The sequence below is a fragment of the Diabrotica virgifera genome, chromosome 1 (assembly GCF_917563875.1).
Source record: "Diabrotica virgifera virgifera chromosome 1, PGI_DIABVI_V3a".
Taxonomy (NCBI): domain Eukaryota; kingdom Metazoa; phylum Arthropoda; class Insecta; order Coleoptera; family Chrysomelidae; genus Diabrotica; species Diabrotica virgifera.
Window position 1 is genome coordinate 173,952,157 of NC_065443.1, and position 72,089 is coordinate 174,024,245.

A 72,089-nucleotide genomic window follows, 5' to 3' on the forward strand; every position below is an offset into this window, starting at 1 on the left:
ACCTGTTCTCTCTTTCAAATGAGTCTTATTTAGCATAGGCTAATGATCGAAACCTTCCGCGAAAAACGATAATGAACTATCATCTATTTCACTGAGTTTTATTTAGCATAGGCTAATGATCGACCTTCCGAGAAGAACGATAATGGTACGCGTCATTCACTTTGTTTATTTTAAGCGCACTGTCCCGAGTTCCGTCTAATCACTTCTTAAAATTAAATATAACAATTTGTTGTATACAGGGTGTTCTAAATTTATATGCCCGTGGTTGAGAAAATTGAAAATATTTTATATTAAATTGAATCCTGTTTACAACCATCAAAATTTAATTTTCATATCAAATAGAAATATAACAATACATTGTAAATAATTATGATTCGGGAGTGCTCCTAGTAGCATTTAACGTGTCTTGGTTTGTTTATTTCTACTGAATCTGGATTTTAAATTTAGTATAAATTTCTACGTATTATGACTGTTTCTTGTTGAGAATAAAGAAAAAACTTCACCAATTATGGTTTCATTTCGAAAACAACGCACACATCTTATGGAAAATATAATGTCACTCAAATTCAATAAAATTTATACGAATAGATCCGTTTTAATTTACCGATCAAATCTTATCATTGCGCCAACTCTCTATTTTCAAAAATAAGAGCAGAAATTGATACAAATAAATCTGAAATCAAATGGGTAGGTACATAAGTTAGAGAGAGAAAAAATATTTTAAACTACCCAGATTTTCGGTACTCCATAAATCAGCGGATTAGTTTCACTAATCCGCTTAGGCCCAGCGGGATTTAAGCTCTTATGAATAGCACTCGGAGCAATAATGATTGTAACTTTAACACTTTTAACACTTTATGGACTCCAAAAATGTGATTTCGATAAACTTTAATTGCAATTTGCGCCGTAATTAATCATAATTAAGAGTTGGCGCAATGATAAGATTTGATCGGTAAATTAAAACGGATCTATTCGTATAAATTTTATTGAATTTGAGTGACATTATATTTTCCATAAGATGTGTGCGTTGTCCGTATTATGACTGTTTCTTGTTGAGAATAAAGAAAAAACTTTACCAATTATGGTTTCATTTCGAAAACAACATAAGTCCACAAACTTTAAAACATAATATCAAAAAAATAAGCAACATTTAAACTTTTTTGGTCTTTCAGATATAGGTCTGGATCCCGCGTATGAAAAAAAAGTTGATTAATAGCAAGCTGAAAATTTGTTAATAGCTTAAGGGTGTCTAGTCGGATAAACTTTGATATATGGGAACACTGGAACAGGGGCAGTTTTAATTTTGGAACAGGTTAAAAATTTGAAACGGTCACACCACGAAAACGGCACATGTATTTTGTCCGACAGAACAGACTTAAACTCTTCGAACAGAGATTAAACTCTCATGCAAAAATTAGACTGCTATTTATCACCAAATGGGCCTTTTAATGAGTAGAGCATGTAGAATATGTCAAATGACAGGAATTATGACAGGTGATAAATAGCAGTCTAATTTTTGCATGAGAGTTTAATCTCTATTCGGAGAGTTTAAGTCTGTTATGTCGGACAAAATAAATGTGCCGTTTTCGTGGTGTGACCGTTCCAAATTTTCAACCTGTTTCACAATTAAAACTGCCCCTGTTCCAGTGTTCCCATATATAAAAGTTTATCCGACTAAACACCCTTAAGCTATTAACAAATTTTCAGCTTGCTATTAATCAACTTTTTTTTCATACGCGGGATCCAGACCTAATAGATGCATTTATAACCCATAATACTTATATAAAATATAGTATTACTATCAGAATCTCTAACTACTAATGGAAAGATTTTTACGTTTCCTGAAAAATTTACACATTGTAACATACAGTGCTTCCATAAAGTAACGCATAATTTCATTATTTCGTAAACCGGCGACTTTAAGGAAAATTTTCGAAACAGGTCGATTTTTATTTTTAAATTACAATTTTTTGGCATATTACATATCATACTAGTGATGTCATCCATCTGGGCTTGATAACGTAATCGATGAATTTTTTAAATGAGAATAGGGGTCATGTGATAGCTCATTTGAAAGGGTATTTAATTCTCTATTTACTAATACAAACAATAACATAATTATATATACAGGGTGTCCAAAAAGAATTCTTTAATTAAATTAATTGAGACAAAAAGAAAAATGTATGTAACTTATTTAATTCAAAATTCGTTTTACTTTTGTCAGAAAATTAAATGTTAGAGCTGCCATCCACCTGCCTCTTGGAAGTTTAAGATTACGCTTAAGCGAAAATCAATATTTAAGTTTTAAATAAAACATTTTTATGTTTGCTGGCACCAATAAAATATATTTAGAATTAAACAAATTACATACATTTATCTTTTTATACCAATTAATTTAATTTAAATAACATTTTTTGGACACCCTGTATAAATAATTATATTAACAATTATATTATTGAATAGAGAATTACATACCCTTTCAAATGAGCTATTACATGCCCTTTATTCTTATTTAAAAAAATCAACGATTACGTCATCACGCCCAGATGGATGACGTCACTAGTATGATATGTATGCCAATAAATTGTAATTTAAAAATAAAAATCGACCTGTTTCGGTATTTTTCCTGAAAGTGTCCGGTTTGTGAAATAATGAATTTATGCGTTACTTTATGGACGCACTGTATATTGTTTCGCAATGACCCATTAAATTATTATAAATGCAATTAACCATTGACCATGTCATGAAAATGGCAATATAAAATTAATTTTTCAAATGTCAAACTTTAAAATTTGTTTTTGTTAACAAAAAAATAATTTAAATATCTATTATGAAATTCGTTACAAACAAAATCTGATATTTCAACTAAACGAAACAAAATACACAATAAAAGTGAATTATTAAACTCATTCAGGGACCCGTTCAGACAAAAGAGCCTACAACTGGTTTTTACCTGAGTGCGAGTGGAAGACTTGTAACGTGAAGCGATCGATATTATGTATCTAACTAGGTACTGTCTTTTCCGTAAAAATGTATATCTTGGCAACATCCTGTTGTTGCCAAAGTGATGTTTAAGCAATGTTTTTGACCTACGGGGGTCAAATTGTCGTTATAGTGTAAGGAATAAAATATATAAATAAATCGGATTACTGAAAATCCGACAACGGTGCCAAGCTTAAAGAAGTGTACTAAGCGAACATTCACGGATTATACCTAGAAAATGATAGCATTTCTAGGTGATGCCAAATGACTGCAACGTGAAAAGATGCCAATTTAATAGCGGGATGTATATATATATATATATATATATATATATATATATATATATATATATATATATATATATATATATATCCAACATCAGTTTATATATATATATATATATATATATATATATATATATATATATATATATATCCAACATCAGTTTATATATATATATATATATATATATATATATATATATATATACAGGGTGAGTTTTTAGTGCGGGATCGGTCGATAATTCCATTACGGTATAGAATATCAAAAATAGTTATTTAGAAAAAATGTAGGCAATGATATTCTCCACGCTTGGAAAATATGTACATTTCTACAGGGTGATCAATAACAGCGTGGTATATCAAACATATAATTTTTTAAATGGGACACCCTATATATTTTTTCATATTTATATTCCCCTTATAATTCTTGTTCATATAATATAGGGTTTTGCATTATTATACAGAGTATTTAACAAGTTATGACCATTTTTATTTCGAAATCCCTATGAGATTAACACCCTGTATATAAAGAAATAATTCATATACAATAATTTGTTTTATGTAGTAAGGTAAACAATATACTGTAGTTTTTAAATTAAGTCCAATTGAAATCATTGACGAATGTTTGTATACAGGGTGAAATTCAAAACCAAATTACGATTTTCTCTATTTTTTTAAATGGATCACCCTATGTTTTATTTTTTTTTAAATATTGTACTTATTATACTCTTTCATTTTTATATAGCATTCCTTATATCTAAACTTATTATTTTCGAAGATATTTTTAATTTTCTTCAACTTTCGGGAATACATTCAATTTTTCTAGTAGAAATAAGTTGGTATTGAATGATAATTTATCAAAATTATTTTTATTCAATAAATAACTAACACAAAATATAAACCATAGCAATATGCAATGAATGTATCAATAAATGTGATATTAAGGAATTATCACATTTTCCTAATATACAAGAATCATACAATTCCTACAAAAAAATATAGGTATCTTGTGTATAATAAAGTTACAAGATTATTTTTATTTAATAAACAACTCACACAAAACATAAATCAAAACAATATACAACTAATTTAATAGTTTTTAGATTATTATATCAAAAGCATTCTAAGCCAAGAAGTTTTTAGTAACACATTCCTAATTGCAGATTGTGACCCGCAGTTGTTAATAATATAATTTTCATATTAAATTTCATTAATATGCATCAAGAAATCCCTACTTTGTTAACACTCAAACTAGGTGATCTATAAATGTTTAAGGTGATATTGTTAGATATTATGTGATTGGTCCACATTTTTTGACGGTTGAGGTTTTTATACGACGGTGCTCCAGTTCTTCCAAAATTTTTTTTTTCAAGTGGGGCTATATAAAAAACCTTGTATACCAGAAGCATCCAACAACGCTTGATGATATGAAAAATAGAATAAAAGAAACTTTTAATAATATTGACTTACAAAAATGTTAGAAATGTGGCTCGGTCATTTGAATATCGGTTACAAAATTGCATAGATGTTGAAAGTGGTCATTTTCAACATTTTCTTTGGACTTATATCCTTAACATCACATTAGTTGGTACATTCATTAAATTTTGTTATGGTTTATTATTTTTTTGTTAGTTATTTATTGAATGAAAATATTTGTTATATTATTACGTAATACTTATTTGTTAAGTTATTTATATTTTTAGGAATTGAATGTATTCCCGGCAAATAAACAAAAATAAAAATATCTCAGAAACTAATAAGTTTAGGTATAGGAGATACTATATAAAAATGAAAGAGTATCATAAATACAATATTTCAAAAAAAAAATAAAATATAGGGTAATCTATTAAAAAAAAAATGAGAAAATCGTAATTTTGTTTTGTAGTTTAAAAGTGCTTATAAAAATGAATGTTCTACTAAAAAATTCTTGGCTTAGAATACTGTTGATATACCCATCTAAAAACTGTTACATCAGTTGTATATTGTTTTGATTTATGTTTCATGTAAGTTATTTATTCAATAAAAATAATCTTGTTATATTATTATATACAATACAAAGTTTTTTTTGTAGGAATTTTACGATTCTTGTAAATTAGGGAAATATGATAATTTCTTAATATCACATTTATTGGTATATTCACTGCATATTGCTATGGTTTATATTTTGTGTTAGTTATTTAACTAATAAAAATAATTTTGTTTAATTATCACTCAATACTAACTTATTTCTACTAGAAAAATTGAATGTATTCCCGAAATTTGAAAAAAACTAAAAATATCTCGGAAAGTAATCAGTTTAGATATAGGGAACGCTATATAAAAATGAAAGAGTAGATTAAATACAATAATGTTGAAAAATAAAATATAGGGTGATCTATTTAAAAAAATAGAGAAAATCGTAATTTGGTTTTGTAGTTCACCCTGTATACAAATATTCGTAAATGATGTGAATTGGACTTAATTTTAAAACTACAGTACATTGTTTATCTTATTACATAAAACAAATTATTGTCTACGAATTACTTCTTTATATACAGGGTGTTAATCTCATAGTGATTTAGAAATAAAAATGGTCATAACTTGTTAAATACTCTGTATAGTAATGCAAAACCATATATTATATGAACAAGAATTATGAGGGGAATATAAATATGAAAAAATATATAGGGTGTCCCATTTAAAAAATTATATGTTTGATATACCACGCAGTTACTGATCACCCTGTAGAAATGGACGTCTTTTCCAAGCGTGGAGAATATCATTGCCTACATTTTTTTTAAATAACTTTTCTCGATATTTTATACCATAATGGAGTTATCGACCGATCCCGCACTAAAAACTCACCCTGTATATATTTAAAACAAAAGATGAGAAGTTATTGGTTTAACGACCACTCGTACGATATCAATCAAATGAAATAGAGAATGTGGAGAAATCCCCTTACGAATAATTCACACATCCACCATTTTGGGTTGGGAAAATTTTTTGAATAGAATTAAAAATCCAAACACTAGTTCTTAGAAATGTGTTTCGCCCTCTTCAACCTCTCTGGGCTTCTGGGTGGAATGTGTCTAAGGATATTCAACCTCTCATCCTTACCGATGAGCCCAGAGAGGTTGAAGAGGGCAAAACACATTTCTAAGAACTAGTGTTTGGATTTTTAATTCTATTCAAAAAATTTTCCCAACCCAAAATGGTGGATGTGTGAATTATTCGTAAGGGGATTTCTCCACATTCTCTATTTCATTTGATATATATATATATATATATATATATATATATATATATATATATATATATATATATATATATATATATATATATATAATGAACCAAAAGTATTTGCTGACAACGTAAGGAAGTAAACGTTCAATATTGGGTTTGCAGCAATAAAAAGTGAAATGTGTACTCTTGTAAATTTTTTATTCCAAGCTTTCGGACATGGTTATGTCCTTCATCAGGGAGCTACAAATGTGATGAATAGTTTGTTAACGTTGGTATAATTAATTAAAAAATTCGCTACTTACAAACTTATTGAGATTGTATCATCAATGATGTTATATTATAATGTTGATAAAATTTATCACAGTCTGTCATCTTTGTTAAGTCTAAAACTTACTCCTATATTTAAAATCAAAAATTGCTTTACATTCACAACACTTAATTATTATAAAACCATGCCATGACATTGTTATTCTTAATTTTATTATATCGCCATTAGCTTTTGTCACGACAATCAAGTTGTTTTTATTATTGGCTTTTCGGAACTCTCCGTGTGTAAATTTAAAAATATTCGAATTGACAGATGAAAACTCCACACCCACAATATCAAGCAACTGGTAGTACAGCAAATTATAGGCCTATCATTGGGTGTATTGTGGCAATATAAATTATTTTATATTTGTTAATATTAGAAAGGAGTGAAGCTTTAACCTGTCAATTCTTCCATACAAATATATATATATATACATATATATATATATATATATATATATATATATATATATATATATATATATATATATATATATATATACGTCCAAGGAGTAATTGGGTTACTAGTAAATAAAAAGGTACTGAGATAACAGCTGGGAAAACCCTGGTACTGAGGAAGCAATGAAAGACTGGTGCTTCAAAGTGAGTGCCTTTTATTTTGGTCAAGCTTTCGCCTATTGTTTTTAGGCTTCTTCAGGACTTGCTACAAAGAAGAACATTCTTTATAAATATGCTTAAAGATAGAACAAGCAATTCTTACCGAAATAGGTGCACTAGTGCTCAGTGAAAATAAGGATACATCTTTTACCTTGCCTTTTTTGTGTATACATAAGTAATACAGATATTTTTGTTGTTATTACTTAGCTAATAAAACCAGATATCGAAACTGAGTCAGATCCTCCCTATTCAACCTAATCCATTGTAAGAAAATTTGGACAAGTGTCGTTAGAAGTTGATTTTTTTATTTACAAAATGATACCTATCGATCCATCGATTGTCAACGTCGTCTTCCGTTTTTTTTACGTCTGACTGACACATAGAAGATTTGTTTAGAGATTTCGAGAGAAGAGACTCGTAACATCAAACAACCATTCGACTGTCACTATTCGAACAGCTGTCTGAAATCACTTCTTCTCTTTTTCATGATATAGTTGTGGTGAGCTTCTGATTAAGAACCTCCCACCCAACCAATTGCAAAGGATGGATCAAAGGTGAAAGAATGCAATGAAAATCGTTAGAATGGCCGACAGCTCAGTTGTCACTTGTTGAACTGTCGTTCGAATCCAACGATACCACTAAAACGGAAGGTAGTGGTGATCTTTGAAATGTAAAGAAAATTATTATGGTTCTTACAATAGATTTGCCATTAAAACACATGTTTTTGGTGGAGAACGTAGAGACGATCAACACTCCAACTGTCACTTGTTGAAATGCCGGCTCCTCACCTGTTACCTGTGTCTTCTACGTCAAGTTATTAAAAATATTATGGATAGGGAATCTCCCACTCAGACCCGCCATCCGGTTCACTTACAGGAAACGACTATTCTTTATAAAATGTGGAGTACAAAATGTAAAACGTAATACTTATTAAAATTGTAAATTTAAAGTGGTCGAAATTTGGACATTAGAATTAGATAATATTTTCTTTATAAACAAGTTAGAAATTGAAGGATTGACTTTATACATTTAAAAGGGTAAAAATGAAAAACATCAAAAGGACACAAATATGTAGTACAAAATAGACGTAGAAACAAAAATACATTGAATTTATTGTAAGTGAAGGTCACTCACATATGACTGTGGTAATTTCTTTCGTTTTGTGAAATTTTGCTGTAGTAATAAAGTATAAATAGTACTTAAATGTTCAACATCTTTTTTATGGTTTATCGCGTTAGCACAGTTGTTAATGTAGCACATTTCTAAGAATTTACGATGAAAGTCTTTATCTGCCCTATCCAAGATTATGACATCGTCGTAAAGAACCCTATGGTCATTTTCTGAGACATGGATACTTAGGCTCGTAGCTTGTGGTTTGTGTCTACAATCACTTTTGTGGAGCGCTAATATTTTGCTCAATCGTTGACTTGTTTGACCGATATATATTTTTTTCGCACTCACATGGCAAACCATAAACGACATTGCTACATTTAGATGTTGGGGTGCGATCTTTAAGCTTAGAAAAAAATGTATTAAGCTTTCTGTTGTTATAATTCGCTATCTTTATGTTGAAGTCACTAAACAGTCTTGTGAGTGGCTTTGTTAAGTTGTGTATATAGGGTAGTACACCATATTTTGTGGTGTTCTCTAAATTTGTGTCATTATGATTGTTAACATTGTTTACTGTCTCATTTGAATTTCTCATTACTTGACGAATTTCTATTCAGACAACAACAGGCTTATAAAAAAATCTTTAACAAAATTAAAAATACCAACATCAACAAGTTAAAAAATTTAGTTAAAATTAAAAATAATCACTACAGTAGTACTAACAAAAAATGGGTAAAAAATATTACGAACACTCAAATACCACCACAGATTTTAGGATTCCTAGCATTGGGTCCAAAATTTAGCTTACAATCCTGTCCTAGAGATGTAGATATCTTCAAGCTCCTAAGTGAGGTTGAGAATATCATATCATGGATCCATGAAAATCATAGGAATCTTGTTAGAAGTCAAGCCACTAATTATATCACTAATTTTATCCATTTTAACAAAAAAGTTAGTGCTCCTTCGTCTCGAATAGAAAAAGAAACCAGAATCTTTCTTGAAAATAATCCAAACTTACTTGTCACAAAATCAGACAAAGGTAATGTCACCGTGATTATGGAGAAATCAGCTTATAATGAAAAATCACTTGAACTATTAAATGACCAGAATACATATACACTGATCGATAGAGACCCGACTCTACGAATGGAGAACGGATGTAACAAGCTGGTTGCAGGACTGAAGACAAGAAAGTATATCTCTGAACAAACCGCTAAAGCGATTACCACGTACAATGGTATACTTCCTAAATTTTATGGTTTGCCAAAAATCCACAAACCTGATATACCTTTAAGACCAATAGTATCATGTGTAAAAGCATCAACACAACCCCTCGCTAAAATGGTCGCAGATATACTTTCCACGTCTTTTGAGTCTTTCAACAAGTTTTGGATTAAAGATACATTTGAATTCGCTGAAAAAATTAATAACAAAGTAGTACCAGATGGTTTTGTAGTAATGTCTTTTGATGTAGTTTCGTTGTTTACGAATATACCCCTTCAACTTATAAAAACAATAATAGAAGAGCATTTTGATCTTGTACAACCTAATTGTAGTATCCCTAAACAAATGTTTATGGATATCATAACCTTTTTATATAATCACACTTTTTTCTCGTTCCAAGATCAATTTTATCAACAAAAAATGGGTTTACCGATGGGTGGGTCTGCTTCTCCTATACTGGCCGAAATTGTCATGAATAAACTGCTTTACTTTGTACATCAAAACGTACAGTTCGAATTTCCATTTTTATATCAATATGTCGATGATCTAATCACCGCAGTGCCACGTAATGAAGTACAAAGCACACTTGGCATATTTAATTCTTATAACACTCACTTACAGTTTACGGTGGAGGAGGAGGATTCAGACTCATCGGTCCCTTTCCTAGACACTAGAGTAGTTAGAACAGATAATAACATCATCTGCCTGGATTGGTATCGTAAGGACACCAATTCAGGTAGACTCATTCCGTTTCATTCTTACCATCCTATGAAACAAAAAATCAACACTATAATAGGAATGAAAAATAGAATACTTAAGATATCACACTTAAGTTTCAAAGAAAAAAACCTAAAACTTTTGTTTGACACTTTAATAGAGAACTGTTATCCATCAAAATTGCTCAAAAAATTGTTATATTCCAACGAGTTAAGAAATGAGACAGTAAACAATGTTAACAATCATAATGACACAAATTTAGAGAACACCACAAAATATGGTGTACTACCCTATATACACAACTTAACAAAGCCACTCACAAGACTGTTTAGTGACTTCAACATAAAGATAGCGAATTATAACAACAGAAAGCTTAATACATTTTTTTCTAAGCTTAAAGATCGCACCCCAACATCTAAATGTAGCAATGTCGTTTATGGTTTGCCATGTGAGTGCGGAAAAATATATATCGGTCAAACAAGTCAACGATTGAGCAAAAGATTAGCGCTCCACAAAAGTGATTGTAGACACAAACCACAAGCTACGAGCCTAAGTATCCATGTCTCAGAAAATGACCATAGGGTTCTTTACGACGATGTCATAATCTTGGATAGGGCAGATAAAGACTTTCATCGTAAATTCTTAGAAATGTGCTACATTAACAACTGTGCTAACGCGATAAACCATAAAAAAGATGTTGAACATTTAAGTACTATTTATACTTTATTACTACAGCAAAATTTCACAAAACGAAAGAAATTACCACAGTCATATGTGAGTGACCTTCACTTACAATAAATTCAATGTATTTTTGTTTCTACGTCTATTTTGTACTACATATTTGTGTCCTTTTGATGTTTTTCATTTTTACCCTTTTAAATGTATAAAGTCAATCCTTCAATTTCTAACTTGTTTATAAAGAAAATATTATCTAATTCTAATGTCCAAATTTCGACCACTTTAAATTTACAATTTTAATAAGTATTACGTTTTACATTTTGTACTCCACATTTTATAAAGAATAGTCGTTTCCTGTAAGTGAACCGGATGGCGGGTCTGAGTGGGAGATTCCCTATCCATAATATTTTTAATAACTTGACGTAGAAGACACAGGGAACAGGTGAGGAGCCGGCATTTCAACAAGTGACAGTTGGAGTGTTGATCGTCTCTACGTTCTCCACCAAAAACATGTGTTTTAATGGCAAATCTATTGTAAGAACCATAATAATTTTCTTTACATTTCAAAGATCACCACTACCTTCCGTTTTAGTGGTATCGTTGGATTCGAACGACTGTTCAACAAGTGACAACTGAGCTGTCGGCCATTCTAACGATTTTCATTGCATTCTTTCACCTTTGATCCATCCTTTGCAATTGGTTGGGTGGGAGGTTCTTAATCAGAAGCTCACCACAATTATATCATGAAAAAGAGAAGAAGTGATTTCAGACAGCTGTTCGAATAGTGACAGTCGAATGGTTGTTTGATGTTACGAGTCTCTTCTCTCGAAATCTCTAAACAAATCTTCTATGTGTCAGTCAGACGTAAAAAAAACGGAAGACGACGTTGACAATCGATGGATCGATAGGTATCATTTTGTAAATAAAAAAATCAACTTCTAACGACACTTGTCCAAATTTTCTTACAATGGATTAGGTTGAATAGGGAGGATCTGACTCAGTTTCGATATCTGGTTTTATTAGCTAAGTAATAACAACAAAAATATCTGTATTACTTATGTATACACAAAAAAGGCAAGGTAAAAGATGTATCCTTATTTTCACTGAGCACTAGTGCACCTATTTCGGTAAGAATTGCTTGTTCTATCTTTAAGCATATTTATAAAGAATGTTCTTCTTTGTAGCAAGTCCTGAAGAAGCCTAAAAACAATAGGCGAAAGCTTGACCAAAATAAAAGGCACTCACTTTGAAGCACCAGTCTTTCATTGCTTCCTCAGTACCAGGGTTTTCCCAGCTGTTATCTCAGTACCTTTTTATATATATATATATATATATATATATATATATATATATATATATATATATATATATATATATATATATATATATATATATATATATATATATATATATATATATATATAGTCCATTTTGCTAATGATATAATTTTATTCATTTTGTTTGCTATCACTTTGATTGTTAATTTTAGTTTTGTGTTTGATAAATTAATTCCTCTGTAATTCTCCGGGTCCGATTTATCTCTTTTTTTGAAAAGAGCTATTGTGATGCTTGATCTCCATTCCTGTGGTATTCTGTTTTGTTATATTATTTTTTGTATTTTTACTTTATCAGTTCATTCGGTATTCGGTGCAATACTGGTGATTTTCTATTTTTTAATTTCCTTAGTGTTTTCTTTACCTCTTCTTTCTTAATGTTTATTCTTCGTTTGTCGTCACTTCAGGCGTTAGTGATTATTTATTATTACCTTAAGCAAATAGAGATGGAAAGCAGTCTCCCTGTGTTTTCTTCCAAATGTGTTTTGTTTTTATTATATATATTTTATTATATATTCGTTCATCTCTTATCCTCTGATCCCTACCGACTTTTAATTAAAACAAGATTACCTTTTATTAGTATTAGAATGCCTCACAATTTAATAACCTAGTGTCAAAAATGCTTAAAAGTTAGAGACAAAACAGCTAAGCGATAAAATAACATTTGCCCTACGCAAAACGGACGCCAATTACCGGTACTAGAAATTCACAATTGATCAAAACGATTTAACTCTGGAAGATAAATGGGCGTACCAGTTTTCGTTTGTCTACATGGAAGCGTTCTGGAGGTAAAAAAAACTAATTACATGACGCCATCTTTAAAGAGCTCTAGCTCCCTTAGGAAGCGTTTTCGGACTAGGTGAATAGAATTAAATTGTCTTAAAATTTTCTGGACACCCTGTATATACTAATATGGGATATATAGATGATAGTGATAGATAAAGAAGCATTTGGTGAGGTCCCACCAGAATAATAAATAATAGGTGTATAATATAGAAGTATTACCAGACGCATATTATACTGATTGAATTTTTAATTTAATTTTTCTAATATCGGATCCACTAATATCGAATAATGGATAGTCGGAGAGATAGAAGCGGATTTTGTGCGTGATAAGTAATATGGAAAAACTATACGGGGATATGTTGAATTAGTTGTGTACATAACTTTCACCAACGGCCGAAAACCAGAGTTGGGGCCGAGGGTAGTTATAAGGGGTCAAAGTCGCGGATTTTATTATTTTTTATGACGCTCATGATCTAGATAGTGCACCAAAATTTGGGAATAAGTAGGTCATGACGTAACTAAGTAAAATCTCTAGAGGCGGAACGCTGCGTGGCCGACAAAGGGGTGGGGGTAGTGGTGAATATAAAAAATATAAAGGGTTTTTTGTGACGTTCGTGATTGAGATAGTGGACCAAAATTTGGGAATAATTAGATCATGACATTACTAAGTAAAATCCCCAGAGCCGGAAACCAGAGTTGGGGATGAGGGTAGTTATAAGGGGTCAAAATCGCCGTTTTTATTATTTTTTTTGTGACGCTCATGATCGAGATAGTGCACCAAAATTTGGGAATAAGTAGGTCATGAGGTAACTAAGTACAATCTCCAGGGGTGGAATGCTGCGTGGCCGATAAAGGGGTGGGGGTAGGTGTAAATATAAAAAATATAAGGAGTTTTTTGCGACGTGCTAGATTGAGATAGTGCACCAAAATTTGGGAATAAGTAGGTCATGACGTAACTAAGTAAAATTTCCAGGGGTGGCACTCTGCGTGGCCGACAAAGGGGTGGGGCAGGGGTGAATACAAAAAATATAAGGGGTTTTTTGCGACGTTAGTGATTGACAGAGTGCACCAGAATTTGGGAATAAGTAGACCATGACCTAGCTAAGTAAAATCCTCAGAGCCGTAAACCAGAGTTGGGCATGAGGGTAGTTATAAGGGGTCAAAATCGCCGTTTTTATTATTTTTTTTGTGACGCTCATGATCGAGATAGTGCACCAAAATTTGGGAATAAGTAGGTCATGAGGTAACTAAGTACAATCTCCAGGGGTGGAATGCTGCGTGGCCGATAAAGGGGTGGGGGTAGGTGTAAATATAAAAAATATAAGGAGTTTTTTGCGACGTGCTAGATTGAGATAGTGCACCAAAATTTGGGAATAAGTAGACCATGACTTAGCTAAGTAAAATCCCCAGAGCGGGAAACCAGAGTTGGGGATGAGGGTAGTTTTAAGGGGTCAAAGTCGCAGTGTGTATTATTTTTTTTGTGACCCGGCACAACATTTGTCCCCCACGCAGCGTTCCGCCCCTGCAGATTTTACTTAGTAATGTCATGATCTACTTGTTCCCAAATTTTGGTGCACTATCTCGATCACAAACGGCAAAAAAAAACCCCATATATTTTTATACTCACCCCTGCCTACCACCCCTTTGTACCTCAAGCAGCGTTCCGCCCCTGAAGATTTTACTTAGTTACGTCATAACCTACTTACTCCCAAATTTTGGTGCACTATCTCCATCATGAGCGCCACAAAAAAAAATAATAAAAACCGCGAATTTTACCCCTTATAACTACCCTCGTCCGCCACTATGGTTTCCACCTCTGGGGATATTACTTAGTTATGTCATGGCCTACTTATTTCCAAATTTTGGTGCACTATCTCAATCACGAACGTCGCAAAAAACCCCTTACATTTTTTTATATTCACCCCTGTCCCTCCCTTTTGTCGACCACGCAGCGTTCCACTCCTGGAGATTTTACTTAGTTACGTCATGACCTACTTATTCCCAAATTTTGACGCGCTATCTCGATCATGAGCGTCACAAAAAAAATAATAAAAAACGGAACTTTGACCCCTTATAACTACCTTCCTTCCCCACTCTGGTTTCCGGCTCTGGGGATTTTAATTATTTATGTCATGGTCTACTTATACCCAAATTTTGGTGCACTATTTCAATCACGAACGTCGCAAACAAACCGTTATATTTTTTATAATCACCCCTACCCCCACCCCTTTGTCGGCCACGCAGCGTTGAACCCCTAGGGATTTTAATTAGGTACGTCATGACCTACTTATTCGCAAATTTTGGTGCACTATCTCGATCATGAACGTCATAAAAAAAAAATAATAAAATCCGCGACTTTGACCCCTTATAACTACCCTCGGCCCCAACTCTGGTTTCCGGCCGTTGGTGAAAGTCATGTACACAACTAATTCAACATATCCCCGTATAGTTTTTCCATATTACTTATCACGCACAAAATCCGCTCCCAGCTCTTAGACTAGGATTTATAGTTATTTTTTCTGACAGCGATATCAATAATTTACATTAAGAAGAGATTAGGAAGATTTTTTTTAGTTTATTTTCAATTGTTCCAAGATAGCTATTTAAATTAAACACTATAATGCACTTATCATATCTTTTGTGATCTATAATACGATAATTCTAGAACTATATAATATCATGAAATAAATCCTGATACTTAAGCTTAATAATAGTCCTAAACATCATGAGAATTCTGCAATTATTGGGAGTTTTTTTCCTGTGCAGTTTTGCAAACGCTTTAAATTTAACAGGTACGTACAAAAATAATTAAAAGCATTATAAAAAAATCTTCTACCTATTAACCATTCATAAAAATCATACATCATTTTTACTATCGTACTCTATTTGACTATTTTACCATCTCTTTGTTTTATGTCAAACAGGCAAACAGATGTATTTTCTCAAAAAAATTGATAGTGTGTAAAATTTTTTTATTAACATTAGCTGAGTACTTTCAGCACATCACGTGCCATTATCAGAGCTTCGTACTATAGGTGTATAAATTCTTCATACAAGAGTAATTGCAAAACAGCATATTAAAAATGGATAGATACTGGGCTAAGCCTCATATCTAGGGCGTAAAGACTCTTTACAATTATTAAAATCACATCTAAATTCTTTTTAAAGGTTGTGATAAATTTAGATGTGATTTTAATAATTGTAAAGGGTTTTTACACCCTATATCTAAGGCTTAGCCCAGTATCTATCAATTTTTAATATGTTGTTTTGCAATTACTTTTCTATCAAGGATTTATGCCTATAGGACGAAGCTCTGATGATGGCACGGAATGTGCTGAAAGTACTCAGCTAATTTTAATAAAAAATTTTTACACACTATGAATTTTTTTGAGAACATACACCTGTTTGACGGTTTGACCTACACTTAAGTGTGTACAAGTCATACAGTATTTTTCAATTCTTTCTTTTATGCATATCTACGTTTTCCCTTATTCTCGGTATTTTAAAATAAATGAATTGAATGTCGACTCGATTCGAGTTCTCTGTTTAACCCAGGTATGACAATACCAAAAGGCACCGTTAGGAAAATATTCCAATTTACGGTTCAGAGAACCTGTATGAATCGAGTCTTTGTACTCTAATACAGAGTATGGAATTAGTAAAATAGAAAATCTACGGTTTCGTTTTGATTTAAATTTGTCTCCTGCCATCCCCCGATAGTACTATTTATAGGTCTACCCGTTGTCAAGGAGGCTCTGCAGAAGGCAAATTTACACCATGACGTCCGTACTTTCTCGGTATAAAATAAACTATTTATACCGCAGTATGTATGGTTAGAATGCCCTCTAACGAGGAATAAGTGAAATGAATGTCGATTCGATTCAAGTTCTCTGTTTAACCCAGGTATGACAATAAGAAAAAGGCACCGTTAGGATAATATTCCAATTTACGGTTCAGAGAACCTGTATGAATCGAGTCTTTGTACTCTAATACAGAGTATGGCATTAGTAAAATAGAAAATCTACGGTTTCGTTTTGATTTAAATTGATTTAAATGGCAGGAGACAAATTTTATACCGAGAAACTACGGACGTGTTGGTGTAAATTTGTCTTCTGCAGAGCCTCCTTGACAACGGGTAGACCTAGAAATCGTACTATCGGGGGATGGCAGGAGACAAATTTAAATCAAAACGAAACCGTAGATTTTCTAATTTACTAATGCCATACTCTGTATTAGAGTACAAAGACTCGATTCATACAGGTTCTCTGAACCATAAATTGGAATATTTTCCTAACGGTGCCTTTTGGTATTGTCATACCTGGGTTAAACAGAGAACTTGAATCGAGTCGACATTCATTTCATTTATTCCCCGTTACAGGGCGTTCTAACCATACTGCGGTATAAATAGTTTATTTTATACCGAGAAACTACGGACGTGTTGGTGTAAATTTGTCTTCTGCAGAGCCTCGTTGATAACAAGTAGACCTATAAATAGTACTATCAAATCAATTTATATCAAAACGATACCATAGATTTTTGTATTTTAAAATAAAAGTTTTTACGGTGTTTGCTATCAGTTGTTTAAAATTTGTAATTGTTGTTTCTTTTTCTTCTATAACAGTGCAGTCACTGAAGGTTTTCACCTCCGATTTCGTTGAACCTTCATCGATTTTCATGAAAATTGGTGAGTAGTTAGGGGATACCTCAAGGAGCAAAAGTGATATGGTGCCAACTTGCCCTTTTACCCTGGGGTGGATACCAGCCCTTCCGGGAATGAAAATTTTAGTATTAAAAATAATACCATAAATCGATAGAGGGACAAATTACACCCAAAATTTGTTATATAAAGTTATTAAGATAAATCAATACTTTTTGTGTTATTAAAGATCAAAGATTTTATTTTTTCGTAAAAAATGCACTTTATAAAGCGGTTTTTCACGTATAATAAACTATAAGCTTTTTTAAAAAAGTTATTATTACTAAAACTGAAGATAATCAAACGCTAAATATATTTCTCGCTTACAAAACTAAACTAATGTTAATTCGAAGTAAGTTATGGGTAATTGAATGTATATATATATATATTTTTTTTCGACAAGTACTTAAATCTAAGTATTCAAGCATAAATAACGGTAAAACGATGCATTTTATAAAATACACTTGCTAAACACTTTTCAAAGTACCTACTTCAGGATACCTATCAAATGAACTCCAGAAGAAGTTAATAGCATCAAAATTAAGAAAGTTATGGTGATTATAAAAAACCCTTTGGATTTTTTAGGAAAAAGTGAAAAATAAAACATACGTCATTTCCACAAAAATTAAAATTTATAGTAATCCATAAAAGAACTTCTTTATATTAGCATAAATAATAATTTAAACAATTTTGACCGATCTCGAATGCATATTTTGAAAATACGATACAATTTTATAAAATCAGAATTTTTAAAAGTATCGTACTTTTCATTTTCTTTTCAAGATAACTCCAAAAATACTCAATATGCGTAAAAATAATATATACCCAAATTTTAGCTTTTTCTTTATAAAATATTATACCTCTTTTACTATTTCTGTAGGGTTAAAAATAATCTAGATAAAAAGCTTAAATTTTGGTGCGAGAACCATGTAACTGGGGCTATTTAACCATCTATATTTAAAAAGGTAAGGGATTTAAAAGATCATTTTAAATGCAGTTTAATAGCCCTTGAAATAAACTTTCAAAATGGTTTTCAGGTGAACCTGATACCCAAAAAATTAACAGAGTCATTAACAAAAAAAAAAACAATAAAATTTTTTCGACAAATTTTTAAACAATAAATTTTGAAAAACTTTTGGGGCATAAATTTTAATGCTTATAACTAGGTCGGGGGCTCATTTGATAGATATTTCTAAGTACTTCGACAAATGTTTAATAAGTTTATGGTATAAAATGCGTCATTTTCCCGTTATTTAAGCTAAATACTTTGATTTGGGTACTAGCCCAAAAAAATATATATTCAATTACCTATAACTCACTTTTAGTAAACAACAAAAGGCTTTTCTAGTAAGGAGTTTATTTCAAATTTTATTAGCTTCAATTTTGGTAATAATAACTTTTTTGTAAAAACTTATAATTTTGAATTATGAAAAATCGGTTTAAAACATGCAATTTTCTCACGAAAAATTAAAATCTTTTAACTTTAATAACTCAATAAGTTTTGATTTATTTTAATAACTTATAACAAATTTTCCTTAAAATTTGTCCCTCTATAGATTTATGGGGTTATTTTTAATAAAATAATTTTCACCCCACAGAAGGGGTGGCATCCACCCCCAGAATAAAAACGCAAGTTAGCACCATGTCACCTTCGTTCCTTGAGATATCCTCTAACCATTAGCAATTTTCATGGAAATCGATGGAGGTTCAAAGAAATCGGAGAAAATACTTTGCTCATATCCACCTTCAGTGACTGCACCAATCTATTTTATATTTTATTTGATTAAAACGAGGAAGACGAAAGCTCTCAGATACAAAGTTAATTACAGTTAAACAATTAAAAAATTGAAATATAAATAATAAACAATATTTTAAATCTAAGACTTTTTTTTCCTTACATTACGCGTCAACCACGCCGGGTTATTAGCGTGTATGGATTGTGTTACAAAATTATGAATTAAAAATAGATTTTAAACATAAAAATAGGAAATTATAAAAAGCCCTAAATATATACAAAGTAAAGTAAAATACTATATTCTTGGTAAAAGGTTGCAGTCTTTGAGGAATGTGAAGATGCTTTTTGTATCACTGTCTTTTCCGAGTGCACTATTTAATGTTGGTGGTATATTGTACTTTTTTCGTTGCACTTTATACTTCGGACACTGCAATAAACAATGTTTTACGATAAGGACCCTTTTACACAAATCACACACAGGTTGATCGGCACGTTGGAGTATGTAGTCATAGGTTAATCGAGTATGGCCAATCCGGAGACGAGTGAAGATTACTTGTTCTCTTCTGTTTTTGAATTGTGGAATTTGATTGTGGGTAATGTCAACTTCGTACAACTTGGTTGGGGAGTCCCTCCATGTATTCTGCCATATTCTAAAAGTATTTTCTTTGAAATAGGCTTTCAGGTCGGTGTGTAGGGTTTTCATGTTCTCTTCTGCGTTTGGGTTATTAGGTGCATTCTTTGCTATTTTGTCTACAACCTCGTTACCTTCGATTCCAGTATGAGATGGTACCCAAATAAAATTAACTTTAATAATCATATCTTCTGCCTGTTTTAGTTCCTTTTTAATGAAAAATAGTAGTGGATGATCAGAATAGAGTTGTTTTAATGCCAATATTGAGCTGAGAGAATCTGTAATAATGATGTTTCTCTTTTTATTTTTGTTAACTATCAGAGCTAATGCTTTTAGAATAGCAAACAGTTCAGCGGAGAACGTTGTTGTATATGAAGGTAATTTAAAAGCTGTTGTGTAATCAGATGAGTATATTGCTGCGCCAGTTCCGTCTTCGTTTTTGGAGGCATCGGTGTAAACTTGGAAGCAGCTACCATATTTGCTTAATATTTTAAGTAATTCTTGATTGATTTGACTTGCAGGCGTTTCTGATTTGTTTAGCCGCAATAAGCTGGTATCAGTAGAGGGAAGGCGAATTGTCCAAGGAGGAGGGGTTTGGATTGCGGAAATATCGTAGGTGTCTGGAAAATGAATACCTATTTTTAATAAGTAAGTTTGTATTCGGTAATAGAAAGGGTGATCAGTTCGATTTCAGTTTTGGAAACAACTTTTAAAGCGGTCAGCGAATACGCTGTGTCTAACTGGATTATCTTGATTAGAGGATACTGCAGCGGCATAAGAAAGACTTAGATATTGTCTTCTAAACGTGAGTGGGATCTCTCCAGTCTCCCAGTATAGAGTTTGTATTGGACTTGTGTGGTGTGCTCCTAAGAAAATTCGAAGACCTGTATTTTGAATCACATCTATTGTTTTTAAGTACGTCTTTTTTGAGGAGTTGTAAACGATTGAGCCATAGTCAAGTTTGGAACGTACTAGAGCCTTGGAGATATGTAGTAATGTAGAAGAGTCGGCTCCCCATTTTTTGTTTGCAAGTGATCGTAATAAATTTATTACAGGCTGACATGTCTTTTTTAAATGTTCTAAATGTGTTTTCCAAGTTAGTTTTTGATCGAGTATCATACCGAGAAACCTAACTTCGTCTACATATTTAACCTGTCCTCCATTTAAGTATAAGTTCTTCAGTTGTATTTGGTGACTTTTCGTAAAACACACTGCTTTGGTCTTAATGGATTTAAATTGAAGTCCACTTGTGAATAACCATTCTTCAATATAATTTATGGCTTTTTGAAAATGGTTATGGATGGTTGTTGGGTTCTTTCCTCTGTAAAGTATAACCAAATCATCTGCATATAACCTAGCTTTTACAGGATGTTTAATTTTTGCGGTAATAGAGTTCACAGCTATAAGAAAGAGAGTTGTGCTAAGGTTCGAGCCCTGTGGTATACCATTGTCTTGATTTCTTGTTGAGGAATATAAGCTATCTACTCTGACTTGAAACTGTCCATTATTTTCTAATAAGTTTGATGTATATTTGAGTATATTACCTCTAATTTTCCATTCGCTAAGTGTTTTTATTATTGAGAATTTCCACACTGTATCGTAATGTTGTTTAATTGCAAAAGCCTCATGTATTTCCGATTCTACGTCAATCAGATTGTCTACAGTAGAACGATGTTTTCTGAAACCACTCTGTTCTGGTATAATTAATTTTTTTGATTCCAGATACCACATTAGTCTGTTATTTATTATTTTCTCTAGCATTTTTCCCATACTACAAGTAAGAGATATTGGCCTATATGTTTCGGGATCTGATTTTGATTTACTTTGCTTAGGAATAGGAATTATTATTGAATTTCTCCACGATTTTGGAAATAAACTTTTCGAGAAGATTAAGTTGAATATGCTGAGTAAGTGTTCTTTAGATGGATAGGTGAGGTTTTTTAGAAAAATAGTGGGTATATTATCTGGCCCAGGGCACGAGTTCTTATACTTTTTTATTACCGCTTCTAATTCATCCATCGATATTGGAAAGTTTATTTCACTATTATTTTGATCTTCATAATCTATGGTATATTTTTCTTCATTTCTTTTGTTCCTTGAGAAATTTGGTGAATAGTTTGCGTCGCTTGAATTTTTTTCATAAACTAATGCCAGTGTATTTGATATTTCCTTGTGGGATTTATATATTATATTATTTTGCTCTAACAGATTTATATATTATATTATTTTGCTCTAACAGATTTATTGACTTGTGTGATTTTGTACCAGATATTCTTTTTACTTTTTTCCATACCGTTGTCATTGGAGTAGAATTGTCAATTGTTGAAACATATGTTTTCCAAGATTCGCGCTTAGCTTTTTTGATAGTGAATCTGGCTATAGCTCTTAATCGTTTAACTTTTAACTACACGCGCTGGCGTATTTTGTACGCCAGATATAAGAATTCTACTGCAAATATATTTAAAAATTTAATTTTTGACCTTGTTTATCTCTCTAACCTATCACTGGAATGTGCTTTACAATTTGGTTTTAGTTTCGTTATAATCGGCGTTCTGGGAAGATCGTAATTTACAGTTTATTATTTGTTGTTTCCCGTGGTGGACAATACACGCGACGATTATATTAATATAAGTCGTAATATAAGTATATATTTCAATTGTTTTTTAGTCATTATGGCACAAAATATATTTTTCTTTATAAACAAACTTTTTCTTCTGTAAAAAATCACATTTAAAAAAATTTTTTATTAGTAATTTTATTTATCATGGAATCCAGTTATTCCATGATTCCACTTATAAATCCCAATTGGCTTACTGAGAAGGAACTCCAAGTATTCACTGATGCCGAACAAGGTTTATAACAAACAACTAAATGTATTTAAAAAAAAATAAACAAATGCGCTCTTTTTAAGTGTATTTTCTTGTGGCGTATAAAGTACGCCACTCGTGTAGTTATGTTATAACTTGATGCGCGGGTAGTTAAAGGTTAAATTCTAAAGAGTTTTGTTCATTTTTTTGTCGTTTGAATTTATTAAACGCTTTTTTGGATTGTTGTATTGCTTGTTTACATTCATGATTCCACCAAGGAACTGGATGGAATTTACTGTTGAAATTAATTTTTCCAATATTTTTGTCTGCTGAATCTATTATTAGTTTTGTAATGAAATCTACCTCTTCGTTCACATTACTATTTTCATTTATGGCATGCAAGTTGCGTTCGATTTGATTTTGAAATTTCGTCCAATCCGCATTTTTTAAGTTCCATTTTGCTTCTGGTAAAGCTGTAGATACTTCCTCGTTATGAATTATAATAGGATAATGGTCACTGTCGTATGGCTCTGGTAATAATATGAAAGCATATGCGTTAATGATGGTTCACATATAGATAAGTCGATAGTAGAACCCTCGCCCGTTCTTATGTCGAAACGGGTATCTTGTCCATCATTAAGTAGATTTAGGCTGAGTTTTTCCAGAAGTACTTCTATTTTTCTACCAAGATGTGTTAATTTTTTTGAACCCCATAATGGACTATGTGCGTTAAAGACCCCGACAATTAATCGTGGAGTAGGTATTTGGTCTAAAAGATCCGATATTTCGTTCTGGTTAAGTTCTTGATTGGGGGGATGTATATTATATGTTACATAAGGAAAAACTAGTTACGTCTTTGATTCTGACTGCAATTGCCTCAATGTTTGTTTCTAGTGGTATTGCTGTGCTATTAATGTCGTCCTTTGTGTATATGGCTACTCATCCACTGGCTATTTTAGCATGTTGTCGATTTTTAAAGAAACAATTAAAGTTTTTTAGTTTATGTGCAGTGTTGTTTTTAAAATTAGTTTCTTGTAAACATAGAATCATTGGTCTGTATTTTGAGATTAGTATTTGCAACATTTCTAAATGGGTGTAATACCCATTCAGATTCCATTGAATTAAACTAGTGAATGATATTGTTATTTTAATATGTGTCCGTAGAGGTGTCGCTTTCTGGTTCGGTATGGAAGTCTGGATCAATCTGTCGTAAAATTTTGTTTCTTATTCGGGTGCATCTACTTTTAATTTTTCGGTCAATTAGTTTAGGGTAAATTTTTGTCAGTAGATCTGTGACTTCAGAAATTTCATTGGTATACATTTTTGCAATGCTTATTGGGTCGGAGAAGCCTGTACAATTTTCGAAGAAATCTATTAGTTGATCATAGCTTAAGGGATAACTGGAATTTTGGTCTTCAAATAATTCTTCTGTAGGTTTCAGTATTTCCTCTAACGTCTTTTTTGGTATATTGCCTTGGTTTAATTTAGTCTTTTTCTCTTTGTTTTTTGGTATTTCAAAAGCATGTTCTGATGAAGGAGTTGGGGAACGCTCAGAAACTGTGCGTTTTTGTGATATTTGATCTGTTTCTATTTGGTTAGTTTGGAGCTCTGTGCTTAGTGTTTCCTTTTGCATAACTTGATCGTTAAGTTCGGTTTGATTTTGTGGAATGACATTAGTTACTTCTTGAGTCGCCTGATTGTTACTATTTTCAATTGAGTTCTCACCGGATTTTGTATTGTGAGGAATTGAAGTGGTGTCGCCTGATACAGATGCCTTTGCTGGGCAGTCTTTTGCTGAATGCTTGGTATTTTTGCATATTGGACAAGTCTGGTTGCCTACAGATATCCATATTCTATATGATGTTTCCTCATGGGTGATAAGAAAAAATCGGGTAAGGTATGGTTGGTTAAAGGGGATATATAGGTTTGTCGCCTGAAGCTTAATATATGCTGGAACTCAGGACTGGAAGTCCCTATACGGAGAAATGATAAGGGTGACAATAGGTTGACACCAAATGCTTGCAATTCGGATTCTAAGATTGAGTGTGGAATAGATGGACATACGCCTGAGAGTACTGGTCGTTGACTGGGTGTGATTAGTCGACGTGCTTGTAAGAGTTGTTGATTAACTTTAACAGAAAATAATATTGATTGGTCGAATAATTTGGCTTAAACTGTGAAGGTAATCTTCAATTTTGGTGTTGTCAATTGCGTCGAACACAATTGCTTGGTTACGTGATGGAAATACATTAGCGGTTGGTTGTCTGGTTGCGGAAGAGTAGCTTTTAGGTTGTTGAGATTGGTGGTCTGGTGTAGAACTAAGTTGAGTTGACGTATATGAGGATGCCATGATGTAGAAATTGATATTTTGTATGCCAAAATATCAATTATTTGGGGCCAGCAAATACTGGCCTATTTTTGAGGTCGTCTATAATATGTATTTAAATAAAGTCACCTTACCAATGTTTATTGATAAAACAACACATTCACAAAACGCGTTTTTAACTTTTGCAAAAACTGTAAGCGAATATTAATTAGAATTTAACGTCTTTACTCTTTGGCTGCTATGATAAGACTCCCTCTAAGACTTTTCGTTAAACGAAACTGCTTTCTGGCTGCATCCTGAATATCCGACTTTTACAATTTATAATCACTAAGACGACGAATATAGAAGAAAGCAGAAAGGATACGGTAACGTATCTACTTTCTTTTCGTTTTAGAAAAGGACCGAAAAACAGTTTTAAGCACCTACTCAAAAATCTGAGTAAAGATAAAAAAGGGGAAAGGCAGTTTTTGTTTTTATTTGATTCAGAGTATATTTGATTACTTTCTTATACAATTTTTGTATTAATTTCCAATCGGCACCAGATTGACTTTTTAAAATAGATAAATTAAAAGTTGATAACTATTAAATTAAATAATAAATCGTATTTTACATGTTTCTCTATTTTTAGCTACCTATTCTATCCGCTATTCTGTTCTAACTTAACGTAAACATTTAGTTTGACTAAATTTATAAAAAAATGTAAAATTTAATGATTTTGAAGTTGGAAATCGAAATATCAAACGTAACGCTTGTTCAATTAAATTTTGGCTTATTCGACTCAGATAATAAAGCCGATAAATTACTAAAATGTGAAATAACTGGTTTACTAATCTTCGTAATTGTTTCTTCAGCAAGTTGCACAATTAGTAAATTCCAGGATGTTAATGCCGTAGTTAGCCAATGCAAATCTGTAAACGTTGGAAGCTTTGAAGTACCTGCTGGTCAAACCTTAACACTGCATTTACAAGCTGGTACTACTCTGTCTTTTAATGGAAACATCGATTTTGGTTATAAAGAGTGGGATGGGCCTCTTATGTGGATTAAAGGAGATGGAATCACGGTACAAGGATCAAGCAGTAAGATATAAATATAAAATACACATTATTTTAACATTTTAATTATATTTTAATCAAATTATAATATCCTCATCCCCTGTGACAGACATAAGCAATTGAGCCCATCAGAATCAAAACCTGCTAAATCCAAATTTTTCGTTCTGCTAAATCCAAACTAAAAGTACAAATTTCTGAAGATGTAAGGGACATGCACAAAAATGACCAATTAGTGTGCTATTTTATGATATTTATTGAGGCTCCTTCGATTAAGAAATACCGAATACTTTTTGGAAAATTTAATTTTTAATGTTTTTTTAGCCTCCTGACAAAATTTCAAAACATCGATTTAGCAGGTTTTGATTCTATAAGCCTCAATTAGAAATTATATATTAAAGTATCTATTTATATTCAGTTATTTTCTGAACCACAAAACTAAATGAAAGTTAAAAAAGTATAAACATTTTCAATTTCTTTGCAACCTGAAAATCCATATCCTAGTTAAATTGCAGAGTGCACGAAGAGTCTATGATACCGGTTTCGGGGCTTTTTTGCCCAACATCAGTAGTCCCATATCCTCTTAAATGAAAGTTATTGTCATTTTGGATAACTTAACAAAGGGCTTTGTAAATTATGTAAATGTTTTGACAAAAAACTATTCTTTCTGATTACTACCTTTGACATCAAGATAAATTCTTTTTTACTTATTGATAAACTTATTATTAACAAATGTGAATATTGTTAAGTTACAATTAGTATTGGATATAAGCATGTGTGCTTGTTGTATAAAAATTTCAAGTCAATCGAAATCAAAATGTGTTCAACGTAGCAAAAAATTAACTACTAAATTTACTATACCCTGCTTTTAACCAGGAGGAGTCAACTCAAAAGACGCCCAATAATCACTAGAAAAATCACCAAATATATCTTCTCTTTTGGTTGATCATGCCGGCCTTCGACTGTAATTCATAAATATTACATTGTACTATGGTTTGTTTTTAAACCAAGTGGAGTAAACTAAAAAGACCGATTCACACCCAAGAAAGTTACTAGAAAAGTCACCAAATACATCTTCTCTTGTGCTTGATCATATCGGCCTTCGACGGTAATTCATAAATATTATATTATACCTAATACTAATACGTCGCTAAAAAGTTCGAAAAACAACTGTTTTTTTTTATATAAAATCAGACTAAAAATCTAAAAATTAAAGGAATAACGCAGAAAATACAAAAATCGCTGATATAAATTACATAATTAACCTATGAAATGCCAATAATGTCAAAATTCCATAAATGTCATTAGTGTCAAGATTTCATAACAGTGGAGTAAACTTGCCTGAGGTTGGACCAATGACAAACAAGCATTACGGAGCGGTAAATTTGAATTACTCGTCCTGGTTTTAAAACAAACCATAATACGTCGCTAAAGAATTCTAAAAACAACCGTTTTTATATAAAAGCAGACTACTACTCTAAAATTAAAGAAATAACGCAGAAAACACAAAAAATCACCAATATAACTTAATTAACCTATGAAAGGCCAATAGTGTTAAAATTTCATAAATGTCAATAGTGTCAAAATTTCATCACCGTGGAATAAACTTGCCTGAGGTTGGACCAATTGCAAACAAGCATTACAGCGCGGCAAATTTGAAATGCTCCTCCTAGTTTAAAAACGGGGTATAGACAGTTGTGACTTAGGATCAGTGAACCGAGTCTTGGATATCATTCTTTTTTACACTGTCGCCATTAAAAATTGACCGGAAAATTATATATTTTTACATTTTTCCAATATTTTAGATCATTATGTCGCAAAGACATTATGAAAAAAATATAGAGGTGTCTTAGTTTAGGTTATCAAAAACTCCTTATTAATTTAAGTTTTATGGTTCAGAAAATATTTTATATGAGGTGGATTTCAGACAGTATTCTTTTTCTCATGATCATCTTTCAGTGCGTCACAGTTTTTCGATTTTTTCTAACGCATTAAATTGTATGTGACAGAAAAAAGGCACGTCCGTGATTACAGATATTTACAACATTTATTCTAGTTATTCTAGTTGTCGATAGATGGCGTCGTAATAAAAAATAATAATTTTTTTTAATTAGATAATAATATTACAAATATAATTTATAAGACTATACAAATCAAAGGAAATACCATTTTATAAATGCAAGAAACACATTTGATTTGTTTTCATTCCAAATTGAAAATAAAATGTGACAACTGTCAGATTTAGCTAAAATGTCATGTTAGAATAAATGTCATAAATGTGTATTATCACGGACTTACCCTTTTTCCTATCATTTGTTACGCACTGAAAAATGCTCATGAAAAGGACAATATTATTTATTGTACCTATATTATTCTTTTTGAGTTTTGGCACATATCTTAAAATTCGTTTCGTTCTATTGTTCATTATTTTATAACTGTTATGGCATTTTTCAGTAAAATGTATAGAAGTAATAAGTCTGGATCCCGCGTATGAAAAAAAGTTGATTAATAGCAAGCTGAAAATTTATTAATAGCTTAAGGGTGTCTAGTCGGACAAACTTTGATATATGGGAACACTGGAACAGGGAAAGTTTTAACTGTGGAACAGGTTAAAAATGTGGATTGGTCAGACCACGAAAACAGCACGTATTTTGTCCGACAGAACAGACTTAAACTCTTCGAACAGAGATTAAACTCTCATGCAAAAATCAGACTGCTATTTATCACCAAATGGGCGTATTAATGAGCTGAACATGTAGAATATGTCAAATGACAGGAATTATGACAGGTGATAAATAGCAGTCTGATTTTTGCATGAGAGTTTAATCTCTGTTAGGAGAGTTTAAGTCTATTCTGTCGGACAAAATAAATGTGCCGTTTTCGTGGTCTGACCGTTCCAAATTTTTAACCTGTTCCATAATTAAATCTGCCCCTGTTCTAGTGTTCCCATATATCAAAGTTTATCCGACTAGACACATTAAAGGCAATAACAAATTTTCAGCTTGCTATTAATCAACTTTTTTTTCATCCGCAGGATCCAGACCTATAAGTAAAATAAAATTATATTTCCTATGTATCCTTTTGATGAGTAATTGTTTATCGAGATTATTTCATTCATAGAGATTCTCAGTAGTAATTGCACAAGAGCTCTAAAGTTATTGAATTTTTCCCGAGTGACACTTTGACAGTTTTAATTAAAGGGAGTGAAATTATGTCAAAGTATCACGAGGCCAAAAATTCTATATTAACTTTAGAGATCGAGTGCAATTTGTTGAGATTATTTCATGAATAAAACTGTTCAAAACCAAAATTTTATTGTAATTTATTTATGTAAGTAAAAATTAGTACAATTAAACACACAGTTGTTATAAATATTTGACGGTTGAAAGTCACCACTTTTATAATTTTTAATACATTAATTGTCATTAATGTCACTGAATGTATTTTTTCGTGGCAACGAAGGGCATCTGACGTAATAGACTTGACGACGGGACATCATCAAAAATTATCAGTTTAATTTTTATTTCTGTAGCTTTCTATTGGTCAGAATCTCCTATGAATGAAATAATCACCAATAGATAGCCACAAAACTAAAAATTAGAGCGGTAATTTTTTGGATAATTTCCTGTCGTGAAGTATGACGTCAGATGCCCTTCGTTGCTACGCAAAAATGAACATTCAGTGACATTAATGACAATTAATGTTTTACAACTTGTCAAAGAGAACACAATAAACAGGTTTAGCAAATATGCAGGTGAAGATATCAATAAACTATTAGTTCAAATGATTTAAAAAACAGTTTTATTCATGAAATAATCTTACCGAATTACTCTCGAGCTCTAAAAAATTAGCAATTTGTTTTGCCCTCGTTACACTTTGACATAATTTCACTCCCCTTCGGGTCGTGAAATTAAAACTGTCAAAGTGTCACGGGATACAAATCGATAATTTTAGAGCTCTCGTGTAATTGCTACTGAAAATTTTTTGCTTATTTAAATATCCAATGAGATCTATATATTTTAGGTCAAGTATAAAAATAACCAATTACAGCAACATTACACTGATAACAGACCCCATGGTATGTTTTCACTTCGTTACTACAGATACGCATGAATGTCAATTTTGACCTTTCACATAAATTAATATAAATTCAACATGTCACGATTTGGTTGCGATAATGATCAGACAATAAAGGAATTTATGGAGTCAAATACATCCAGAAATACTGTGTGCAGTAATACATTTAAAAAAAATAGGGAACTGGCAAAAAAATGGGGTTCAAGAGCAGCAGCTCATAAAGATTACATAGTCCAGACTGTCTCGTCGCCCCCGTTAGGTAAATTATTCCGATTCGATTTTTTTGCAAAAACTTATTCAAAAAGAGGTCCTTATAACCAATCTACAGGGTGCCAGGCGGTACCGTGGTTAAAAAATTGATTAAAAAATTTTATCTACTCCATGTCATATTATGTATAAGTTTTTAGTTTCTGAAAACTGTCATTATAAATATCAGTGCGTGAAGGGTTTAAAGTGTGCCTAAAGTAACAATGTATTTTAAATGGGATTTACTTTTTCGCACACTTTCAGTGGGTTTTTTGGCACACTTTCATATAATCAAATATCCTTAATTTTCGCGTTGTCATGGTGATGACAATATGAGCAATGACTTACAACAAAATTTTTGACAGTTTTGTGGTTTGAAAGTAGTTAGGATTTTTAAATGTCAAAGTACTAAAAATATAGAGTACTCGCTCCGTTGTCGCTCGTGCTCTAAAAATTGCGTGCGTTCGCAAAAAAGCATACTTCACGAACTGTTTCATAAATAACTATTTTTAAAGAAATTTACAAAAAACATTTTTTTCACTTGGAACAAATTTTCATTAGATCGTTTGGGTCATTCCGAGCAAAAAAGGTCTCTTATGATTTTTCTCTAAAATTAATTGTTGTCGAGTTGCACGCGATTTAAAATTTAAAAAATGCGAAAAGGGCCATTTTTAAGGCTTAATAACGGTTAAAAATATCTATTATGAAAGTCAGAACGTGACCAAATCAAAGTTTGAAGCGCCCTTTACAAGATACTGAAGAAATTTTTGTGATTCTATTATTACTAAGATGTGATTTTTAATTATTTACAATGAGTGCTAATTGCGTATTAGGCGGCTGTCAATAGTGAGTGCAAAAGAGATGCACCATTCCGGCCGTCCAATGGTGAATCTCATTCGCACTCACATTGACAGCCGCCTCAATACACGCTTAGCACTCATTGTTGATAATTAAAAAATAGCATCTTAGTAATAAAATAAGGACAAACATTTCTTTAGGATCTTATATAGGGGGCTAATCTTTGAATTTATCAGTTTCCGACTTTCATAATAATTACTTTTAACCGAGTTGTTAAGCCTTGAAAATTGTTATTTTCGGGTTTTTCAAATTTTAAATCGCATCTAACTCGACAAAAATTAATTTTAGAGAAAGATCATAAGTGACCTTATTTGCTCAGAATAACCCAAAGTATCCTAAAAAATGTGTCTGAAGTGAAAAAATTAGTTTTGTGAATTTATCTAAAAAAATTGTTTAAACATTTTGTCGACCACGCTACCGCCTGGCCCTGTGGGTTTATTAAAAGGACCCCTTTTTTAGTAAGTTTGTGCAAAAAAAAATCGAATCTGAATAACAGGGCCAACAGGCCACAACAACGCTAACTCCATAAAACCTTACTGAAATATTGACTAAAAAAATCACAACCTAATTATTAACAGCATTCGTGAAATTACATCGTATTGTAACTAACACCTCTGGGTCTTCGTTTAGTAGTCTTCGAATTGTTCATTTACTAATTGTACCATTAACACTAGAAGCACCAGAGCGGTCATTTTGACTGCTTTTTATTTTTGACCCTCTGCTTTACTTATTCCTATTTGTCTTAGAAAGTTGATAATTTAGGACTTTTCCTAGATCTATTTGAGGATTATAATTCGTCCTTTACAGGTACTTAGTGTAATTACTTTTTGAGATGTGTTAATATATACCTAGAAGCACCAGGGCGGTCATTTTGACTGCTTTCTATTTTTGACCCTCTGTATTACTAGTTATCCATAGTTATTGTAGAAACTTCATAATTTAGGACTTTGCTACATCTATTTAAGGATTACATTCACAGGTAGGTACTTAGTGTACCTAATTACTTTTTGAATATGTTGATGTCTACCTAGAAAAAATGCGGTCCTTTTTACGGAGGAGAAGTACCAGATCAGAGCGATGGTCAACAGAAAAATTTGCACTTGCGTCGGCAATATGGAACCTATTTACAGAACATTGTATATTTTGCTATACCTACAACTAAATAAAATATATCGACGAACAGATTTTTCCCACAAAGGCAATATGTCACTTCACCCAGTAGGTATATGGCGTATAAACCCGATAAGTTTGGAATCAAATTCTAGCTTACAGCTAATGCCTAGTCCAAATATTTATTGCACGGATTTCCTTATATACGGAAAGATGAACAACGACCAGACAATCAACTTTTAGGAGAACATGTAATTAGCCGTCTAATGGGCCCATTTATGAATAAAGGAAGAAATGTCTCGACACATAAAGAGAATTACGAAAGAAGGCTACCAGCAGTACTGGAACAATAAACCGAGCAAGAAAGGACATTTCTCCGTCAAAAAAAAAAACGAACAGAGGGAATTGTACGAATTAAAAATTTTTATACACGAAGACTTGAGCTAACAAATTTTTTTAATATCTTAGAAATGGTAGGAATAAATGCTTGGGTTCTATATAAGGAAGTTACTGGTTGTCAAATATCTAGGCAAACTTTCCTACTTCAGTTAACACAAGAATTGCGACAAGATCATATTATGACTAAGGGCAGGACAACATCAACGGATAAAAATCAGAGATACAACACGTCAATCAAATAATAATAAACGTAGGCAGTGACAAAAGCTATAGTATCTTGGACATGTGATGCGGAGCGAAAAGTATGGCATCCTGCGACTCATAATGCAAGAAGAGGTAGATGGCAGAAGAAGCATCCGAAGAAGACGAATTTCATGGCTGAGGAACCTGAGAGAATGGTTTGGATGCAGCTCAAAACAACTATTTAGAGTTACTGACCCAAAAATTAAAATAGCTATGATGATAGCCAACATCCGTAGCGGAGATAGCACCTGAAGAAGAAGTGGCAAACAGGGAATTGCATAAAAAATAAAACATGTGAAATTTGTCATATACCTATGTAAAAAATTTGTGTGTTGTTAAAAATTATGCATAAATAATTAAATAATTTATTTAAATTAACAAAATATGTCTTTTATTAGTTGGTATTAATTCAATATAGGTTTTTTTCAAGTAAAAAAGGATACGAAAACGACTGGCGATATAAAATTCTAATACCCGTCATCTTGACCACTCCGGTGCTTCTAGGTATGTAAAAATGTTGGTGCTTCTAGTGTTAAATAAATAATTTTGTATTTGTATTTATTTCAATAAAAAGAAAAAAAAATTTCTTTCGAATAACCTTCGAACAAATAAATCCTCAAAAATGTAATACAAATTTTTTCAAGCTTGTTGCTTATTCGAAACTTGATTCCAAGCAACAAGCTTCTGAAATTTGTTATTAAATCTTTTCGCACAATTATCAATGTCCTCGGGTTGTCACTACTGATAAGCACGCGCTGGTTAATCTTTTTTAAACATACATACATAATAAATAATTCTTGTGTATATATCGATACAGGTCTGTCTAGACACAGTGTTTAGACATACGAGTATTCCTTTTGATAACGGTTATTACAAAAGCTTCTGTAAAAAAAAATGATATCCCCGCTTAAGTAATTGCAGTATAGCCAGTCACTTATTCCAGGTCATTTATTAAATGGTCGTGGAGAGCTTTGGTGGGACGGGCATGGTGACCACAGCAATAAGAAAAAACCTCAATTCATGTTAATTCAGGCCACTGGTAACTCAGTTTTTAAATACATTAAGGTAAAGAACTGTCCACATACATGTATTGGTATTTCGGATTCTCATGATCTCACTCTTGATCACTGGACTATCGACAGCAAAGATGGAGACACAGTAAGTTGAATTTTTTATTCATAACGCAGCACTTGAGTATTTTATTAGTTGTCACCTAAACATATTTTAAAGAGTGTACGTGTACAGCCTTTTATCTTGTTTTGAAACCATTTTTTTTTGTGGTGTTTCAACATTTATCGAATATATTGTTGGAAATAAAATCAAATTATAAAATAAAATCCTTTAATTGCATTATCAATAAGGGGAAACCTTTTCAGTTTCACAACTAGAACTTTAAATTTTGTATCTTTTTAAATTAAAAGTTACTTCTGTACTGCTGTGAGAATATACGATTTTAACACTTTGAACATACCATATTGCTTTCATAGGTAGGCGTACTTAAGAAAATTGCTATTAGAAGATGTTTTAGGCCTATTATTAGTATTGAGTTATGGTTTTCCAAATATACGGGGACACTGGCTGTATTGATAGTAGCCACCAACTACGACGACAAACAATTAAGCAATAGCGTTCACCGAGTGCGTTCCCACTTATTTGTCTACGCAAGTGGACAACATCGCCAATAGTGTCACCGTACACTTGACCGTATATTTGAAGTTATTTATAACAGAACTGTTAAGAGTTCAACTAGAAAAACAAATTTCAAGTAGAGATCAGATAAATGGCAGGGCTTCTAAATTCTAAAGAAATAAATCTACAACAGTAGCAATTTTTGCCATTAAACTTTGTCTCCGCCAAAGCAACATACCGCAACTTACCGCAACAGCAACATGAAAGTTGGCTGTTGTTGTAGTATGTTACACTATGTTTATGTCGCAGTTGGAGTATGTTGTGTGTTTCCATTTTCGGCGGTAAAGATAAAAGGAAATCTTGCAACATTGTGCAACAGCGACAAATGTTAATATCAATGTGGATGGCTTGCAGTTATGGATGCAAAAAACCTACCGGTTATAGCCTAAAATCGGTCTTTTTACTAAGCAATAATGGGTTTTTTCGGTTTTTTTTTTGTCCCGATTCTAAACGGTTTTTCCTTTTTCAAGTAATAACCGGTGAAAAACCGGATAAGTTCAAAAATAATGAATTCAGAGAAAAATTGTTGAAAATTTTCACGTACGCCCATGCTAAGAAGAAATTTTAAGTTGACCAAAACCGAGTTGACAACACTAATGACAGATTTTTGTACAGATATCGATAGATATCGATTCGAATGTAGTACCGCAAACTAAAATGCAATGTAAATGTAACCTATTGGGTATTGACTATTGATAAAAACTGAACACCGGTTTTTGAAATAATCAGTTTTTTTGACCGCTTAAAACCGCCAGGTTAAACTGTAAGAAAAATAAACCAGTATAACCGAAAACCGGTGTTTTGTCAATAACCGCCTTCCCTACTTGTGGTTAGTCGTAGTGGCTAGTTGTTGACAGGTTCGAACTGTTTGTTCTGTTTTATTTATGAATTTGGTTATTAAAATGGTATTTAAATGGACTCTAAAAGTCTGCATTCATATAAATATACATACAAAAATCTTTAAATGAAAGAGAGGAATAGAAACTTTATCAAAATTAATATAAATATACTAATATAACGGAAAAGTTAAGAAAAATTATACAAATCTGTAACTATTTGAGTAGATAAGACCACTTCTGTGACTTTTTCTTATTTTTGTCGGTCTTTAGTTAGTACCTAACCTTGTGGTGCACTGCATAATAGGAATAGATTTTTGTTTTTTATTTATTTTCTTATTTCAAATACTAAATGATATTTTTTCCTCTAGAAAGGAGGAGCTAATACCGATGGTTTTGATATTGCAAAATCCTATAAAGTAACGATCAAAGATACTAATGTATGGAACCAGGATGACTGTATCTGTGTAAATCAAGGTCAACATTTGATATTTCAAAATATTCATTGCATTGGGGGACACGGTTTGAGTCTTGCAGCAGGAATGTGGAGCACGTATGAACTGAACACTATTTACAACGTAACTTTTAAAGACTCAATTGTGGAAAATTCACGTAACGCTATTCATATTAAAACTATACCAGAAAATAATAAAAAGGGGGAAATCTCCCTCATAACCTACGATAATATAAAGCTTATAGGTAAGTCGATAAAATTACTCTTAATATATTTTTTTTGTAATTTATTTGATATTATTGGCAGCTGAGACAAAAGTAAGCATATTCATTATTATAATTATTTATTATAATATACTAATTATTAATAGAAGGGGATATAACCTGTAAGTATTCTCATAGTGAAATACATTCAGAAATTCCAAACATTTTTCTCTACATGAAGGGCTTTAAGCCTCCTTAAAGGTCAGTGACTATGAATATTTGGGTTACAAAAAGCACTTACAACTAATTTAAGAACAACGCTATGGCAACTAATCATATATAGAGGTAGTAGGCAGGGAGACATCATACTAAACTATTCATCTCTTGGGTAGATATGCTTCTTTTCATGAGCATTTTTCAGTGCGTCACAAATGATAGAGAAAAAGGTAGGTCCGTGATAATATACATTTTAGTGACATGACATTTTAGTTAAATCTGACAGTTGTCAAATTTTAGTTGCAAATTTGGCATAAAAACAAATCAATTCTGTTTATTGCATTTATAAAATGGTAGTTTCTTTGATTTGTATAGTCTTATAAATTGTACAGATTATATTCGTAGATATATTATATAATTCTAAAATAATTTTTATTTCGATTATAGTGCCACCTATTGACAAATAGAATAAAAGTTATAAATGTCACCAACGAAATGTAATCACCGACATGCGTTTTTTTTTCTGTCACATGCAATTTAACGCGTTAGAAAAAAATCAAAAAACTGTGACGCACTGAAAGATCCTCATGAGAAAAACGTTAGTTCTATTATAAACAATAATTGGGAGAATATTGGAGTCAACATCAATGCAGAGTGTCTCAAGAACTTGAAATTTGCAGACGACATAGTCTTTATTGCAGACCGCGTAGATCATGCCTGCCAAATTCTTCAAGGTATTTAGAGCTCTTGTACACGAGTTGGCCTTAAAATTAACTTTTCCGATACAGAATACCTGATCAACTTGTACTGGCCAAAAATATCTTAACTAATGGCACGCAAACTTAAAAAGTAGTATAGAAATATCTGAGCCACCAGATTCCTTACTGCAGATCAGGCAGATCATGCTTGCCAACTTTTTCAAGGCATTTAGAGTTCTTGTACACGAGTTGGCCTTAAAATTAACTTTTACGATACACAATATGACCAACCTTGTACTGGCCAATAGTATCTTAACTAATGGCACGCAAACTGAACAAGTGTACAGGTATAAATATCTGGGCCACACGATTAAATATGGGAAGAGATAAATAAACAACAGAGTTAAACAGGAGAGTAGGTATATTCTCCTGCCTCCTGAGAATATTCGTGCTATTCTCCGGAGAATACCAATATTCTCCTGAGAATAGCAATACATATTGGCATGGGCGGCTTAGGGAAAACTGAGAGAATCCTTTATATTAGATGTTTCCATGTGCTTAAAAGGAAGGTCGTTGATCAAGGTGTACTCCCACTTCTAACGTATGGAAGAGAAACATTAACACTTAACAGAAAAGTAATAAATAAAATAGAAGTGTTATAGAGACCACTGGAGAAGGAAATGTTGAATATATCCCATATAGAGAGAGTTTCAAATAACATGGTGTTACGGTTAAATATGTTAGGAGAAAAACTGGTGTTACGGACGTTTAAATAATTACAACGCTGAAATGGAACTGGGCGCGATATATTATCATACTTAAAGATGGAACATGCACAAAGAAAATTTTAGAATGAAAACCTAGACACGATTATAGAAATCTAGGCGTCCTCTAAGAAGGTGGTCGGACGACATCAAGCGCATCCAGCACATCTGGATTCGGGGTGCTCGTGCTCAGGTTGACCTTCTTCAATTTTCAGGTGTCAATTTTCTTGGTTTTCCACAATTTAAAATATCTATACTGGTGTTACATCTAAACCCATTTTCACAATAAAATTTATAAAACAAAACTTCAAAAACTGTCAAAGCCTCTTTTAAATAGTATATTATTAGAATTGAAGTATAAAATCTCATAAACATGTTCATTTTGAGTACATATATGGAATCAGTTTAACTGAAAAATATAGAATGTGAGTTACGAAGTTCTTATTCATCATTTATTTGCTTGTTCTAGGAATCTCATATTACGCCATTAACGTACAAGAAGACTACACCAATGATGGACCAACTGGGCACCCTCTTGGAAACATCCCCATTAAAAACTTAAAAATAAATAACGTCTATGGAACGATGACAGGTTCAAACTCAGTTAAAGCTTATATTCTTTGTGGAAGTGGAGGCTGCTCGAACTGGAACTGGTCCAACATTAATGTTTCAGGAGCTGCTAAGTCAAACTCTTGTAATTTTACACCAAATGGATTTAACTGTTAACTAAACCTTATATTTTTACAAATAATATTTACATATTTTAAAATTCATCAAAAACTCCTACAGTAGTCATTATGCCAAACTAAAGAGATAATAGATAATAAATTGGTGGTTTTCGAAGAACTGAATTATTATGAGCTCTATGTAACATATTTTAACACGTTGACGGACAGTGCGTCGAATGTATAATCAAGTGTTGTGACACTATAATATGTATTTTGCAAAGTAGGATAGGGAAAAATGCAACGTCTATAGACTTTGTGTCACATTACGTCAATGGAAATTAGACGTCTATAGACGTTCTGTCCGTCAACGTGTTAAATATAAATAGCTATTTTCATAGTTGAGTACATAGAGTACCGTATTTTTTGAATACATTAAAACAGTGTACATTGATAATACAATACAATGTTAATCAAAATTCCTTTCAAACAAAAAATAAATGCCGTTTTAAAATATCATCATATTATAATAAATAAGCTGAATACACAGATAATTATATGTATTGTTGTTTCTGAAACTCTGTTTTATTTCATACGATTAAAATAAATATGCTTATTGATGAATTAAACAAAAACTAGTTTGTATCAAAAAATGCTTACACAAAATAAAGGAACATACCCAATTTTATATAAAAAAAACTCTTGCAAATCAAAGGACAAAAGTAAAATGAAAATTTCATTCCACCAAAAGATCAAGTGGGTGGGTCAATTCTCGCTAAGCTCTGACTTAATACAATCTGGGTATCAAAAAGGGCAATATGAGTATCGTGGAAAAGGCATTGTGAGGAGATAGAAGAGACACCAATAAAATTTCAAAGCTTCTTAAAATTTTCTCTCAGGATCATTAGATAGGTATTCCCTCACTTTAAATGGTAAAAACGCTGAAAATAATCGTAAAGAGCCGCTAAATGATGATGCACTATCCAAAGTCTAACAGAAAATTAATAGCATCACATAAATAGAACTAGAATGAACTAAATACCGTGACTTATAATTTTAGAGAAAACTGGCAAGTGGCAAAAATAGTCAATCAGGAAAATGTTACATATAATATATTCAATAAACTCATTTGAATCGGGTTAGTACAAGATTCTTCAGCTACTTCTATAGCAGAGAAATTACTTTATATATAAAAAGTTACATGTTGTGATCCTGCAGGCTACCTTAAGACTGGGATACATACCAAAAGCATCTTCTTCTTCAGGTGCTCCCGGCTGTTATATATTTTTCCCGGGATAATCAACTGAAGTTGGCGGTACTTATCGTGTCTCAATATGTGGCCTAGATAAGTTCTCTTTATTTATTGTGCTTTTGCTTATATAAACACCGCAACTTACAAAACTCATTACAATCGCTAATTTAGCATAAGACAAGCTTTTAGCTTTATTTTAAGTTACTTCAGTTCTCTATCGAACCATACAGTGAATATCTTATTTTAGTAGTGATCAAAGGAACAGGTTGGTTTATATGTATATTCATAAAAAACATTCTAAAACATTTTAATACATTTCTTGTTCTTCTTCCTTTTTATAAGCAATTCTGTGTATTCATTGGCGGATTGGTACCTCTATGGAAGGTTGGAGCTCCATCTATTGCGCAGTCGGCCGATACTTCTTCTGCCGATTGGTGATAAAAATTTGTTGTTTAACCTTTTATAATTTGCGTGTAGAAAAAAGTAAATATTTCCTCATTCCCAGAGATACAATCAGCAGCCTTATTCACTTAGTAACTTCATATACAGTAAAATAAATGTTATTGCACAATAGATCCAATTTTGTTCTAAGTTCACTACAATTTTGTTATTATACAGGGTGTTTCATTAATAATTGTCCATATAGTAACTGGAGAAACCTTAGCACAAAATACGAAGATTTAACCTAAAACACTTAAATAAAATCGACACCTGATATGAAAAACATTGTATCTCCACTTACAATGTTTTTCAACTATGGCTTAAATAGCATCTATAAACGATAACCTTCAATTTGGTCTAAGAACATTTATCCTATCTTATGTAATTATAAAGTTATTTAACAAAATAACCTCATTGTAAGTGCAAATTTTTTATCACTGGGTTGAAAAAACATTGTAACCAATGTTACAATATTAAAATTTTTTATTATTGATGAAACTTTTTTACTAAAACATTGTAACATGGGATACAATGTTTTTCTCGAAACATTTATTGAGTAAGATTTTATAACTGCATTGTAAGTTGTGATACAAGAAAGCAAGGTAGTGGAATATTACGATGAACAACATTGTAACTCAATATAGTCAGGAGGTAAATTCTATATTATTAACTGCTGAGCATAGTAAGCATGCCTCAAATCGTAAAAACTCACATAAAAGTACTAGTTTAGAATTTCAAACAAAAATAATAACACCTATAGCATTCACTGCTGAACTAACTTCTACTGATGAAACTCAGATAATCAATGGTCACAGTGGATTGCACGCTCAAGATACATCGACAGTGCAAACTTCTACATGCACCGAAGATACAAGTTCACCATTAGATACGTCTGCTAAGAAAAAACAAGACCCCAAGAAGAAAAATCTTAGAAGGAAGAGACAAAAGGATCCTAGTGTTTGGAAAATGAATGTCTTAAAGAAACTGAGGAACTCTGACCAAGAATTTACTGGCAAAACTAGAAAATTATCGAAAATTAGAGAACTGGGACCTGGATGTAACGATAAATATATCAGAAAATGTAAATCGAAATTATCAGAAAATGATAGACTCAATTTATTTAATAATTTTTGGGCAATGGCTGATCATGACCAACAAAGAGAATATTTATGTTATCAGACAAGAGAGGAAAGTTGCAAAGCTAAAAGAGTCCAGAAGACACTGGACATATGAATATAATTTGCAGTTGGCAGAACACTGACTTCAAGTTTGTAAGAAAACATTTTTGGACATTTTTAACATAACAGATATGTGGTTAACTACACTATTCAAAAAAATTGATAGTCATGAAGGCGGAGGCCGTATACCTGGAGATATGCGTGGTCGCCACAAGAACAGGGCAAATGCTGCAGACGAAAGTATTAAAAATTCGATTCGTGCGCATATAAACTCTGTTCCAGCAAAAGAATCCCATTACGTAAGGCAAAGAACAAGTAAGATATATTTTGATGAGTCTAACTTTTCCCAAATTGTATTCACGATATAATGAATGGATGTTAGAGAATATCACCCATGCGATAAACCAGCCACCAAAAGTCAGTACAGAAACATATTCAATACTGAGTTTAATATCGGTTTTTTGCACCGAAAAAAGATATGTGTCTTACTTGCAATCTATATAAATAAAAAAAGAGTATGCTTTACATATTATTGCAAATAAATGTTTTGCACGTGAAACCAAAAATCGCGATAAAGATCTAAGACCACTAAGAAAACACAAACGGTTGTAACTGCCTGCTTTGATTTGCAAAAAATATTAACTACGCTCCAATCAGAGGTATCATTGTTTTATTATAAAAGGAAGTTTAAAGTGTATAACTTTACTATCTTTGATCTTGGATCTGCGGAAGGTTATTGTTATGCATGGGATGAAACCACAGGTAAAAAGGGGCCTAATAAAATAAGTAGTGCGCTATTTGATTTTATTAAGAGAAAAGTTGCTGGTGGAGCATTAGAGTTTAGATTTTATTCAGATTGTTCTGGAGGACAAAATCGAAATCGGATAATATTTTTAATGTATATTTATGCAGCTAAGATCATGAATATTAATATTACACACACGTTTTTTGAGGTGGGCCACTCTCAATCTGAGGGTGATTCAATGCACGCCCTTATTGAGCGAAGAAAAAAGAACCAAGTTCTTTATGTACCACAAAAGTGGTATACACTGATAAGGTGTGCTAAAGTCACAGGAAAACCATACGATTTGAAAGAACTAATTCAAAATGACATCTTGGACTTTAAATCAATGTTAAAGAAAATACCGAATTGGGATTTAGATATAGATAAACGCCAAGTTTTCTGGTGCTCTGGTAAAGTTATATTGCAGTTTTTATTTAAATCTTTCCCACTCTCAACAAACGGAATATTCGGATGATGACTCTGAATAAAAGTTTGCATCGGGTTAATTTTGTTTACTTTTTAATAGAATATAAACTGTTTTATAATTTGTAAATGTTCTAAAATAAACTAGTTTTAATGGGAAATAAGCCACAACTTTACCAAAAAAAAATGATTTTATTAACATTAAATTTATTTTATTAAGATTAAATAAATTATTAGAAGAATTTTTTTACTTAGCAACAACATTTGGTTTATTTTATTAGTATTTTGTATTTTGACAACCAAACCCGATTTGGGCTTCGAAACGTTAATAAAATCATTTTTTTGGTAAAATTGTGGCTTATTTCCCATTAAAAATAGTTTATTATAAAAATGCCACAAAGAAATAGCTTCAGAAGAACATCGTAAATGTTCATTTTGTAATAAATAAATCTAAAAGATATTATTTTATTTACCTACTTCTTGTTAATATGTATGACGTAAATTCTTAAATACTTCTTGTCTGAGCAAAAAAATCACGTTTTAAGTAAAACCAATAAAATAAATTAATTATAATCTCTTTATTTGGATATTTACTGATTAGTTACAATTTATATGCACATAACCAAAGAAACTTACTGTGTTGAAATATCATTGTATGAACCACTTACAATGATTTTCACCTAAAATTCTAAAAAAATTTGCGATTGTAACTCGACCTAAATCAGGACCAGTAATGTTGACAACAATGTGATATGTAAAAGTGAAAAGCTGAGAAAAAGTTATAAAATATGGATTAAGAACATTACAAAAAATATAAAAGCTGACCCAGTAAAAAAATAAAATGTTTTGTAAATTTCTTTAAATCGCTCTCCTGTAAACTAAGCAAAAGTGAGTTACAATGTTTTTCATATCAGGTGTCGAAATGTGGCTCCTTACTGAGTTACAGGGTGTTTTATCTAAAAATTTAAAAATTATTTTTGCTCAGCATTTTAAAACTATTCGACGTATCCTTTTCATAATTGTCAGGAAGTATATATACTGTACAAACTACTAAATTATGTTAAACAAACGTTTCTGGCTATTACCAGAGGCGTACGACGGGGGAAAATGAATGGTTGACCCTTTCCAAATTCTACGCCACTGGCGAAATTGCTATTTTAGTTCAATTTTTGGATTCTCCAATACTTTCTATGAAAATAATATACACCTCTTTCGTAACGATAAAGTCATTAGTTTTCGAGATATTTGAAGTTAAAAATGAAAAGACACGGTTATTTTGATTAATTTATTGTGTAGCTTCATTTTTAATTTTAAATATCTCGAAAACTAATCAGTTTATCGTTACGAATGAAGAGTCTATTATTTACATAAAAGGTGTTGGAAAATCAAAAAATTACACTAAAATAGCAATTTCGTCAGTGGCGTAGAATTTGGGAAGGGTCAACCAGACTTTATCCCCTGTCGTACGCCTCTGATAGTAGCTAGAAACGGTAATTTATCTTAATTTAGTACGATTCACAGTACCTGTATTTTCTGCCAAGTATGATAAGGATACGCCAAATAGTTTTAAAGTACTGGGTACAAATAATTTTTAAATTGTAATCACAAGAACCATATCATAAATAATCGAAATAACTATCCGGTTTCATATTTAACTTCAAATATCTCGAAAACTAATGACTTTATCGTTACCAATGAAGAGTATATTATTTACGTAGAAAGCTTTGGAGAATCTAAGAATGGCACTAAAATTGTAATTTCTCCAGTGGCGTAGAATTTGAGAAGGATCAACCATTCACTATCCCCTGTCGCACGCCTCTGGTAGCAGCTAGAAACGTTTGTTTATCGTAATTTAGTAGGGTGTATAGTAGTCGCACTTTCTGACAAGTATGAAAATTATACGTTGAATAGTGTTAAAATGCTGAGCAAAAATAGTTTTTAAATTTTTAGATAAAACACCCTGTAACTCAGTAAGGAACCACATTTTATTTAAGTGTTTTAGGTTAGATCTTCGTATTTTGTGCTAAGGTTTCTCCAGTTACTATATGGACAATTATTAATGAAACACCGTGTATAGAGAATAGACAGCTGATTATAAGATCGCATTAAAAGTTTCTGTCTATGTTATTTTACACAGATTTATTATTGCTTTTAAATCTATGTAGATGTGTTAATATATAACCATGCTTGGCCAAGATGGTGTATTCAGCACAGTATTAACGCTGCTCTCATAAACACCAACTCTGAACGAACTGTAATAATCATTGGAAGTCAGTTTCTTTACCAGAATATCATAAGCCTTCAGACTGTTTTTCTTAATCATATACGCTTTCACATCCATCTGGGGCAGCTACTGAGAAACAGTATTACATGCAAGAATCTCATCTTTTCCACTCCTTTAACACATTACGTGCCACGCTTTAATTGGGATACTACTCTCAGAGGCCAGTGATATCCACGGCCATGAAAGTTAGGCATACGTGTATATCAAAAATGAACGACGTGGCCCCTTGCAAAACATCTGTGTCTCTCATATATGAGCAACGTGACACGTAATGTGTTAAAATCTGTATTGGCATCAGAGCAAATCATGTTCGTATATCCATTATTCTATAGTCCGTCCCACCTTGACTTTACAGTATAAGGAACATGCAATGCAGTCCTTATGAGAGTTTTTAGCGCGGAGATGCCGATTATATCAAAAAAAGTTTGTAATCAATCATTAGAGAGATTAAATTAAAACTGTTTTAGAAAGGTAATCTACAATTTTAGGATTTATATGCGTTTAAGATTATTTGATATACTATAGTTATTCCGCATATGAATCCTAAAATTGTAGATTGTCCTTCTAAAACAGTTTTAATTTAATCTCTTTTGTTCGATTACAAATCCTTTTTGATAAAATCAGCATCTCCGCACTAAAAACTCAACTCTCATAAAAACTGCATTGCCTTTGTTCCTTATACTGTAAAGTCAAGGTGGGACGGACTATATTATGTAGATGAACTATTTGTGAAGCTGAAATTAGGGTTTCAGTAAGTGTAGCATTAACACCAGCAGCGGTTGAAATGGAAGGGTATTGTGTAACGTTCACTCCAGCAGTAGCTGTAGGAGTAATGTTAGTAGCAGGTCCCCTCAGTTGTTATTATGAACATGTAGCTTTGGTAGATCATTCATTACCTCCAGTGTTGATCATGTTATGATGTTAAGTTGTTAAGTACATGTACTTAAGACATGTAAGTCACCAATGACATAAATGGTTCTGCCTTTAGGATAAGGAAAATAACCTAATCATATTATCACCCAGAGAATTACACTTATTTTAAATATTGTTTAATTTTCTCTAAGTGAACACCACAAGAATCGTACAGAAAGAAGTTTCACCTTTAATAGATGACCTTCCAACTTTCCAAAATATATTTTAAATAAATTTTCAACAATATGTTCCACGGTAGTATTTGCATCTGCCAGATTTGCAAGTGCTATGCAAGCAACTGCGCCGATAATTAATAGAGGGACTCCTCTTCTTTAAAGCAACAGCACGAGTTTCAGTAGATATAATTTCAGCATATTTAGTCACACATAACCAGATGATAATCTTTTTTATTGATTTATGCACATTTAAAACAACTTATTTTCCAAAATCAAATAAACTGAAACTGTAAAAAATAAAACATGGACTATATATGTACTTTTATTTAACTGACCCATTAATTTGTACGAGTTACAAAAAGGAAATAATTCCCTTCTTGAGTTTTACTACTTTTTAGTAGGTGAAATGAACTTTTGATTCGAAAGTATTAAATAAGCTGTTAATCAAACACCATATCAAGTTAAAATTCAAACCACAGTTTTAAAGTTTAAACGCAGAGTTCACTTTAAACATAATAATCATCAAATTGGAGATTAGATAATTTAAACATTTTAAACTAAAATATTTCTGGTTGCAGCAGGTCGAACTAGTGATGTGCAATACGGCAATATATGGGGCTTGCAGCTTGGTGTAACTCACTCAGCCTGCATAGATTCCTTTGCATCCAACTTTGATAAAACCAGCTTCATTAAGTTGGCAATAGGGCTTTTAGGGCAGTCTGTTTAATAATTACTCGGATTTCTTGCTGAACAGGAAACTGACATATATAGTCCACCATTCGCAATCGGTTTAAAGGTCACAAGTGCCCATCACTTTACTCTGGGTCTTTTATTTTTTTTTTAACAAGAGGAACTGATGCCGCTTTCACATTCTCACTTATGATCTCTGGAAGATACGCTGTCAATCGTTTTTCTGAGAACTTTTTTTAGCGTTAACAGCTTTTCAATTATGTAGGTTTTGTTTCAAAAAGTTCTTTTGTTAAATAAAAAAGCGTTCCTCAGCGAAAATTTGTGGGGTCAAATGGTTCGTTAGTTCGCTAACATTTTCTGGGATATTTTGGTCCTGATAATCTTTTTCGTAGATTGCGTTTCTAAAATAGTATCTAGCATAGCCTTAACTAATTCCTTAACTTTCATATGTGTGGCATTACTGAGAAATACTATTGTTTTAAAATTTGGGTCCTTGAATAAAGTCACATAATGTAAGTTATAAGGTAAACGTCACTTTTTTAATGCATTTTTTGGCTACATTTTTTAATTATTTAACCAATTCGCGAGTTCCAAGTACATATTTCTTACGGTATATAATAGAGAGTTATTGCCAACGTCTTTTAAGTCGGCCTGTAATAAAAGATCCTTTATTTTGACATATAAGCATGCGCAATATTGCTTCTTTTATTTTTGTCCTTTAATAAAATCCTTTAAAAATGTATTTAAGGAAAATTAGAGGACACCGTTTTTTTAATAAAAAATCTTTTATTTTGACATAACTTGTCAAAAATGTGAAGAAAGGTCTAACTTCACTTGTATTTTGAATTTATCTTGTCGCTTCTTTGGGTTAATAATTTATGTATTGTGGGATTGATATTTGTTTAAACTTTTATCACTAAAGTTGTATGTTGTGTTTTATTTATTAAAAAGAATTCTAGCTAATATTCTCAGATATAGATTAATGATGTTTTGACCCAAACGAATATAAAAAAGAACATTTTATTGAAGCTTGAGTTATTACAAAAAGTTGTAAAAAGGAATACTATGTAAATAATTTTAAAGTGTTACTAATTACAATGATCAGACATAGAACATCATTAACTCATTTATTAAACTCAATATAGGTATTTTAAATTTTTGTATAGAAATAAATATTTTAGTCTTTTAGAAAACTTAGTCTTTTTGCTAGCAGTCGCCGCTAGGGCATCTATGCCATTTCGTTCGTTGCAATCCGGGACTGCACGCTGGGGTTTGTTTTGGTTGGATCAGGGAGAGCAGCATATGTGCCTCCTGATGAGAGACTAATAATTTCGAAACCGGTAGGGGTGCTTGCAGCACTCTCTGATTGGACTAGAATATGGTTCGGCTTTGTTTTCGTTTTGCAACGAAATTGAAAATGGTTATTCATTTTTTATTTACATTTACTCTGTGTGGAGTATGAAGGGAACCATTCTGGTTGGAACTTTACCGCGCTGAGCAGATGGGACGTGAATTGTAAATTGTAGAATTCCCTCATCTTCTGTAGTCTCAGCATCCGTATGGCTTGCAAATTGTAGAAGCCTCGGAGGTGTAACCAGAGAAGGTTCCCATTGTTTTCATTCTGGTGGGGTGTAGAATAGCATTATGTTGTTTTATATGCCATTAGAGTGAAAACTTAGTCTTTTTGCTAGGAGTTGCCGCTAGGGCATCTATGCCATTTCGTTCGTTGCAATCCGGGACTGCACGCTGGGGTTTGTTTTGGTTGGATCAGGGAGAGCAGCATATGTGCCTCCTGATGAGAGACTAATAAGTTTCGAAACCGGTAGGGGTGCTTGCAGCACTCTCTGATTGGACTAGAATATGGTTCGGCTGTGTTTTCGTTTTGCAACGAAATTGAAAATGGTTATTCATTTTTAAATAAATATTTATTTTAGATATAAGAGGTAGTTTCAATAAATTTTAATGAAGGTTAGGATTTGTTAAAATTCTAGATTCAAAATAGAGTTCAATTTAACGGTTATATAATAACAGGTTAACAAAATAAAACAAAGGTTCAAGTATTTATTTTTGAAAATTTAATCTTTTATAGATTATAATCTATAAAGTTTTTAATCAAAAGTATTAATACACTTTCATTTTCATGCCATCTTCTTCTTTTGGTTCCTATCCGTTTCGAATGTTGGAAATTATATTAGCAAACATAACCTTGCTAGCTGCGATTCGAAACAGTTCCATTGATATTCTCCCTCTACCGGGTCTTCGCTTACCTTTGACTGTACCTTGCAATATCTACTGCAGCAGGGAGTAACGGTGCTGATTTCTCATATGTGTCCAAGATACTGCAGTTTTATGCGTTTAATGGTAAAACCAATCTCCAATTCCCTCTTCATTCCTCCTAGAACCTCCTTGTTCGTGATCCATTTCATGCCATCAGTATTAATTTGTTTATTTAAATACTGCCAAAAAAATTCATAAAAAACCACCATAAAGCTTAATTCATCTATTATATTTTTGTCTATTGGGAAGTTTATCTGACAGATTAGATATTAGAGGTCTTTTCATTTCCAGATAACTTATTATTGGGAAGTTTATATAATAGTATCCTTAGTATCTGTCTTTTCAGCTCCGGATAACTAGTTAACGGGAAGTTTTTCTCTGTCAGATATCTATTAGTATCTAATCTGTCAGATAAACTTCCTGATAACTAGTTATCTAAAGGTGAAAAGAGAGGGCCATAATGGATCGTAATGAACATATTTTAAACGATAAAATATCAAACACCAATAGCATGTATATATTTATAAATTTATTATTTAAAACCTGCTAGTGATCATAAAATACTTAAAATCAGTCACGAATATAATATTTATATTTATTTATAAATTTATTAACAAACTGCAGTTCAATAAAAATAAATTTAGTTAAAGCTAGCTCTAAATGCCAAACAATATTTTTAAACAAACACACACACAATTTAGTTGCATTAGATTAGCTCCTGGTTGAAAATGTACTGCCACAACTTCTATATCAATATCAGCAGCACACTCATTTGCCAGTATTTCAACGTTTTCTTTATTATCTACTGCAATATTATGTAAAACTGAACAAGCTGATATTATTCTTTGAACAAAAGGTAACTTGCACCTCATTACATACGTTAAAATGGGAAATCTCTATTAAATACCAAATGTTCTTTCAATAACAATTCTTGAAGGGATTTGTGATTGATTATAAAAACACAACTTCTGTCTCAAAATTCTGCAATTGTGTCATTAGGTAGTTTTAGTTGAGGACTGGATATTCACTATTCCTTAATAATATATTATTCTTCAGAAGTTCCCCATTTTATATACCCATAATGCAAAAGTATTTAAAAACTGGTAAAATAGTATTTCCAATTGCACTTCCATATTATTGAACGATGAGTATTATGGGATAGATTATGTTGTTCTCTAAATATCTTTAAATGACAAAATAATTAAATTTAACGTTTTACTCTTTTCAGTTATCTTATTTTAATTTTTAACAAAAAATTGAATTTTATAGGTTATTTTTATATTTACAAAATTGGATATTCACTATTCCTTAATAATATATTATTCTTCAGAAGTTCCCCATTTTATATACCCATAATGCAAAAGTATTTAAAAACTGGTAAAATAGTATTTCCAATTGCACTTCCTTATTATTGAACGATGAGTATTATGGGATAGATTATGTTGTTCTCTAAATATCTTTAAATGACAAAATAATTAAATTTAACGTTTTACTCTTTTCAGTTATCTTATTTTAATTTTTAACAAAAAATTGAATTTTATAGGTTATTTTTATATTTACAAAATTGGATATTCACTATTCCTTAATAATATATTATTCTTCAGAAGTTCCCCATTTTATATACCCATAATGCAAAAGTATTTAAAAACTGGTAAAATAGTATTTCCAATTGCACTTCCATATTATTGAACGATGAGTATTATGGGATAGATTATGTTGTTCTCTAAATATCTTTAAATGACAAAATAATTAAATTTAACGTTTTACTCTTTTCAGTTATCTTATTTTAATTTTTAACAAAAAATTGAATTTTATAGGTTATTTTTATATTTACAAAATATTTCATGTCATTTGTCAAAATAAAAGATTCCTTAACTGTGTTTACAATACCACTCTTTTAGACAAGTATTGTATTTGTCCTTTATTAAAGTATCCTCGAATAAAGGATCCTTTATTTTGCATTGGCAATAACTCCCTATTATTACATGGACTGTGTGTATTACATGGACTAATTTGAAATGAAAGTACATATGACTAATATTCTATTGATTTATGCTATAATCTATAGTATGTCCCCGAAATATGGCATGGAACATTTTCTCAAATGCAGGAATTAATGATGCGCAGGACCATAAAATATTTTCAAGTATATAAGGTGTCTCTAAAATATCAAAATACCGAGTAACTTTGTTATTTTTATAGAATGCCAGTATCTACTACGATAACGATAATAGATCGGTACGATAAAGTTCTCGGGCGGCCCTTCCGTCCAGCGTTTTTTATTTGCTTTTTAGACTCAGGGGGACTCAAAACGTCGAAAAAAAGTGAAATCTGAAAAAAAACTTTATCTATTACGTATGTATATATCGATAGTATGTATCGATATGTATGTAGTACGATAAAATAAAAAATTAGGTTGTGTGTATCCTTCCGAGGTAAAGCAAACGTTTAAGTTTCTAGGAAGTTTTCTAGAGGGGTTTCTAAGGAGTGATTGTAATTTACATTTTATTATGTTGTATTCTCTTGATAAAACTGTCGTTGCAAATGTATTTCTACAAGCTAACATATTTTTCACATTATGTTTACCAAACTCTGCACCTAAATTGACGAATTGTTTCAAATAAAACAACCGAAAAATAAATAAAACCACCTTCTATTAGGTACATTGAGTGACCAAAGATCTTTTGCAGTAAAATTTAATTATTGTTTAATAAACACTTCCTTCCTGAACCTAGCAGCGACTTAATTGCCTATCTATTTAACCAAAGTTTTTCTTTTGCCAGAAAGACATTGAAAAAAACCTCTATTTCTCAAGAGTCTTGCTGTTTGGAAAGATATCGCAGTATTTTAGTATATTGAATACACCGTGCAAAATCTTGAAAAACTCCTTCAAACTCTATTAATTTGAAATTCACTCGCCGATCACATTTTGTGCTAGAAAGATTTTTTCTCAAATCTTTTTCGATTCCCTGTTTTGATTTCGTTCTGACAACGCGACAATACAGCGCGGCATTCAACCTATCAAAGGTTCAAACTTCAAACCGCCGCGGCCGCGAAGCAATTAATTCAATAGGACTGATTGCCGTTATTTCAGGCAACGCGGCTAATAATATTGTATACTCTTAAGAAACAGTAGAAACAAGAAAATAAATGTACCTACTGGCTGTAACCAAAATTTTGCAGATAAAATTAAAATCAAATTACCCTGTTGTAGAATTACATTTGAGCTAATACTGGAATTATTTTCTCACATTCTTTAATACTGGAATATACTGGAATAATTAGCCAATTGGAATAACTGTCTAATACTTGAATTAATAACTTCTCACATTCTTTAGATTTACTTATAGTCGAGGCATTGAAGCACAAAAAAGGGCCGTACTGTCGATTTTTGGCGCAGTAAGACGGATTTTAATGCAGTTTGGTGCGTTGGATTCGTGAGAATGTCAGGAAATTTTGTGAACTAATGCAATGAATAACAAATCTCAAATTGCATTTGTGCATAAGAAAAATGCATTTCAAAAGTGCATTTTGAAATAGGCAATTATTATAAAATTGCAACTCGGTAAATTTTCTTACTCGGGGGTTTTTGGGGTCGCTGAAAACGAATATGAGGTCGGCGAGAGTGTGAAAACTACCTGTGACTGCAGCGGGTGTAATAAACGTCTTCGTCTGGAGTATTGTGGTAATTTATCATATAATTGGCTTAAACTCATTTCTCAGGGGTTTTTGGGGTCGCTGAAAATGAATATGAGATCGGCGAGAGTGTGCAAACTACCTGGTGCCTCCATCAGGTGTAATAAACGTCTTCCTCTGGACTATTATGGTAATTTGTTAAATACTTGGTCCAAAGTTGTAACTCGGGGGTCTTTGGGGTCACTGAAAAGAAATATCGCAATGACTAAATTCTAATTTCATAGGATATTATAAAAAACATGATTATTTTGTTCAGGACCTTAATTTATTTTAAAAATGGCGCTTAAAATTATGTTGGCAGTATTGATACATTCTTGACTAATTTCACGTAGGATTTATTGCCTTTCTCTCTCACACGTTTGTATACACTAATATAACGGTTACACTGTAAGCAAAACAAAAAAGATCCTGTTCCTTTTGACCAACTGTGGATATCATTTAAAGCAGTTTGAATTAAGGCTCAAGTGGACGATGTGGTTTTGCCTTGAGAGAAAATTACTAGATACAGAATGTACTTGGCACCAGAATGTACTTGGTAAAGGAATGTACTAGAATGGCTATTGCCAAAAATAAATGACCAGATTGTCATTGGAAAAATTATATCATCTGTTGATGCATTTACCCAGCGTTTAAAAAGGGTATATTTACAAACACAAATTTGGCTGCATGGAGAGGACAGTAACATAAACCCAATCGATTGGGGATGGGAATTACAAAATAATGTATTAATTCCAGTTAGAATGACTCAGCCACCTGGTCCTCCAAACATTTTAAATTTAATATTCTATAGTTGTAAGTCAGACTGCGGCAACTCATGCGGGTGCAGGAAGCATGGGTTAGTTTGTAATTTAGCCTACAGAAATTGTGCAAGCTCTGATTGCACAAATATTGCATTGGACTCGAGAGAGGAAGGCAATAATGAAGAAGATGATAATGATGAAGCAAATGAATTTTAAAGATAAATTACGATAAATTTTGTATAATGAACTTTTTTAACCATAAATATATTATAATAATAAAAATTTATGTTTATTTATAATAAAAATACCACCCTTTTCGATCACTATAGTTACATCGAAGAAAATAGATTACCCCAAAAACCTCCGAGTAACGAGTTTAAACTAATTATATGATAAATTGCCATAATACTCCAGAGAAAGACGTTTATTACACCCGCTGCAGGCACCAGGTACTTTGCACACTCTCGCCGACCTCATATTCATTTTCAGTGACCCCAAAAACGCCCGAGTTACACGTTTGGGCCAATTATTTGACAAGTCACCATAATACTCCAGAGGAAGACGTTTATTACACCCGCTGCAGGCACCAGGTAGTTTGCACACTCTCACCGACCTCATATTTCTCGCCGAAATGCATTTTTGAAATGCATTTTTCTTATGCACAAATGCAATTTGAGATTTCTTATTCATTACATTAGTTCACAAAATTTCCTGACATTCTCACGAATCTAAAGCACCAATCCGCATTAAAATTCGTCTTATTGCAAAAAAATCGACACTTCAATCCTTCAATGCCTCGACTATTAGGATTGACTTAATAATCACGTTTGGACCAATATTGGACCCTAATTAATTGAGAAAAAAAAACAAAGTAAAAATGGGGAAAAATCCAAAAGACAAAAATATAAAGAGACAAAAAGTATCAAAAATATCACCCGTGTTGAGCTGGCCCCCCCCCCCACTTGCAAAAATCAAAAAACAAATAGCCCTGATTTATGAGCTATTTATGAGCTCTCATATTCCGCAAACTAAAAATTTTGAGCTCGTTCCACTGAGCAGGAATTTGATACTTTAGTGGGGGGGGGGGGGCACTACTTAAAAATAGGAATATTGAATCGGTTTTTGCGGCAGAATTACGAGCTATTTATGAGCTCTTGAAATTATATAGTTTAGATTTTTGAGCTCATCCCCTTCACCCCCAAACAACCCTTTAATTGATTTAACTTAAGAGAAAAATGCTGACAAAACTTAAAATATATCCTATGGCGGATATAATTCCTATAGCTTATATACTCTAAGAATAAACTATTAAACCACGTACATTTCGATTATTGAGCTACAACCCCTTCGCAAGAAAACCACCCTATCTTCCCGGCTTAAGAGAAAGTTGTACTTAAAATGCATTAAACTAATTATTTGGCGACTACATATCATTGAATAATTTATAAGCTTCCAAATTACGCGCATTTAGATCAGTAAATTGCAATTTATTTTGTATAGTGCAGTCACTGAAGGTTAAAATCAACGATTACCTTCAATTTCGGTGAACATTCATCGATTTTCACGAAAATTGGTCACTGGTTAGAGGATACGTCAAGAAACAAAGGTGACATGGTACCACCTTGCGCCTTTACCCTGAGGGTGGATACCGCCCCTTCTCGGGGTGAAAATTGTTTTATTAAAAATAACTGCACAAATCAATAAAAGAACAAATTAAAAGCAAAATTTATTATATAAAGTTAATAAAATAAGTCAATACTTTTTAAGCTATTAAAGATCAAAGATTTTAACTATTCGTGAAAAAAATGCATGTTATGAAGCGGTTTTTCGTAAATCACTGAAAAACTCTAAGTTTTTACAAAAAAGTTAATAGTAGTTTAATTCGTATAGCTTATATTCTAAGAATAAACTCTTAAATCACGCGCCTTTCGATTATAGAGCTACAACCCCTTCGTAAGAAAACCATCCCATATTCCCGGCTTAAGAGAGAGTTGTACTTAAAATAATTAAAATTAATTATTTGACGACTACATATCGTTTAATAATTTATGAGCTTGCAAAATATACGCATCTCAATTATTGAATTGACATTTTCTTTCTATAGTGCAGTCACTGAAGGTAAAAATCAACTATGACCTTCGATTTCGGTAAATCTCCATTCATTTTCACGAACAAATTAAAAGCAAAATTTATTATATAAAGTTAATAAAATAAGTCAATACTTTTTAAGTTATTAAAGATCAAAGATTTTAATTATTCGTGAAGAAAATGCATGTTATGAAGCGGTTTTTCGTAAATCACTGAAAAACTGTAAGTTTTTACAAAAAAGTTAATAGTAGTTTAATTCGTATAGCTTATATTCTAAGAATAAACTCTTAAATCACGCGCCTTTCGATTATAGAGCTACAACCCCTTCGTAAGAAAACCATCCCATATTCCCGGCTTAAGAGAGAGTTGTACTTAAAATAATTTAAATTAATTATTTGGCGACTACATATCGTTTAATAATTTATGAACTTGCAAAATATACGCATCTCAATTATTGAATTGCCATTTTCTTTCTATAGTGCAGTCACTGAAGGTAAAAATCAAGTATGACCTTCGATTTCGGTAAATCTCCATTCATTTTCACGAAAATTGGTGAACGGATTTTGATGCTATCAACTTTTTCTGGAGCTCATTTTTGATAGGTATTTCTAAGTACTTTGACAAGTATTTAGTACCTAAGTATTATAAAATGCATCTCTTTCCCGTTATTTCAGCTTGAATCCTTAGATTTGAATAGTCGCAGAAACAATATACATTTAATTACCAATAACTTACTTTAAATTAACACTAAAGGGTTTTTCAAATCAGCAATTTATTATATTTCTTATTAGCTTCGATTTTAGTGATAAACACTTTTTTGTAAAAACTTACAGTTTTTGAGTTATTTATGAAAAATCGCTTTAGAGCATGCATGTTCTTTCACAAAAATAAAAATATTTGATCTTTAATAACTCAAAAAGTATTGATTTATTTTAATAACATTATATAACAAATTTTGCTTACAATTTGTCTCTCTCTCGATTTGTGGGGTTATTTTTAATAAAGTAATTTTCACCCCCGAGAAGGGGTGACATATACCCCAGGTTAAAACCCCAAGTTTTTATTGTTAGATCGTGGAAATGAATGGAGATTTACCGAAATCGAAGGTCATATTTGATTTTTACCTTCAGTGACTGCACTATAGAAGGAAAATGGCAATTCAATAATTGAGATGCGTATATTTTGCAAGCTCATAAATTATTAAACGATATGTAGTCGCCAAATAATTAATTTAAATTATTTTAAGTACAACTCTCTCTTAAGCCGGGAATATGGGATGGTTTTCGTACGAAGGGGTTGTAGCTCTATAATCGAAAGGCGCGTGATTTAAGAGTTTATTGTTAGAATATAAGCTATACGAATTAAACTACTATTAACTTTTTTGTAAAAACTTACAATTTTTCAGTGATTTACGAAAAACCGCTTCATAACATGCATTTTTTTCACGAATAACTAAAATCTTTGATCTTTAATAACTTAAAAAGTATTGACTTATTGTTATTCTGAAGCTATTTCCTTGTGGCATTTTTATAAATAAGTATTTTCTATTTTGACAATTTATTTTAATTCAATAATTTATTTTAATATTATTTTATATTTTGACAACGAAACCCGATTTGGGCTTCGAAACGTTAATAAGTTCATTTTTTAGTAAAATTGTGGCTTATTTCCCATAGAAAATACTTAATTATTGACTTATTTTATTAACTTTATATATTAAATTTTGCTTTTAATTTGTTCCTTTATTGATTTGTGCAGTTATTTTTAATAAAACAATTTTCACCCCGAGAAGGAGCGGTATCCACCCTCAGGGTAAAGGCGCAAGGTGGTACCATGTCACCTTTGTTTCTTGACGTATCATCTAACCACTGACCAATTTTCGTGAAAATCGATGAAGGTTCACCGAAATTGAAGGTAATCGTTGATTTTTACCTTCAGTGACTGCACTATACAAAATAAATTGCAATTTACTGATCTAAATGGGCGTAATTTGGAAGCTTATTAATTATTCAATGATATGTAGTCGCCAAATAATTAGTTTAATGCATTTTAAGTACAACTTTCTCTTAAGCCGGGAAGATAGGGTGGTTTTCTTGCGAAGGGGTTGTAGCTCAATAATCGAAATGCACGTGGTTTAATAGTTTATTCTTAGAGTATATAAGTTATAGGAATTATATCCGCCATAGGATATATTTTAAGTTTTCTCAGCATTTTTCTCTTAAGTTAAATCAATTAAAGGGTTGTTTGGGGGTGAAGGGGATGAGCTCAAAAATCTAAACTATATAATTTCAAGAGCTCATAAATAGCTCGTAATTCTGCCGCAAAAACCGATTCAATATTTCTATTTTTAAGTAGTGGGGGGGGGGGGGGCTGACTCAGCCCCCCCCACTAAAGTATCAAATTCCTGCTCAGTGGAACGAGCTCAAAATTTTTAGTTTGCGGAATATGAGAGCTCATAAATAGCTCATAAATCAGGGCTATTTGTTTTTTGATTTTTGCAAGTGGGGGGGGGGCAGCTCAATACGGGTAAAAATATCTTACATTTGACATGGTTCTCTGAAAATACTAAATACCCTTACTACGGTGTGCGTGGTCAAGAATGAATTTTATATACCAACACATCTTTTGGCGCTTCTTTGAGAGATTAGGTTCTATAATTTCAAATAAAAAGTGTCAGAACTGAATTGGTAGATTTAGCACCGTTTATGTAAGCAGCCATCAAATGGATAATAACAATTCAAACGAACCGTAATACATTAAGTATTAAAGCGGTAAATTTACAGAAAGGTTTATTACAAATATTAACAAGTATTATACTATTCTAAAATTACAACAAAGATGCAACTCCTTTAAACCATTTCTGTATTTGTCCTTTATTAAAGAATCCTCTAATGAAGGATCCTTTATTTTGCATTGGCAATAACTCCCTATTATTACATGGACTGTGTGTATTCTGCACCTTCTAGACCTAAAAACGCTGGACGGAAGGGCTGCCCGAGAACTTATTCGTACCTATCTATTATCGTTATCGTACTAGATACTGGCATTCTATAAAAATAACAAAGTTACTCGTTAATTTGATATTTTAGAGACACCTTGTATACTTGAAAATATTTTATGGTTCTACGCATCATTAATTCCTGTAAATTTTATAAAAAAAAATTGTAACATTTTCAATTGATTTTGAGAAAATATTCGATGCCATATTTCGGGGAAACCCTATATATTATTGCATAAATCAATAGAATATTAGTTATACTTTCATTTCAAATTAGTTAATTTTTCTGAGAAATTAATAGTTTACATTATATTTGCATTTCATTATATTTCTATTACGCCAGTCAATGCGCGAGAGTAAGAACAAGATATTACCTCCGAATTCTATCCTACTGCATGGATTTTAATAAAATTTTGGGAGTAGCCCTTACTTATCACCTAATTCAAAGTTTATCCTATATACTATGGCGCTTTTATCACGGGCTCGGGGTGGAACATTTTTATTTTCGAATTACATGGAGAAAAAGGAAGATTTTTAAGAAAATTTAAAAATGCGCTCTACAATTCGATCCTATTTTTTTCAAAAACCTTTCATATTAAACGCGTCCAACTTTTTTAACGTAGAAATAACACTTTATTAAAAGGTATTGTAGAAGAAAAACGATTCATTTAAATTCTGGTGGATGATAGGTTAAATATACTTCTCATTTTTCCTTAAAGTACATTAGTCATATATTTTTTTTGCACCATATCTCGCTTAGTTTGAATGTAATCCACATTTAACGGTGCTCGTTGTAAAGGCCTTTTGAAACACTACAAAAGGCGTTGATAGCATTATACACATAAAACCTACCGTTTCTCTGTTATTTCAAGTTGAATACACCTGTTAAGTATTTGTTAAAATGTATAGAACACGCCACTGTTCATGTCATAACTACTGTCACATCGCCATTGTAAAAAATAGAATTGATTGTCAAACTCTAGAGAAAAGCGTCATATATTTTTAGAACAAGTAAAAATATTTGAATTCAATCAGTTTAGTTTATCCAGAACTACAAAAAATAAGAAACTAAAGTGTCTAGAAGCATTCCCCGTGTAATAGCTCATCCATACTAATGGTCCCTCTAGCCTCGATACCAGTGGAATATTTGTAAATTTTGGACGAATTTCAGTGTCGTTCCAGCATTATATTCAAGCAACCGTTAATTGGACAAACAAGCGATTCAAAAACTCATTTTACGTCGCTCATCGAGAACTTCAAAGTCTGTGAGTCAGTTAATACCTAAAATATTGCTTTCTTATCTGATCTATATAAATAAAAATGAATGTTTGTATGTATGTATGTATGTACCTTATAGACTCGCAAACTATGCATTTGATCGTATGATGACCTTAATCAAAGTTGTTGTGCATGAACCCGGGATGGTTTCTGAAGTGGTACGGTCTACCTAAGTGAAAAGGGGGCATGCCACCCGAAATTTTTTAAAATTTTTTTGGACAAACTCTTTTTTTTTATTTTATACGATGTAGAACCAAAATATACATACAATCCTAAATTTTCACTTTTTTATCTTCCTCCGATATTTTTTAATAGCCATTTAAATATTTTACATCTATATATTATATAAAATTCTCTTTCGCAGGATTAGTTACCGTACTCCTCCGAAACGACTGACCGATTTTAATGAAATTTGTCAGTTAGACTCCTTGCTAATTCGCCATCCAACGGTATATAAATCGTCTCTCTAGCTCAATTAGTTTCCTAGATAACAAAACGAGGCCGTAGGACAACACGAGAGCACGAGAGACGACGTTAAGCACACGAGAAGAACGAGCGAAAATTGTACTAAAATCCGTGAAAAAATGAAATTTTTAACTTTACGATTACTATTTTTAATGTACAAAAAATATTTCAAAATCTTGCCGAAGGACCATGTCTCTGGTATAATAATCAAAATTTTGGCGGAGGCGGATATCTGGTATAATCAAAATTTTGGTGGAGGCGTATCTCTGGTATAATAATCAAAATTTTGGCGAAGGCGTGTATCTCTGGTATAATAATCAAATTTTTCGCAAAAAACTGGAGCAAGAATACTTCGCTCTCTGTCTCAATAGGTCCGTCCGTCAGTTTACTCTTTTTAATACTTTTAAATTTTACCAAAATACAGAACCATAAAATCAAAGGCTATTGTTAATCAAAAAATTTTTCTATAAAATATTTTGTAGAACACCTACGTTTTTTGGAGTTTATATAATTATTCCAGAGAAAAGCAACTGCCGAAAGGCCATATTTACTCGAAGTCAATTGCTCGAATAAAAAAGAAAATTGTATATCCAAAATATTTACATATTCACAATAGTACAAAATATAGACATAAGAAAGATAGTATAATAGAACAAATTATATGATATTCCACGTATATAATCGTATATTGATTTATGCTGAAAACATCTTTATTATAAATCTAAAATATGTTTGAGCTTTGGAAATATATGAAAAATAACGGAGGAAATTTATTTCCGCTCTAGAACAAGAACAAAGTATAAATGAACTAAAAATTTAACAGTATGGTCCTTCTCAGAGGCATTTTTCAGTATGTCACAAGTGACCGCAAAAAAGGTAAGTCCGTGATAATACACATTTATAACATTTATTATAATCTGGCATTTAAGTTAAATGTGACAGTTGTCAGAATTGTAATCAGCCAAATATGAAAAGAGTATTGCAGTTTAACTCTTTAATTTGCAATTTGGTATAAAAAAAATCAATTGTGTTTATTGCATTTATAAAATGGTGTTTTCTTTGATTTGTATAGTCTTATAAATTGTACAGATTATAGTCGTATATATAATTCGTAAATCATTTTTTGTTCGATTATAGCGCCATCTATCAACAATTAGAATAAATGTTATAAAAAACTGTGATCACGGACGTACCTTTTCTTCTGTCACTTCCAGCTTAATGCGTTAGAAAGAAATCGAAAAACTGTGATGCACTGAAAGATGCCTCTGAGAAAGAGTATAAATAAGTGGCAAACAACCTCAAAATGGTCATAGAAGATATAGAGATAGTGTTGATAGGTTATTGCGTTTAATAAACAATTATTATGAAAAATGAATAACCATTTTCAATTTCGTTGCAAAACGAAAACACAGCCGAACCATATCCTAGTCCAATCAGAGAGTGCAGCAAGCACCCCTACCGGTTTCGAAACTTATTAGTCTCTCATCAGGAGGCACATATGCTGCTCTCCCTGATCCAACCAAAACAAACCCCAGCGTGCAGTCCCGGATTGCAACGAACGAAATGGCATAGATGCCCTAGCGGCAACTGCTAGCAAAAAGACTAAGTTTTCACTCTAATGGCATATAAAACAACATAACGCTATTCTACACCCCACCAGAATGAAAACAATGGTAACCTTCTGTGGTTACACCTCCGAGGCTTCTACAATTTGCAAGCCATACGGATGCTGAGACTATTATGATTAATATCTGTGATTATATACGTGGAATATCAAATACTGTCCTATTAAATGTACCTCTCTTATAGACCTACAAATTTTGCATTATTGTGAATAAATATTTGGACATATAATTTTCTATTTTATTCGAGCAATTTGTATTTCGATCAATTTTTATATCGAGCAATTCATTTTCGAGCAGTTGATTTTCAGTTATTGATCTCTAGCAATTGCGTTCGACCAATTGATCTAGAATTAAAATTATGACACATTATCTAATTACGAAACTTTATCTAAGGTGCAACGAAGTTCACCGGGTCAGCTAGTCATAAATAAAAATGTTGATAATTGTCATATTTGAGATCTGAATTTGCAATTTTTCTTTGTTTTTTAAAACATTAGTAAATAAAATAGCGGTAATAAAATTAACTTAATAATTTCTACACAGAGAGTCTGTAATTTGGAATAAATTCAATATCTCAAATACTCATTGTTTTTTTGAAAAATGCTCAAACCCGTGGATTAGTATTTTAAATTGTCCTTTTTGATATATAATAATAATGTATACAGGGTGTCCCAATTTAGAGATATGACGACATCGTTAATTTTCTTAAATGGCAACACTATCATTTTGATAGCTATTTTGATAGGGTGTGTAAAGTTATACACAACTGCAAAATATCAAATTTTTATTCTCTACCATTTAAAAGATAATAGAAAATAACAAAGTTATGTCTGTAATTTGGAATAAATTCAATAACTAAAATACTAATTGTTTTTTTGAAAAATGCTCAGACCCGTCGATTAGTATTTCAAGTTGTCATTTTTGACATATAATAATAATGTACACAGGGTGTCCCAATTTAGAGATATGACGTCATCGTTGATTTTCTTAAATGGCAACACTGTTATTTTGATAACTATTTTGATAGGGTGTGTAAAGTTATACAAAACTGCAAAATTTCAAATTTTTATTCCCTGCCATTTACAAGATAATAAAAAATAACAAAGTTATGAAAAACAAGTAATCAAATAATAATTGAATTTAATTATTTCAATTAAACAAATACTCATAATGTTGCCCTCAATTATTGTCAAATTGTCAATGGGCAACATTATGAGCATTTGCTCAATTAAAATAATTAAATTCAATTATTATTTGATTACTTGTTTTTCATAACTTTGTTATTTTTTATTATCTTGTAAATGGTAGGGAATAAAAATTTGAAATTTTGCAGTTGTGTATAACTTTACACACCCTATCAGAATAGCTATCAAAATTACAGTGTTGCTATTTAAGAAAATCAACGATGACGTCATATCTCTAAATTGGGACACCCTGTATACATTATTATTGTATGTCAAAAAGGACAATTTGAAATACTAATCGACGGGTTTGAGTATTTTTCAAAAAAACAATTAGTATTTGAGATATTGAATTTATTCCAAATTACAGACTCTCTGTATACATTAAAATTAATTAATTCATTTCTATAAAGCTTTAATTTCTATACAGTGAATTTAAAATCTCAAACCATTTATTGCTACAAATAAATGTCAAAAACTAAAAAATCAAAAACGTCAAAAATGTCAGAAGCTATTGATAAATTACGTAAAAATAGGAATTCGGTCAAAATCAACTTAACTATAGGTATTTAGTAAATTTGTAGATAATTTTAATACAGCAGATGGATATGTTACTGAGTTGCAAGCTAGATTAAATAATGCAAAACATTTAATACGCGAATTTGAAAATATTCAAGGTGAAATTGAAGCATCTTTGGATCAAGTATCCGAAGAAGAAATAAATCACCGCATAGAATTCAATTCATTGTACTATTCAAGGGTAACAAGTGCCGAACTAATAATTAATAATTCTAGTTCTACTTCTAAACATAATTATTCTTCTTCAGCACAGCAATCTACAAATATTGTAGGCATTACTCTTCCTTCTCTTCTTCAAAATTTCAGCGGAAGTTATGACCAGTGGCTCTCCTTCCGTGATTCCTTTGAGGCAATAATAATTCAGAACAAAAATATCAGTGACATACAGAAGTATCACTATTTAAAGTCATGCATCTCTGGTAGTGCAGAAAAAGTTATTCAGTCACAGTTAGTAGTTCAAATTTTATTGTTGCATGGAATCTTCTTCTTGATAGATTTGAAAACAAGGAATTATTAATCCACAATCATATTAAATCAATGTTCAATATAAAACAAATAAAAGATAATTCTTCTTCTTTCTTACGATATTTAGTAGACACAATTACAAGCAACTTGCGCTCGTTACAGTCTCTTAAGGAACCAGTAGATAAATGGGACTCTCTTCTCACTTACATAGTTTTAGAGAAATAGATTCAAATACACCCCATGACTGGGAGAAAAACAAAACAAAAAATTCTTCTTTCCAAGATTTCATGACATTTTTAAATAATAAAGCAAATGTATTGGAAAAAATAGAGCAATCTACAAACCATGTGAGGCATTCTAGTGATAAATCACAATGATGTTCTTCTCATTCTTCTAACAAGTCATCCAAAACTCGTTCCTTTGTTACCAATCAATCTGCCACATTCTCATGCGCTTTCTGTAGAGGTGATCACAAAATATATACTTGTGAGGAATTTATCAAGCTTAATGTTCATTCACGCATAGAGGAAGTCAAAAAACGATCCTTGTGTTTAAATTGCTTGCATGTCGGATATACAGAGTGAGTCATGAGGAACTGTACATACTCCTACCTCGTATAGAGGCACCTATGGGGAATAACAAATGTCCATTAAAAAGTGTCTGCACTCATTGTTTAATAATATACAGGGCGAGTTTCGCATTTTGACATAAATTTATATTAGTCATAATTTTTTAACTGTCAGATCGATGTGTCTCTTATTTTGGCCAATCGTTACACTATTACCACCTAATCAACTAATTTATTAAAACTAAAAAAAAATCTGGTCCGGCTTTAAAAAAATTAGTTCGTTTACGTCTTAGAAAAAATTTCACCCTGTATATGCTTTTTGAAAACTCTAATATAAATTTTACAAATTAGACAGATAGGCAATTAAAATGGCATATTTATTTTTTTCCGCACACGATTCCTTAATTTTTTATAAAAAAAAATCAAATTTGACTATGAATTAAAAGTTTGGTAAAGTGAACCATAGATTTAAAAAAATTAACTTTTATTACAAAAATTAATTTTTTTTGAACAAATATTTAATTTATGTTACCATCCTATTAACTGATTTATTCAAACTAGAAAAAAATCAGGCCCGGATTTAAAAAATGAGTTCGTTTTGGCCTTAGAAAAAATTTCACCCTGTATACGCTTTTTGAAAACTCTAATATGAATTTTACAAATTAGACAAATAGGCAATTAAAATGGCATATTCATTTTTTCCCGCACACGATTACTTAATTTTTTATTAAAAAAACAAATTTGTCAAAATCGGAATTTTAACCTAAAAATGAAAAAAAAAAATGAAATCACGGTTTACCTCGCTACAACTCTGTTCCATTTTAATATTTTTTTTCTGAAATTTTTACAGCACATATCTCTTACCATTGTGAAGACTATGAAAATTGTTGTAGACTTTCAGTCTTCTCTCGTAAATGTTATGAATTTTTAAAAATAAAAGGTGCAGATTCGTGAATTGCAAAGTTAAATCGCAAAAATTAAGTGAAAAATTTTAAAATTTATCTATTTGATCACGTCTATGAATGTTAAACTATAAAGTCCAAAAGAAGTGTTATGGGGAGTTTTAGATCTAGACGTGTCATAGAAAAAAAAAAATGTTAAAACTTTTAATTTTAAGAAAAACGTTGTTTTTGTAAATTAATTTTTGTAAAAAAGTTAATTTTTTTAAACCTATGCAAAAACTTTGCCAAACTTTTTATGCATAGTCAAATTTGATTTTTTAATAAAAAATTAAGTAATCGTGTGGGGAAAAAGTATGCCATTTTAATTGTCTATTTGTCTTATTTGTAAAATTCATATTAGAGTTTCTAAAAAACGTATACAGGGTGAAATTTTTTCTAAGACCCAAACGAACTATTTTTTTAACTCCGGTCCTGATTTTTTTCAAATTTGAATAAACCAGTTGATTGGGTGGTAACATAAATTAAATATTTGTTCAAAAAAAATTCATTTTTTTATAAAAGTAAGTTTTTTTTTTAAATCTATGGTTCACTTTACCAAACTTTTAATTATTCATAGTCAAATTTGATTTTTTTAATAAAAAATTAAGTAATCGTGTGGGGAAAAAATAAATATGCCATTTTAATTGCCTATGTGTCTAATTTGTAAAATTCGTATTAGAGTTTTCAAAAAGCGTATCCAGGGTGAAATTTTTTCTAAGACCAAAACGAACTTATTTTTTAAATCCGGGCCTGATTTTTTTCTAGTTTGAATAAATCAGTTGATTGGGTGGTAACATAAATTAAATATTTGTTCAAAAAAAATTAATTTTGGTAATAAAAGTTAATTTTGTTAAATCTGTGGTTCACTTTACCAAACTTTTAATTCATAGCCAAATTTGATTTTTTTATAAAAAATTAAGCAATCGTGTGCGGAAAAAAATAAATATGCCATTTTAATTGCCTATTTGTCTAATTTGTAAAATTCATATTATAGTTTTCAAAAAGCGTATACAGGGTGAAATTGTTTCTAAGGCCCAAACGAACTAATTTTTTTAAAGCCGGACCTGATTTTTTTCTAGTTTGAATAAATCAGTTGATTAGGTGCTAATAGTGTAACGATTGGCCAAAATAAGAGACACATCGATCTGACTGTTCAAAAATTATGACGAATACAAATTTCTGTCAAAATGCGAAACTCACCCTGTATATTATTAAACAATGGGAGCAGACACTTTTTAATGGTCATTTGTTATTCCCCATAGGCGCCTCCATCCGAGGTAGGAATATGTACAGTTCCTCATGACTCACCCTGTATTAGCAGTACATGTAAGTATGGAAAATGCAAACATTGCAAAAGGAAACATCATTCAATTTCACACATAGAAACATCGGAAGTTTCTATTCCCTCAACGAGCCATATTAATTCACAAACCTCTCTTTCAAATTATACTAATGTACAAAACAAAGGTGTTTTACTTTCAACAGTTAAAATTTAAGTTTTGGATCAACATAATAAAGCTTATACTTGCAAAGCGGTTCTTAATAGCGGAAGTCAATCAGATTTTGTAAGTTCTAACCTTCTAGGTAAACAAGGTCTCTCTAAGATTAATACCAATATTTCTGTGATTGGAATTAGTCATATATGTTCAAATATAAATTTTCTTACCAACCTTAAAGCTAAATCTCTATTTTCTACATATGAAACGTCTCTAATTAGTCCATTCTTTCACGGTTTTTGCTCTAAATTTTAAAGAACAGCTTGGATTGACATGAAATTGATATTTTGCCCTGGGGGTGACTTTCACCCCCTCTTGGGGGTGAAAAAATATATGTCCAAAATAAGTCCGGAAATGGGTAAACTGACTAATTTTAAGTAACTTTTGTTCTATAGAGCTTTTTCGCTAAGTCAACACTTTTCCAGTTATTTGCTAGTGAATATGTTAATTTTTCAACAAAATAACCACATTTTTAGACGGTTTTTCGCAAATAACTCAAAATATCGTGAAATATCGAAAAAATTAAGCACTTTTTGTGGAAAACCCATTTTAACTTTTTTAAAGTGTTTAAAAAAAGCTTTATTTCTGTTTTTATAGAAAGTTTCTAGCATTTAATGTAAGCAAGTTACGCTCAAAATTAAGTTGGTCCCTTTAGTTTTGGCAAAAAAAAAATCGGGAAGACCACCCCCTAATTAGTAACTTAAATTAATCGTTGCCGCTCCACAAATTATTTTACTTATTTTGTGTTTATATGATCTGTAAGTTTCATCGATTCAAAGTGCTTATTTTTTTAAAAATTTGGTTTTAAAGCAAAATTTTTAAAAATTTTAATTTTGAAACATATGCTTTTTTTCGAAATAACTTAAAAATTGTTAGAGATACCAAAAATCTCGAAAAACAAAAAAAGTCAGCATTTATTTTCTGAATATCATGTATTTTTTTGTTTTTCTGTTAGACAAAAATTGATTAAGATCTGGTGTTTCTAAATTTGCATAAATTCGTGATCAGTGACTCGTTCAACCCCTTTTAACTACAGCCCTTTAAAAATAATGACTTTGAACCGATAAAACTTACAGATTACATAAAAAAAACATACACGAGTCAAAAAACTTGTGAAGTCGTAACAATTAAGTTCATTTGAGATACTAATTAGGGGGTGATTTTCCCAATTTTTTTACCAAAAAAATGGGACTAACTTTATTTTGAGCGTAACTTGTTTAGTTTTGATGCTCGAAATTTTTTTATGAGACAAAAATGAAGCTTTTTTTAAACACTTTAAATAAGTTGTAATAAGTTTTCCCAGAAATGTGCTTCATTTTTGGTTATTTCACGTTAAAGTATTCCATTTGGAATTTGACGAATATGAACCTATTTTTTATTAGCTATAACTCTGCTTCTACTAGGTATAGAGATGTGATATATACACCATTTTTTTAACTTTTTTACAGGCTATATTTTTGCTAAAATATATATGATATATTTTTGCTATATTTTTTTCTACAAAATACTTACTATTTGAGTTATTTGCGATGAACCGTCTAAAAGCATGGTTATTTTGTTGAAAAAATGAACATTTTTACTGGCAAATAACTCGAAAAGTATTGACTTAGTGAAAAAACTATAGAACAAAAGTTACTTAAAATTAGTCAGTTTATCCATTTCCGGACTTATTTTGGACGAATATTTTTTCATCCCCAAGAGGGGGTGAAAACCACCCCCAGGGCAAAAGCACATATCGGCACAATATCACTTTTTTGCTTTGACTTGTTAGCTATGTGTATGCCAAATTTCATGCCAATCCAAGCGGTTCTTTAAAATTTAGAGGTTTTGCAATATTTTGCCGTTGAAAAACGGACTAAATGTGTTTAGTTACAGATAACATTTGTGATAAAATGCCTAGTCACAAAATAGATACTTCATCGTTTCAAATACCTTCTAACATTACATTGAATGACTCAGAATTCAATGTTCCATCGCATATAGATATCTTTTATCCATCACTTATCCCGAGATTACTCGGGGGGTTTTTGAGGTGGTAAAACACGAAGATGCTATCAGGATAGACCTTAGGATCATCTGGTGCCCAAGGCCACTGTAAGGGACGTCATCTTCTGAAGTTTCGAGGTTGATGCAAATGGATTACTTACGGGTTTTTGAGGTCGCTAAACACGAATATGCCATCAACACCGACTCCCTGTTCAACTGGAGCCCAAGCTCACTGCAAGGGGCGTCCTCTTCTGGAGTTTGAGAGATTTCGGCATTAAATTGATAAAAATGGATTACTCGGGGGGTTTTTGAGTCGTAAAACACGACTTTGCCATCAAAAAAGACCTCTCGATCACCTGGTGCCCAAGGTCACTGCAAGGGACGTCAAAATCTGGAGTGTCGAGGGCTTTCGGTATTAAATTGATGCAAACGGATTACTTACGTGGTTTTGGGGTTGCTATACACGAATATGATGTAAGAATTGAACTCCGGAGTATCTGGTGACCAGGATCGCTACTAGTGCACGTCATCTTCTGGAGTTTCGATGGTTTTCGGCATAAAATGGATGCAAATGAATTACTCGGGGGTTTTTGAGATCGCTAAACACGAATATGCCATTAGAACAGACTCACGGAGTACCTGGTGCCCAGGGTCACTGCAAGGGACGTCATCTTTTGGAGTTTCGAGAAATTTCGGCATTGAATTGATGCAAATGAATTACTGAGGGGTTCTTGAGGTCGCTAAATCCGAATATGCAATCAGAACCGAATCCCGGAGAACCTTGTGCCCAAGGTTATTGCTAGGGGCGTCATCTTCTGGAGATTCGAGAGTCTTCGGTACTAAATTGATGCAAACGGATTACTCATAGGTTTTTGGAGTTGCTGAACGCGAATACGCCTTCAGATCTCACCCTCGGAGCACCTGGTGCCTAATGCAGGTCATCTTCTGTAGTTCCGAGGGTTTTTGGCATTCAATTGATGCAAACGGATTACTTACTAATCCGATTATGGCATTGCTGAACACGATTACGTCATCAGAACAGACACCAGAGCACCTGGTAGCTAGGGCACGTCATCTTCTGGAGTTTCGAGGGTTTTCGGTACCTAATTGATGCAAATGGATTACTAATGGTTTTTTGGGTTTCTGAACATAAATACACCATCAAAATTGACACCGGAGCACCTGGTGCCTAAAGCACGTTATCTTTTGTAGTATCGATAATTTTCGGTACTAAATTAGTGCAAACGGATTACTCTTAAGTTTTTGGGGTTGTTGAATATGAATATGCCATCAGACCCAACCCACGCAGCATCTGGTGCTTAAGGTAGGGCATCTTTTTAAATTTTGAGTGTTTTCGGTATTAAATTGATAAAAACGGATTACTCATGGGTTTATCAGGTACCTGAACACGAAAACGCCATCAGAACAGACACCGAAGCACCTGGTGCCTAAAGCATGTTATCTTTTGGAGTTTCGAGAGTTTTCGGTACTAAATTGATGAAAAATGGATTACTTTTTGTTTTTGGGTTGTTGAATACGAATGTGGCTTACATGAGGAATTCTGGAGTATCAAGTGATTACGGTAATCACTAATAATGTCAACGCATAAGAAAAACTCATGGAAAAAAATTAAATAGATCAACATAATGGAGTTCGTATTCCGTAAATCCAAAAACCCATGAGCAATTCGTTTACATGAATTTAGTACCAAAATTTTTCTAAACTACATAAGATGATATACCTTAGGCACCAGGTGCTCCGTTGTCTGTTTTGACAGCATATTTGTCATCAGCAACCCCAAAAAACCATGAGTAATCCGTTTGAATCTATTTAATGCCGAAAACCCTCGAAACTCCAGAGGATAACGTGCCTTAGGCCCAGATGCTCCGGTGTCTCTTCTGATGGCGTATTTGTGTTTAGCAATCCCAAAAACTCGTGAGTAATATGTTTGCATCAATTGAGTAACTAAAACTTTCGAAACTCCAGAAGATGACGAGCCTTAGGCACCAAGTCCTCCGGTGTTTGTTCTGATGGGGTATTCGTGTTCAGCATCCCGAAAAACCTATAAGTAATCTTTTTGCATCAATATAGTACCAAAAACCTCGCCTAGCGGATGAAGCCCCTTGCAGTGACCCTGGGCCCAGGTTTTACTACGATGCTCTGTTTTGATGGCATGTTAGTATTTACCGACCTCAAAAACCCCCGAGTAATTTATTTTCATCAATTTAATGCCGAAATTCCTTAAAACTTCAGAAGATGACGTCCCTTGTAGTCACCTTGGGCACCAGGTGCACAGGGGTTGTTTGTGATGGCATATTCGTGTTTAGCGACCTCAAAAACCCTCCAGTAAATGATTTGCATCAATTAAATGCCGAAAGCCCTCGAAATTTTAGAAGATGACGTGCCCTAGTCGCGACCCTGGGCACCAGGTATTCCGAAGTTCAATTATGATGGCACACTCGTGTTTAGCGACCCTAAAAACCGGTAAGTAAAACTACAGAAGATGACGTCCCTTGCAGTGACCTTGGATATTAGGTGATCCGGTGGTCTATTCTGATGGCATATTCGTGTCTAACACCACAATAACTCCATAGTAATCC

The 72,089-nt window shown here is 32.0% G+C and overlaps 2 protein-coding genes across 2 annotated transcripts; both read left to right on the forward strand.

The window, feature by feature from the left end:
* The first annotated feature begins 10,169 nt into the window (after positions 1-10,169).
* On the forward strand, positions 10,170-11,264 carry LOC126892084 (uncharacterized). The gene has a single exon (XM_050661516.1). The coding sequence runs from the start codon at positions 10,170-10,172 to the stop codon at positions 11,262-11,264; it is 1,095 nt and encodes a 364-aa protein (XP_050517473.1).
* Positions 11,265-15,861: 4,597 nt separating this feature from the next.
* Positions 15,862-39,544, forward strand: LOC114340615 (polygalacturonase). The gene is made up of 5 exons (XM_028291387.2): positions 15,862-16,056; positions 26,311-26,535; positions 34,385-34,599; positions 36,338-36,665; positions 38,771-39,544. Exons 1-5 carry the CDS (start codon positions 15,990-15,992, stop codon positions 39,025-39,027), a joined length of 1,092 nt encoding a protein of 363 aa, XP_028147188.2. The 5' UTR covers positions 15,862-15,989; the 3' UTR covers positions 39,028-39,544.
* The last annotated feature ends 32,545 nt before the right edge of the window (positions 39,545-72,089 follow it).

Excerpts from the sequence above, each read along its gene's own strand:
- LOC126892084 (XM_050661516.1), top strand. The coding sequence starts at position 10,170 with ATGGGTTTACCGATGGGTGGGTCTGCTTCTCCTATACTGGCCGAAATT.
- LOC114340615 (XM_028291387.2), top strand. The coding sequence starts at position 15,990 with ATGAGAATTCTGCAATTATTGGGAGTTTTTTTCCTGTGCAGTTTTGCA. Across the intron at positions 16,057-26,310 it reads AAACGCTTTAAATTTAACAG|CAAGTTGCACAATTAGTAAA; the intron begins GTACGTACAAAA and ends TTGTTTCTTCAG. Across the intron at positions 26,536-34,384 it reads CACGGTACAAGGATCAAGCA|GTCATTTATTAAATGGTCGT; the intron begins GTAAGATATAAA and ends CACTTATTCCAG.